The sequence below is a fragment of the Mustela putorius genome, unplaced genomic scaffold (genome assembly GCF_011764305.1).
Source record: "Mustela putorius furo isolate JIRA1106 unplaced genomic scaffold, ASM1176430v1.1 tig00000813_pilon_pilon_pilon, whole genome shotgun sequence".
NCBI lineage: Eukaryota > Metazoa > Chordata > Mammalia > Carnivora > Mustelidae > Mustela > Mustela putorius.
The window spans coordinates 3,259,352-3,330,894 of NW_025421485.1; the positions used below are offsets into that span (position 1 = coordinate 3,259,352).

The 71,543-nt window shown below is 47.4% G+C and overlaps 1 protein-coding gene across 2 annotated transcripts; it reads right to left on the reverse strand.

Annotated features, from left to right (window-relative positions):
- Positions 1-24,495: 24,495 nt before the first annotated feature.
- On the reverse strand, positions 24,496-50,152 carry TRIB2 (tribbles pseudokinase 2). 2 transcript variants are annotated; one of them, XM_013052932.2, is made up of 3 exons: positions 50,061-50,152; positions 43,423-43,715; positions 24,496-27,032 (listed from the first exon to the last, which is right to left on the reverse strand). In XM_013052932.2, exons 2-3 carry the CDS (start codon positions 43,575-43,577, stop codon positions 26,564-26,566), a joined length of 624 nt encoding a protein of 207 aa, XP_012908386.1. In that variant the 5' UTR covers positions 43,578-43,715; positions 50,061-50,152; the 3' UTR covers positions 24,496-26,563. The 2 variants fall into 2 exon arrangements, with proteins under 2 accessions (XP_012908386.1, XP_004745873.1); XM_004745816.3 differs by having other exon boundaries at positions 48,471-50,150.
- Positions 50,153-71,543: the final 21,391 nt, after the last annotated feature.

Consider the following 71,543-nt stretch of genomic DNA (forward strand, 5'->3'; position numbering starts at 1 on the left):
GCCTTGGGTTCAGGTCACGATCGGGATCCTGGGATGGATCCCTGGGACAGGCTCCTACTCCCTCTGTCCCTCCGCCCTGCTAGCATTCTCTCTCTCTCTTTCTCTCTCAAATAAATAAATAAATAAATAAATGAAAAATCCTTTTTTAAAAATCCTGAAATAATATGATCTACTTTGTAGGATGATGTGATTATTCAAAGGTCACTCTGCAAGATGGCTGCAGAGGTAACATGAGAATTCTGCTCTCCTCATCCCTGGTCTGTTGTGTAGTGTGTGTGTTTGTGTGTGTGTGTGTGTGTGCACGTGCACATCAGTGTGTGTCGTATGACATCACCTTCAAAAGATTCCCCTGTACTGAACAAGAGTGTCCCACAATAGCATCAAACTTGAGGCATGTGTCCTCTCAATCTTGATTCCTGCCCGCATACCTGAAGCAAGTCAAGATGAAATTTCTTATCACTAAGAACTCTTCTAATTCTCAAGACTATGACCAGATGGTACGAACAGCTGAATCTCCTTAGAAAAATCGGTAAGAAAAGGCAGGAAATAGACGAATACAAAAATAATTTTCAAACTTTCAGAAGAGGAAAAAAAAAAAAACTGCACAGAAGAGAGTAAAAGCTATGCCTTAAGAAAACAAGTTATCGGAGCCAAGTTGATAGGGAAGAGCGCTCCGAGGGGGCTGTGAGGACAATGCCCGCGGTGCCCCAGTGAGGGACGAGCAGAACCTCCGGAGATGGGAAGGCAGGAGCTGGCAGGACAGCTCAGGTCACCAGAGAGTCATAGAACATGCGTGCTATCCGGTTACCTTCAGCCTCTCCGCAAAGGAATGAACATCAGCCCATCCCTGCGGTTACTAACTATTGCTCCTTCCTCTCGGATATATTTGCCACATAACATCTTTTCCTTTGGAAGGAAATGATTGCTTTCTAGCGGTGCAGATGCTTTGGTGCCCCTAATTGAATGGAAATAGGAAGAAAGAAATGGAATGCAACAGAAATGGGAGCAGGTGCTTAAAGGGCTTGAGAAGAGACCTTGGCCGAGCACCTGCCGAATGCTGGGAAATGCTCAGATGTGGTAGAGGACAGCGGAAAGGCGAGGGAGAGGCACCTCAGTAGAGCACCCTGGCTCACCCTGGAGGAGCGGAGACTCCACGGAAAGCAGCCAGCTCCAAGGGGGCACCCTTTGTTGAAAATTATTGAGTCCTTAGAGAAATCTGAGAGATACAGGGGAGCACAGGAAGAAGCCACCCGTGCTCCCCCAGCACCCTAGTGGTCCCATGTCCTTCAAGAGTCACCCCCATTGTGCAGGGGGGAAGACCCAGGCTCTAAAAGGAGAAGGGCCTCACTCAGGATGGAGGCACGAGGTAGGACCTAGGACGCCAAGGCTCTGAATCCATTTCCTTCAGAAGAGGCTGATTACATGCTTTTCTCAATATGGATAAAGATGATTCTGAGGGCACTCTGTGCAGGCACGGGGATAACTCTCTCCGAATTGCTTGGCTTCGTCTCTGGCTTCTGACAGCCATGGGAAGTCTGGGCCTCGACGGCCTGCTTCCTAGCACCTTCCTGCCCCCCTGTCTCCCCCTTGGCCTACAAGTTCCAAGGCACACCCCAGCCCTCTCTGGGCGGGGTCTGCGAGGTCAGCGCGCCACCAGCCAAGCCCTGTTCTCCAGCAGCCGATTCCTCCGGGCGCGGCACTGGCGAGGGAACAAGTGCTAATTATTCCACTTCCAGCCTCCTTCAGCAACAGCAGCGACTGTGTGCTGAACACCAGCCAGGGCAGCCGGCTCCGCTCCTCGGGTACACAAGTTCTTGCTCAGAGGAAGTCGTGGCGGGGCAGATGCCCCTGCGTGGGGGGCGCGGGACTGCAGCCTCGTCTCCGCGTCGCCTGCTCTCTCTCCTCTTCTGCCTCCTCTTCCCCTCTCTCCTCTTCCCATCGAGGAGGCCAGCCTCCCCCTGTCTCTCTAACAAGCCATTGGTCTTCCCACTGCCTTTCATTCCTTTCCTTTCCTGCTCCTTCTCTCCCACCCCCGGCCCTTCCATTTTCCCTTCTTTTCACCTTTTCTTCCTGCTTGCTTTCTTGCTTTCTGAGGGCCCACCCCTAGGGTGTTCAGCATAACCCATGACCTAATTTTACCAAAAAAAAAAAAAAAAAAAAAATTAAAAGAAAAGAGGTCTGACCGTGTATATATGTTTAATATCGTGGAGATCTTGGTTTCCTAGGAGCCAAGTGCTGCTCTCTCTTCCGATGGTGGAGAAGCCTTAGGCCTCTGGGTCTCCAACCTTGGGGGTATCTCAGAGAACACCTCGTTCGTTCCCCAGTGGAGGCTGGAATCGCCTCGGCAACACACCCCGCAGGTATTCCCCAGGGAGCTGTGGAGAGGGCCCAGATGTGGTAGAGGAGAGCGGCAGAAAGGTGAGGGAGAGGCACCTCAGTGGAACACCCGGCGCCCCCCGGAGGAGCCGAGACTCCACGGAAAGCAGCCAGCTCCAAGGGGGCGCCCTTTGTTGAAAACCATGGAGTCCTTGGAGGAATCTGAGAGATAAGACATGCATCATGGCAAAGTGAGCTGAGCACACGAAGTGGACCTGGCTGTTCTGCGGGGTTCCATGGTAATGGAGCAAGACATTACGGTGGAAGACTCTCATGGAAAAGGCCCTTGCCCATCCCCGATGTTACAGAGGAAGAGAAGAAGGGAAAGGTGCATGTCAGTTACTCGCAGAGCGGGCACTAGAGCACGAGTCCCGTGCTGGTAATTACTATGACAGCCCACTGCACACAGTCATCTCCCTCAATAGAGCGGCCGGCGTTGCTGAAAGACTTGGCTTCCGAAGATCTACCGTTCAGGCGCACGTGCCAACTACCCTCCTCCACCGAACCCTCCTGCACATCCTGGCTCCTGCTGCCTCCTCCCCTCGCCTTCTGCCTGACCTCCCCTTCGTTCCTTTTACCCTTGTTGCTCAGGTCTACTCATGACATGTGGTGGCCTTCCCAGACGAGGGCCAGACTTCTGTCCTGAACAAGGAAGAATGCCATGGTAACATGAAAAGGCAGGAGGCTTTCCCCGGTCACCACCTGCACGGAGTTCCAGAGCAAGCCTGCATTCCGGGGCTCCAGCTGCCCCTGCCTATGAAACAGTGAGGTGCCAGATTCTGCTTTGGTTCACTCACTGTGGTCGCAGTGGCAAACGCTGGTCTCTAAGACCCTACGTGTCTAGATGCATTGGCCTGGAAGACCCTTAAGAGATCATCTTCGCCCACCTGGAAAGACAAAGACCCAGGAGGGAAATGACTTGCCCAAAGTCACACATCGCTGAATGAGGAATCTGTGCTAAAAGCAGTCGGTCTCGCTCCCCGGTCGGAGCACCCACCACTGCGCAAGACACAGCAGGAGGCAGCAAATGCTGGTTTTATTTGTTTACTCCTTCAGCCCGCCCTCCTCCCCTTCCTTCTCATTAAATTAAAGTAATTTATAAGGACTTTGTGCTTTGTTTTCCTGTTTTTTTTTTTCCAAATTTGGTTAGATTTATAGATCTATAATTGTGTCTTTTCATTCATGTCTGTCAATGCTCTCAAAGGCGTTCTGAGATCCTTCTGGTCCTTCCCATTCTAGACAGATTGGGGGACGCACCTGAATGAATGACTTCCACCTTCTTCTTCAGACTCTGACTGGGCTCACACAGGACTCCCTGCAGGATGAAAGGAGCCTCAGGCAGCCAGATGCCCTCCCCGTCAGGCTGCAGACCCGCAAGCTGTGGGCGTGGCCCAGGTCCCTGCTCTTGAGGACCCGCAGGGCAGGCGGGGAATGAGCCGAGGACGTTGGAGGTGGCGGATTAGGAGTTTCCCATTCTCTTTCGGGCTGTGTCAGTATGAAATGTGCAGTTGGGTTGGCCAAAGACAAAAGTGGAATATTTGCCTACAAATTCCAGAAGATTGAAGCCATAAAAAAAATAAATTAATTAAAAAAAAATCTCAGTGCTGGGCCAATGACAACAACAATCTTCTTGTCACCCTCCCCGAGGTGACTATCAGGGTTCCTTTCCCTCTGGGGGCCGTGGGGACAGGAAGGCGTAGGGTGTGAAACGTAGAGTGGCCGGGCTTTAAGGTCACATAGACCCTGATTCCAACCCACTCTGTCACCCACAGGCTGAGGGACCCCAGCACAGGCAGTCAGGGGACAAGAGTGCCCCAGGTCCACCACTCACAATTATGTGACCTTGGGGAGGTGATTTAACCTTGGCAAATCTCCATTTCCTCACATACATAATGAGGATGATGACACCTACTTAGCAGAATTGTTATAAAAATTAGAAGTGGTTAACAGAGTACAGAATAATTGTCGCGGTCCTGATTATTATGATGATCATTATAGAGGAGAGAGGGAGGGGCCCTTTGAAATCATCCTCCATTGAAGTGGGATTGTTCTGGACAGGACCCTGGCAGGCAGTTCAGCTGTGGCAGAGCGAGCCTTGGGCTTCAGCAGAAGAACTTGCTGTATTGGAGCTGTGTGTCTGGAGGGAAGCACCCAGAATGCTCACCAGATGGGTGTTGTATAAATAGCATCTTTGCCACGCTGTGGTCGCCGCCCAAATTTCCTTACCAAGAAGTAGGTTGTGTCTGCCCTTCTCACTGCCTCAGGCTCTCCCCCTTGGCTGCATGGCCCCCGGCTCGCCCTCGGACTTGTCCCCACTCCAGGGACTCTCCGAGCCGCGCGTAGCTCCCCGCGGCTGCCTCCTCCGCCACCTCTTCCATCAAGAGAGCAGCACCCGGGATCCGGCATCAACCACAGCCCCATCCAAGTTAACAGGCGCGTCTCCATCTGGCCCCGAGTCTTCTGTCTGGGACGCGGCCACCCACACCATTCTCCTCCGATCCGCCAGCCGGGCGTGTGATGAGTCAGCTCAGCCGGCGCTGCAGGACCCGTTCTCCTCTCCTCCAAGGCCGGCAGGCCTGTCTGATGAGTGAGCAGGAAGCGTGGGCTGCTCGGCGCGCCCGTCTCTGAATCTCGGAGAGCCCACTCACATCCCCGGGTTGGGGAAACGTCTCTCCTGTCATCATTTGTAGCCTTGTTAGCTTCACGTTATCTTCGCGAGATGAAGCCCAGGGAGGCCGAGAGAGGGACCCAGGCCGTGTGGCTTCTGTTTCTGGTTTTGTGGCTACTAACTGCATGACCTTGAATGTTCATTTATACCCCTCTGAGACTCAGTTTCCTCATCTGTGCAATGGCAATCGCACTATCTGCCTCTCTTTGGGAGGGCGTTGTTGCAGACTCCGAAGACATGACCGTGCGAAAGACCAATGTCGACTGCAAAACGCCATTGTTTAGTTGTCATAAATTCACTACCCCTCAGTGAAAAGATGGTGTTTTTTTTTTTTTTTAATCCCCAAACTGTCCCTGCAGGTGGCTGTCAGCTAGAGGCAGGGCTTGTGACCCCGGCTTGGGAGGTTGGAAGGAGAGAGAGGCTGAAGGTCTTTGAGCAAGCGGGGAACACATTCCAGATTTCTGCAGTTCCCTATAAAGAACCTTCCTTTCCTGCTTTTTCCGCTCCCCACTCTCCTAGCATCCCTCTTGGAGGAGACCCCGAGAGTCCGCTGCGCACGCTGCCTGACGGTGATGTGAGATCTCCCAGGAGCCGAGCAAGGAAAAGGGGACAGGGCCACAAAGCGACACTGAAATATGGTGGGTGTGGCATGACAGAGTGTCAGAGAAGTGAAGGGGCCAGCCTCGTGGGGGCAGTTTCTGGAAGCTTTGTGAGAGAGATCACATCACCTCTGTGTTACAGAGGAGGAGAAACACAGACGCAGGAAGTTGGAGGACTTGCTTCAGGTCGTAAATCAGTACGTGGCGAAGCCTGGAGTCAGCCCAGTTGGGTCTGGTTGCAAAGATGGTTCTCTTTCCAGTACCATCGTTTTGAACAACTTTGGGAGCAAAGGGAAGAAGTATGATGCTATTAAAAAAGAAAAAAAAAATAAGCTTTTTCCTGTATCAAGATTCTTGGATTAAGGAAGTAAAACCCTCTTCATGCCTTCTTATTCACTAGCAAAGGCCTTTTATTCTGGGACATCCGTCCTGGTGTAACATTTACTGTGTTCCACTGAGATCCAGGGGTTACGGAGATGGCTCTCCTGAAACTCACCTCTCCTCCTCCCTGCCTTTCCCATTCACGGAGGTGCTGTAGGCTCTGAAGGACAGTACCTACGGGTCACCGGGCGGACTCTTGAGTCCCACGGAAGCTCTGTTACCTGCATCCCCCCTAACTTAACCCTCCACAACTTTCTCCCAAGTTCACCCAACCAAACTTGATCTGTTTTTATTTCCTGAGGTGCCAGTAGCAGGTTCAAGGAGTTAAAAGAAAGTAGCCCTTGGAGTCACAAGATCTGGCCTCAGCTCCCAACTCTGCATGAATACCCGTCTGTCAACTTGAGAAAAATTCCTGGGGTCTCTGAGCCTGTGTCTCTTTGTTTATAAAATAAGAACATAAACATTGACCCATAGGCTTGATGGGAAGCTTAAGTGATGTTCTTTATTACCGAGAGCCTGGGAAAGTGTAACATCTCCGATGGTAATCAACATAGAGGGAAATCCATGGAGAGGCTTCTGATCTGGAATCAGTTCTTTTTCTTTCTCTCTTCCTTTCCACTCCTCCAGGTTTACTGAGATACAATTCACATATAACATTATGCGAGTTAAAGATGTATACCTAATGATTTGTGCATATATATTGCAAAATGGTCCACAATAAGGTTAACACCTCCATTGCTCATGTAGTTACCATTTTTGTGTGTGATGAGTACTTTAAAGCTCTACTCTCCTAGCAAATTTCAAGTATATGATACAGTTTTGTTAACTATAGTCACGATGCTGTAGTTAGATACGTACAACCTTCCAGTTATAAGCTCTTTTTCTTTAAAGATAGGACCGTGCTGAATGCCTTCAATTCTATCTCTTTTGAAATGATCATCTTTCCGGGAGATGCCTCTTGCCCCTTAAGCTCTGAACACATAAATCCATCCAATCTCCAACAACTTGCCTGCTTCCAATCAATGCATAACTTTCTCTTCCTCCTCCGTCTCCTCTCCGCCTCCTTCTCCAACTTTCCCTCCACCTCTTTCGCTTCCTCCTCCTTTTTCTTGCAAAATGCATCTCTCTTTTCTAACGAAGAGTCCCTCCCGATATTAGCTGGTTGGAGCCCAAGAACACAGCATTTGGAATGAGGTTCCGTGACTACATGCTAGGGCATTTGGGCCCAGGATCAAGAGTGATCGTCTCCAGCACAGTCCAGACTGTTGACTGGAGTTCCAAGGGGAAGTCGTGGTAGCAGCGCTGTCTGAGTCATTGAACCTTTGGGCCAGGACCTGAGCAAGCAGCCTGCATCTTTCTTCTCAGGAATGCTCTCTGGCTGGCGGTGCCAGGCACGGGATGACTTTAGGGAGGGAGGCTTTGTCTCTCACTTCTCCGAATCTTCCTTGCATCTGTATGACCTAGCAGCTAGCTGTAGGTTTTTCTGTGTCGTTCCCCTGGAAGGTTTAGCCAAAAGGGATAAGTCACCCCTTGTAGATTCTTCAGTCTTTAAGTGCTAAGCTTACCTCGAAACTGAGGCAAGGGGGAGCACACATCTCTACCCTCCTTCGAGGAGCCTGATAACTGGCATAGTTCACCGAGCCCTTCTTAGCTCCATTGTGTGTCTGTGGGAGAAAGCCTGTAAGATTCCCTTTCAACACAGTAGCAGGAGGTCAGGAAGACAAGTTTAATTGCAGTGTCTGCCACCTTAGGCTAGAGACCAGACTTCCCTGAGCCTATTTTCTCAGCTGTAGAAAATACATAATAATGTTGCATTTCATTGAATCCAAGCTGCCATTATTTTATGCACTTCTAAGAAAGAGGAAAAAAAAAAAAACTGCTGCCAATTATACCGATACATATTGACAATGAAATACATCCTGAAATCAGAGATGTTGGAGTGTTAAAAAGGGGGGGTGGGGGGGAAAGCGTGCTAGAACAAATTAAATGTGGCACCTATCTCAGAGGGGGTCCTATGAAGATTAATTAAGATCATGCATCTGAAAGTGTTTTGAAAACTGTCAAGTATGGTAGATAAGCCACTATCTGTAATAGAGATACCACATTGCCGTAGAAAAGCGTGGGTTTTGAGATCGGCCAGCCTGGGTTCACACTCCAGCTGTGTGATCTTGGACAGTGTCTCTCCCCCGGTGGGTCTCAGTGTTCTGCTCTGTAGAGGAGTTGTGATTCCTGCTCTGCTCCTGTCACATGTGTGTGATCACAAGGATAGGCAGGACACACATTTCCTAAAAATTTATTATCTGAAATTCATATTTAACTGAGGATCCCATGTTTGTATTTCTAAATCTGATAGCCCTGTGTTAACCACAGGGATTAAAAAAATGTAAGGTATCTGGCCACTCTGGGTCAAAGGATTGACACTTGAGTTCAAAGGGCAGAATTAAAGGTGAATTGATGATAATCTGAGTCTAAGAATTCTTTTTTTTTTTTTTTTAAAGAATATTTATTTATTTATTCATGAGAGAGAGAGGGGGGTGGGGAGGAGCCTGATGCAGGGTTTGATGCCAGGACCCTGGAATCATGACCTGAGAAGAAGGCAACCACTTAACTGACTGAGCCACCTGGGTGCCTCCTAGCCTAATAATTCTTATAAGATCCCTGGGCAGGGCCAGAGAAGGGGTGAGGGGGCTATTCTGACAGTGTGAAGGGGGGGGATCCTGCGAGACAAGGAGGTGGGTAGACACCATCTCTGAAGCCTGAATGCTTGGGTGGCAGAATTTAGGCAGTGCTCTGCTGGTGTCTTAGGAAAAGCCAGGAGCAACAGACTCCAAACAAATGTCTTTAAAAAAAAAAAGAGGAGGAAGACGATGACTAAGTGAGTACTAGCTTCAGAAGGAGAACTCAAGAATTGCATTAAGAACATGTTCCAATGTTTTTCAATAAATGAAGGAAAAGCTGTAAATTATTCATTTGTTATTTTTGTAAGATTTTCAAATCTCTGATTTTTTTTTTTTCTTATTTCATCTCCAGTTTTTGTATCCGCCAAAATGTTTCTCCTCCTCCCTGGTAAGTAACTTCTTTTTTGCAGACGAGGTCTCAAACCACACCAAAACTGCAGATGTAAAGCTCATTTCTCCCTTTTGGGTCCCACTGGACAGAATCCAAGGTTGGCTGTGGGCTTAATACTACTACCTTGTTCTGAGGAGAAGACAGAGTGTGTGTGGCGCTGGGTTTGTTTTGACTCTAGGAGTTGCTAAATTCGGGTCTTTGATATTTGACCATGTTGCCGAGTTATTGAAATAGACTTGGATTTCAGTCAATAAGAAATGAATGGCATTTGTATTTTCTCAGAACACACCCATACCTGTGAATTAGGTAACCTGGGGTCACAGTTCCTGGCTTACCAGTGGGGAGACTAAGTCCCAGGGCCATAAAGTGCTAGCCCACGCTCCCGCAGTGAATTGGCAAGAGCTGGATGCCAGCCCTGGGTCTCCTCCTTCCCCACTAGCTGTCTTGGCACTTCGGTTAAAACCATCTGGGTCTCATTGCCTCATCGAGGAAACAGGATGAGTACTGCTGATGTGCAGGGTTATTTGTGCAGATCCTGTGAGATAGTAGGTATGGGAGGGTACAATAAACTGTAAAATGGCATATTAATATCAGCAATTCTTCCATACATAGTTTATGGGCAGAACTGGGAGAAGAATCTCAATATTTTTAGATGAAGCCTTTATTCCTTATTTTCAACATATACACACCCTCGTGTAGGTAGAAGAACTATCTTTCCAAGATTATGACTTGTTCCTGCGTTGAGATGTCTATCCCTTTCTTTGGAGTCAGGGAAAGCTAACCATAACATTCAGATGCCCACATGCAAGGTAGGGGTGGGAGGAGACAAACCCTTTGAATGACTGACAGATTCAAGTGCATAACACAAGGAGAAGCTCCAGAGAAAAAAAGGTCTTTCGGGGCACTTTGAATCTTAAATTCTATTTGCATATTGAGGGGGAAGACTGTTCATAAAGAGTAAACTATTAAGAGCAATGGACATTCAACGTCTTTTTCAGCACAATGTAAGTTTTGTTAAGAAATCAGAAAAAAAAAACAATAATATGTTGGAAATATGAAAGCTGACTGCCAATGAGCAAGACCAACTTCCAAAAACTACATGTGGAAAGCAATATTTTCACTTAACCAAACAGGCATCATTTTTCTAGAATTCATATTATTAAAAATATGATCTAGATATGGACATTTAAAGCCAGAAGAAATCTATTAATTATATAAACCAAGACTTGCATTTTCCAGATTTTGAAAACAAAGTCTAAATAGAAAGAGATTTCGACAGTCCCTCATAGCAAATGAGAAGAGTCAGAAAGAGTCTACGTTGCTTGGCTCTCAGGAGCATTATTTTTTAAGTGCACCAAGCCCTTTTTCCCTCTAAGTGGAATTCATGTGCATTCTCCTACCTGGAAAATAGAAACGTTGCTTCTTCTTTGTAGTCCTTGTCCAAGGAATGACAATGCAGCAGTAATGCACCAGCATTATACTGTGGGTATCAAAATTATCTGAAGGTGACTCCTGTGTAGTGACTTTCTCAATGTCAACTCGTTTACAATGAGTTCTCATGGTCCCCGTATTCTTACTGAGACAGAAGGAAAACAGTTCTGTCTGAGGAGAGCATGGTTGGGGCTGGGACTTCCTGTGGCTCAGAAACTTCTAGAGTGATCAGCTGACCCTCAGCATTGTTACCTTCTTCAACACTGTCCAGCTCTCAGTAGCATGGTGTTCTCATTTGAATCATGTTTTTATTTTTTTAAAGATTTATTTATTTATTTTAGAGAGAGTGTGCCCATGTGAATGGGGAGAGGGGAGGAAGGAAAGAGGGAGAATCTCCGTGGGGCTCGATCCCATGATCCATGAGATCATGACCTGAGCCAAAACCAAGAGTCAGAGGCTTAACTGACTGAGCCACCCAGCACCACCAAAGCACATCTTTAAAAGATTCTGGCTCTGTTTCCTTTTTGCAAAGGTTGGATAAAGAACCTTCCAGAACCTTGTAGAGATTGGCTAGAAAGATTATCTGCCGGTAAAACAAACACACATACACAAATTACACAAATTCCTCATAGACAAAAGTGTCTGGAACAAACTAAAGTCAGATCTCAGGGGGAGAAAAAAAGTTTGTTATACCTTGGCAGCTAGATTCTGACATCAGTAAATGAAAAGCACGCACCCTATCTTTTCCTTCTACTTTTTTATCTCCTTCTTCTTTTTCTTTTTCTCCTCTTCCTTCTCCTCCTTTTTCTTCTCCTTTTTCTCTTCCTCCTTTTTCTTCTCCACTCCTTCCCTCCCCCTTCTCCTTTTCCTTCCTTGTTCTCTTCCCCTCCTCCCCGCTCCTACCATCTCCTCTGCCTACCTCCTCCTCCTCCCCCACCTTCTCCTCCTCCTATGTCCTCCTCCCAATAATTCCTCTTCCTCCTACCTCCTCCTTCTTCTTTCCTTCTTCTTCTCCTCCTCCTCCTCCTCCTTCTTCTTCATCCCCCTGGAATTCTAGAAACTTACAGAAGAGATTGTATTCTCAGTTTTTATGTCTTCTTCCAGCTACATCATCTAGGAAGAGTGCAATGTTCAGTCCGTTTTTGCCTTTTACCTTGAAATCAAGGATTTGTGTTCTAGCTTTGCTATGCTTTAGTTTGAGCTGCATGGAAGCATCTTTGAAGTGAGTCAATATTAGTAAAAATGGGTGATAGGTTACAAAGAATACTATATCAATTAGAAAGAATTAAGTAATATAATAGACTGTGATACCTTAGCTTTGGTCTTCCTACCTTCTTTTTTTTTTTTTTTTTAATAAAACTATTCTCCCATTTTTGTTGAATGCTGGTGAGACTGTCCATAATGGTGCCTCGTCCCCTCCACTGGGGTTGGCACCTGAACAATTGTTGGCTTCTAAGAGTGTCCCTCTGCCCTTGGCTTCACTGATTCATTCAGAGATAATCAAGTAGAACAAATAATACTCTTCCCTAGGATGACTAAATGCATATAGGGAGAGAAGATATGTCTTTCTTCTGGAAAGTATAAATCTAGGGCTGTCAATAGTCATATCATCACTATTGGAGGCCAGTTAGGACTAATGAAGCTGATAGGAGATAAGCAGAGTGGAGAAACGAAGAGGGAAAAGAAGAGAGAGCAAATCTGGATGTTCTTGTTTATGTTCTCAGACCTAGACTTATTTGAGGCCAAACTGAAGGGAAAAGTCCTATCAGTTTGAGCTCATTGACCTGCCTAAACTTAAAGCTTGATGCATCCAAAGATTTTCAATAAAGTTTACTGTTTCTGTTATCAAAATAATTTGAGTAGGTTTTTTGCACTTATGGATGAAAATGTTCTGAATAATAGAGGCAGTCTGGATTGACTTAGTAGATTAATCAAAGGAATCTTGTCTTCAAGTGAAATTTTACATGAAGTCCCAGTATCAAAAGACACAAAATGGCACTTCTAAAGGTGACATGGTGATGAGTGGAGGGAGCGATGCGGAGCCCAGCTTGATTTCCTCTGCATCCTCATAGTAGACCTTGAAACATTTTTGTGGGACCCAATTGCTTCAAGCAACCAGGTTTAAAACCATGTATGTGGTGTCAACTCTAGAGCTCACTAGATTATAAACTTAGAGAGGACAGTGACCATATCTGTCTTATTCTCTCCCATACCCCAGTGTCTAGCTCTGTGGCTGGGGAGTAAATGCACAAGTAAACTGATGTAGAATGAATGATAGAGTTACATCCTGTTTTTGTCTCCTTCACTAAGTATCATATTTCCCTTCTTATCTTCCATCACTGCTGAGAGGTCTAGCAGGAACATGATGTGTATAGTATCTAGCATGATTCCTTTCCACCTAGACTCTCCTAGGAACTCTGTAGATGTCTGTTGCATTTAGTAGATTACACATGAGTTGGTGTGATCTAATGCAACTTCCTCTCTTCTTTGGGCCTCCATTTCCCCATCAGTAAAATGAGGGAGCTGGGTTAGATGAGCCCTGAGATTCCTTCCAAATCTACCACTCCATGGCTTAGTATAGAGCAGGATATTGATGACTCACTTAGCAGGATAAACAAGTTCTCCTAATGTGCAGTCTGCTAAAGTAATGAGCAATGAGTGGAACTCTTTCTAAACAGAAAAAATTTTCACACCAGACAGAGTCCAAAACCTCTGAGGGTTAAATGAGGGGAACTATAATACTAAGCAGATGAATTCTCTAAAATAACATTGCAACACCTCCTGGCATTCCTATCCTTGTTTCCATAGGATCTCTCCTGAGTGACTGAACTACTATGCATGGGGACACCTGAGGTCACCTCCAGCCCTGGCCCTGGTCCTGGCCCCACTCAGCCCAGACCACTTTGCATATTGGGCACACGGAACATCCAGAGACTTCCTAGGGAAACCATGGATTCATCTACTGCCAACTGGTAGTCATGCTTCCTTTTTCTTTCCTCTTAGCGTGTGTTTGGTTCCAAAGATTGCGAGGGTTCATAAGAAGCAAATTAAGATAGAAAGACTGAAATTGGATACCTAAAAACCACAGGATACCATTTTCGAATCTCTTGCATGAGTTATCCCAATATCACAATAGACAAATGAGGTAAGTAATATCATCCCCAAATTACAGAGGAAGGAACTGAAAAACAGAGAAGTAACTTAGACAATATTCTGCTTCAAAGAGATAGAGCCAAAATTCAGACCAATTGTACCTTACTCCCCTCTTTTGCTTTCAACTCCATTATGTCTATAGGCCTGGGAAGCTCTGTTTTCTTTTAATAAATGCGAGAAAGTAAGTTCTTTGAAAAACAGGAAGAATCTATTTCTTCCAACTGCTACGATACAGGCAATATAACCTGAGTCTTGGTGAAAGAAGATCAGGTGTTGAACTTGGGACCCAGAAGATAAAACGGCCCAAGAGGATGAGATTCTCATTGAGCAATGCTACCTGAGTTGACGGTGTAGGACGGAATTCGTTCTAAATGTTCCTGCTTGATTTTGCCCAATCTGGGCTATCCTCCACAACGTTCTACAACAAGAGTATCCCGAAACTAGAGGGTGAGGTCCAGCTCTCAGCAAACCCAGTATCAAGAGTTACATAATCCCTTCTGGCAGAAATTTTAATCCTAGGAAATCAATAAAGGCTCAAATTTAAAGGCATCTTTCCAGAATGTCTTTCCAGATGACCTCAGTCCCATGGAACTGCCTCTCTTCATTAAGGTTTTACATTCTCTGGCAGGTTGTGCCACCTGTGTCAGTGTCGAGCACACATTTGTTGGAACTTTTAAGGGACTGTGAAATCTGATCAGAAAAAATTTGTGTCTATGCCTGGGACAAAACTGATCCTGAAAACATTGCTTATCGTATTACTATATGCTCTTTCTAACACCTGAGGGGGAAAAATTGTCAGGAAAAGTGTGTTTTCATGATTAATTCTTGAATTTTATTTACTCGGACACAGCAGATTTCAAACTAATTGTTTCAGCTTTGGGCAGTCATAGTCACCTAAGGAGGGGCTTTCTGATAGTTCTGCCTAAAAATACTTATCTACCTTCTTGGTTCACATATTGTTACTTATCCTTCAGGACTTGGTCTGGCCATATTTTTTTCAGTGAGTCTTGCTTTACCTCCCCTTAGGCTATATCAAGAGGCCCTTTAATGCCTCCAGCTTACCCGTATTCTAGTAATTCTCAAGGAACATTGTGATTGTTTCTTGTCAGCTGCCCCATCATACTCTGAGTTCCTTCTATGCAGGAATGATGTAGCCTTCATGTCTACATATCCTGAACAATGTATGATGCAGAAGAAGTCACTGGGGATATTTGCAGATTTAATGTCTGACTCAATAAATACACAAAGGAAGGAAGGGAGGGAGGAATGAAGGAAATGAAGAGAGTGGGAGGTCAGAATTAAATTTATGTTCAATCCTAAAAATGATTACCCTAGAGCTTTCAGCTACTTACTTTTTCTTCCTCTATCCTTTTTTTTTTTTTTTTTAGCCATGATGGCCATGTTTTATTTCTGAGGTTGAATAAGTACCCAGATCCCCATTATAAAAATTCTGCACATTCTTCAAAATCTGAAAGATTTCATAACATGTTTTTAAGACCTCTCCCCCAACATGTACACACTCTCCAAAAACAGATACAGCAGTAACTCTAGTATCTTCCTCTATCCTTTTATTCTATGGTTTCTATTCTTAAAGTTGTATAAAAATACTTTATTAAGAAAGAGTAGAGGGGCACCTGAGTGGCTCAGTCAGCGGAGGATCCGACTCTTGATTTTGACTCAGGTCGTGATCTCAGGGTCCTCAGATCAAACTCCGCGATGGGCTCTGAACCTAGTGCAGAGCCTGCTTGAGATTCTTTCTCTCTCCCTCTTCCTCTTTTCCTGCATGCTCTATCTTAAAAAAAAAAAAAAAAAAAAAAAAAAGAGTAGAGTGATACAAGTAAATTTATAAATATGCATAAAATCTCTGTGGAGTCACTTAGCTATAATAATACCAATACAATTGACAATTCTGCTAACCCCAGGACTCACCATAGCCCAGAATCACAGAGATGTGAACTGTCGGGACATTGGTGTCCTGATAGGTAAATGGACGATAGGAAAACTGAATCAATAAACTTTATGGATCAAAACTACAAAACTGTAGCTTGCATCAAAGAGGCAACTGCAGTTTTTAAGCCCTTCTCCCTGCTTCCAACCTGGTGGGGTGCGGGAGACGGGGAATTAATGCCTTGAGATAGTCTACAACTAAGCAGTTCAAACTAAGAAGGGAGGCAAGTGCACTTAGCAGTCGGGCCTTCCTCTTGGCCTTGGGGTTTGCAGTCCGCACCCCTACCCCATCCTTTCCAGGCTAACTCCATTCACAGAGTGTTTTAGAAATCAGCAAAATAGTTGTCAATACTCCAGTTTTATAAATCACACTTGGGCCTGGGGAGTCTAAGTGATTCAGCCAAATTCACACATTAAAAGAGTCTCGGCACTGGAATTTGAGCCATGACTTTCTCATCACTCATTCATTATACTGCCTCTCAACTGCCAAGGGCCCCTGAAATTTCTGTGGGACTCCATGATACGGGTTATTGAGTCCAGGGTTCTGCTCTTGTGATTGGATGGTTTAAGACTTACAGAGACATTTCCCACAGGGGAAGGTCAAAATGCCATTTGAGGAGGATGATACATGTGTGGCTTAAAAAAAGCTTGTTTAATAACATAGCAAACTTATATTTAGAGAGATATGCATTCTAGAAATATATTAGTCTCATGAAGTTGAACAAAAGTGTCCTTGTTAAAATATAGTTAACAAAAATCTCATCATGAAAATAGCTGAAAATAAACTCGTAGGGAAAATACCAGAAAATCCAGCTTGATGGATGGGGAGCAAAGATTGCCAATATTTAACCGAACGAATACTGTCCTTCAAGAAGTCTGTCTAGCAGGAATGGCCTTCTATTTATACCACACTGAGCATCCCCAGGCCACTACCCTAAGTATCTATCTCAATAGATTTCGAACTGGCACTGAGGAACATTGTAAAAATAATTTAAAAGAGTCTTAGTCACGTTGAGATTACTTCAAAATTACTCTCCAGAATAACATCCCTGGCACAAAGGTCTCCAGCTGCTTCGGCTTTGTGAAGATCCAAGTCTGTTAAACCCCGTATTTGTTCTCTCCATGAATATTGGTTGATGGCCACTTACCAGATCCTGTGAAAGTTCAAGGATATAACGTGATGCCTGCTTAAGATGCCCATAATGTCTAGATGTCAGTCCCTTAAATGGTATGAAGAATTCAAACGTTCAATGAGATCGTGGCTGCACTGCAGTATTTTCAACTGTGTACAGCATCCCAGCTGCCAGCTGGACTCAACGTGGTAAAAACTACAAACTTCCTATGTCATAAAGAGAATTGTTAGTCATCTTTAGAAAAGATACTTTCTTCTACCCACCAGTTGTTCCTTGGTATCCTCCCTCTAACTGCCCTCCCCACAACTGCCTTTCCTCCCTACCTGGGCATTATCATCTCAGCTGTGAGATTCCTATCAGGTTCCTGTGCTCTGAATAACTGTGTTCAATGTATTTCTCTGCCTTGACCCTGAGAATTTCTCTGATCTATCTTCAATCATCCAACACTCATTGGATGGGTATTGACCGTGCTAAGACCTCTATGGACCACTGGAGGTAGAGAGAGTTCAGCCAAATCCTGCCCTCCAGGAGACCACAGTCCAGAGGTAGAACAGAGCTCTTAGGCAGGTGACAGCTCAAGAGCAGTTTCCTGGAAAAGGTGACTGCAGATCCCTGTCTTGAAGGTTGATGTGAGAACAGCTTTCCTTCACTGAATGAAGTACCCTCAACCAATCAAGGAGGGGGCCAAACTAGATGATTCTTAGGTTTCTTTGCCATCCAAGTAGGAAGTATTTAAGGATAATTATTGTACAGGATAAGACATATGGAAGATTTCATATACACGTTCATTTTTATCACAAATAAAACCTTATATTTTAAAATTCCTTTTCATGCCCTAAGTGTGGTTCGGTTAGATGCTCATTCTACTAGAAGTCAAAATACCTGGCCACCAACCCTGGTATGGTGTCTTCCTGGGAAAGGAAGCTGTTAATCAGTGTCGGGAGCTGGTTTCACAGGACAAATCCCTTCGTTTCCTACTCCAGTTTCCAGGGCCTTGTGGGAATAGCAGTGTTGGCAGCAGAAAGTGTTGATGAGCAGTACTCACTTGGGGGAGGGGGGGTGTCTTCCTCTGAAACCTCCTCCAAGGCTCCTCACCAAGAAGTCCACTCAGACCCCCTTTCAAGATTCCTCTGGGCCCCAAGCCTCCACCACCACAGCCAGGGGGAGGAGGGAGGATCTGGAGCTTCAACTTCCTGCCAGGCCCTGGAGATGTCACTTCCTTCCCAGAAGAAGAAAAGCTGACCCAAGGATGTGACCCATTGTTTCTCCTTGCTATGGGCTGGGTGGCTCCAGGGAGGATGTGTACTTCCCTTTGAAGTTGGAATTTATTACTTTTTAATGAGGAACAATCAGAGGACTGGGAATCCATAGGATTTTAAACCTGGGTCTCTCCAACAAGCTCATAAGCTCCTTGCAGTAAAAGCCATGCCCCATGCCAATCTCCCAGAAGGGGCATATTTAATTGAGAAGCCAAATCTTCAGAGTGGAATTTATATTTTCCTAAGAGCTATCCACTTGATCTACCCCACAAATGGTGTGAAAAGAGGTGGGGGAACCCAGGAAGGCTCGCACTCAGATCCCCCTTCAGGGAAGGATTCCTTGGGTGAGACTGGTGGGCAGCCTGCAGCTTTTAACAATCCCAGGTCCTTCTCAGGGTGGCCCAACGGAGGACTAAGCAAGATGGCGGTATAACAGTAATGATCACTGTGGGTGGGCTGTCCAAACCTGAATTTCCCAGATTCCTTCCACAGGAATTTCACCTTGGAGATGTCCTACATGTGTGATTCTGACTTAGCTTTTTCTTCGAGCAGCCCCAAATGGCATGGTGGTACCAGAATTAGCAGGACCCAGAAAGCATGTGTTAGGATGGGATTTGAAGACTGGCTCACTCAACACCCAGCGGCATGAGGGACTCCATACCAGTGGTGCGTGGGACGCAGATGGGTTCTACTACAAAGTGGTGCTCAACTACTAAAACTTTCATGAGTGGTAACTCTCAAAGAATGTGTGGTGAAGAAGCATGCCCTGGCCAGAGAGCTGATTCGGGCATTTAGAGAATGGGGGTGAACAGTGCACAGGGGAGTGAGATTGCACAACAGTGGGGAGGATAGTGACAAATCCTGGGCAGTTAACAACTGGAAACAGTGTGAAAACCAGAGAAGCCTTTCAGAAGTTTGTATCTGGGTTAGTGAGAGCACACGAAATACTGAAATTTAGACTCAGGATTTAATACTTAGTAGAGACCTTCGAGACAATTTAATGTGTACCTAAGGAGGTCCATTGTATCAAAGTCAAAGCCCTGGCTGGGAAAATCTGGGTCACTGAACATCTTAGTGGGTTTAGTGGGTTCCTCCAATGATTTTGGCTCCTCAGAATCCTGATGTCTCACAGTGGCCCTGTGAAGAAGTGGCCTTCTTTTTCCATTAGGAAGTAGCCCTCCTCCTGTGTGGGGAGAGACATCAAGGCTACAAGGCATCCTTCAAACTCTCTTCTTTTGGAATTACCAAGCCAATAAATTATGTGTAGCAACTGCTTCAACCGGCTAAAAATATGTACCATCATTATCTTCTAGACATTTCAAGGACCTTTGGTCATATAGTAAGATTGACAAAGATAGCCAGAACTCAAAGTGTCATCATGGCTCCGGATGGTACCTAATAAGGGAAGACCGGGACTATACTCCAAATGTATTATGGAGCTGGTGGGTATTTATGGTCCCAGAGTTTAATGATTCTTGATCAAGGGGACTAGAACATAAAACTAGATAAAGGAGAGTCTATTAACTTCGGGATATGCTTCTTGGGTATAAGGTTTACTACCTCCAAGAGGCAGAATAGTGACCCACCCCTGACAATGTCCCAGTCCTAATCTCTGAAACCTCTCAATATGTCAGTTTACTTGCATTTGGGTTGCAGAAGGAATTAATGCTTAAGTAGGGAGGTCCTTAAAAGAAAAAAGGGTCAGAGGAGGAGACATGATCATGAAAGCAGAGTCAGAGAAATAGTGTGTTGCTGGAGGAGGACAGGAGCTCCAAGCTGAGAAAGGTGGGTGGCCTCTGAAAACTGAAAAATGCAAGAATGGATTCTCCCCCCAGAGCCTACAAAAAGAAGGCAGCCTTGCTGATGCCTTAATTTTGAGTGTTTACAAGGAGTGAGTCCTATTTGTTTAATGAACCTATAGAACTCTATAACGTAAAGGGGCACGGGTTTGCTTTCTTGGAAGAGCACTTGACTCTTGATCTTGGGATCACATGTCCGAGCTCCATGTTGGGTGCAGAGATTACTAAAATAATAAATGAACCTTAAAAAAATAGCATAATAGATTTGTATTATTTTAGGCCACTGAGTTCATGACACATCCCAGCAAGGGTCGTGCAGATGATACCAACATGCTATTAGGGTGAGTGTTCCTAGAACCCTGGAAAAAGCAAAAGCCAACATCAAGTCGAGCTAAGATGCCCAAATTACTAAGGCAAACAGTACAGAAAGGGATTGAAGCAGCAGGGAGGAGAACATGCTGGAACAGGTGTTATGCGAGGCCAGGAGATCCACCAGAAGACTTTGTTTCATGGTAGTTATAAATTAAAAAAAAAAAAAACAGTTTGTGCTGGCATGGAAGGGACAATAATATATATTCACCAGTTTGCCCAGAGCTATGTTAATGCTACTGCTTTGTTTCACAGCATTGTCTGAGTGCTGGGCCATCGGGAAACCTGTAGAGCATCACCTTCAGCCCTCCCATGGATAAGATTCTGCAGTCAGGAAGGAAGAGCAAGGGCTGGCTAGCCTTCATAAGATGCCTGTAATTAAAGGATGGGAGATGAACCTTCTGAAGATTCAAGAGCCTGCCCCTTCATCAGTTTTTAAAAATCTGATGGTCCAGGACACCTTCTTCAAAGTGAACTATATATGGCTCGTTCTTTCATTGGCTACTTAGAAGAAAGTACAATGTCTCCTAGGCCTCCAGGTAGAGGTAAGGTGTTGAGAACTCACCATGGTTAATGGAAGAAGGGTTGGAAGATTCTTGCAAGTATGTTCTGGGCTCAGGATTTGTGAGGTTAAGGTCAGAAACAATAGAGCTGGGGAGGCTCAGCCTGGTGGTCCAAGCTCCTTTCTTTGGGGGGTCCTCCCTGAATCACTACCTATTCCACAGCCTCTGCGGTAGTCTCAGAGCCTGGGCTCATAGACCAGGAGCTCAGAGGGTGTTGGAGGAGTAGTCTCACTGGTGTAGGAGCTGCACCATGGGAAGGGGAGCCTGGGGCCGTGCCCCACGGATACTTCTTCACTTCATGGAGTCCTGTTGGCCCCCACCTTGCATCTGATTTAGAGTTTTAATTTTAGTACCTTAACGAGGTAACATGTTTCAAGGCTATCTGTCCTTGTAAAAGCACGTGTGGACCACTTTACAGTTTACATAGCATGCACACTAACAAAAAACCAGTTACCCTCACAATAACACTTCTTCCCATTTCACACACGAAGCCGCTGGGACTCCGCCATGGAAGCGACATGCCAAACACTGTGCAGGAAACAGGCATGCGGACTGAGACCATCTCTCCAAACCACGCTGTCTTTTCATTAAACCTACATGTCCCTGCTTTAAAAGCTTCAACAGTCTGGATGAAGAGAAGTTTCACTTCAGGGAAGGAAGGAAACTCAGGTGTGCAAAAGCTGCTGTCCAAATCCCGCTGAATTGTGAATCAGTTCAGGGAAATGCAAAACCTTCATTTAGTCTCACTATGATACCCTCAGCTTGTCTCCAGTCCCACGCCTCTGGGAGTTGCAGGAAACATTCTCCGCAGGATCTGGGAATGGGGGAGGGCCAGTCTCAACTTTCCCAGTTTTAGAATTTAGGTATCTGTGCTGAGATGCATCAGCATTTCCTTCTGGCAGCGTGGAATGGCTTTACAGACTGTAAAACCAGGGTTCAAACACAGGATTCAGCATTAAGTACCTGGATAGCATCCTTCAATTACTTTACTCTCCTGGAGGCTCACTACTCACTTATAAAACTTGCCTCCTACATTGAAAGGCTTATGCATGGATTAAATAGGAAATGCTGATTCCTATTTCCTTCTTCCCTTCATTTTTTTCTGGCCAGGTCTTTGTTCCAAAGTTTGGTTTCCTGCAGTGCCAACATATAGAGAGAGACTCAGTAAGCAGAGAAATTACACAGACGTGGTGGGGGTCACCTTTGGGCTCAGCAAGGAACTCCATCTCCAAAACTGAGCTGCCTGACTCTTGTATGTACTTGTGACACTGGGCACTTCTCTGACTTGTATAAATGGGGACACCTAAAAGGCAGAGATGACGAGTGAGAACACTTTGGGTTTAGACAATTGATATAGTGGTGTATAATAATAGTTATGGGAGATTGTCATCTGATACCCATTAAAGACCTAAAGATGGGTCACTGAGCTAGTCACTGAAGAGAACCGACAGAGTTAAGGACAAGGGCCACTGTGGAAAGGACCTAAGGTCACAGTGAGAGAAGCCAGGTGAATAACAAACCCACTGACGCTCATTTAAGGCCACCCACCTATAAAGTCCTTGCACACCTTGGTCCTCCAGTTTGAAGTCCATTACCTACTTTCTGAATGATTCTAGCGATGCCTTTGATTTCTCTGGATGTTGGATGCTTTATCAAGTTCGTTTGTTATCCCTTCAACGATAGTGGGACTGCTTCAGTAGTTTTCAAACCTATCTTGCAGCAGAAACTTTAACATCTTGCCTGAAAGTGTACATCAGAACTACACTCGGAAGTGCAACTGCTTTCACTGTAGCATGGGGAGAGTCTCAGTGGGTCTCTGTCACCTCTTCTTGAAGGCCTTGATAAAGGCTGATAACTCTCAATTCCAGTAGCACTCCCCAGTCAAAAGAACAGCACACCATCATGCCCTTGGCTGATCAGAGTAACAGTCTCTATTCCGGCCAATCACAAGACACTCTCTTGTCATACCCTAAGTTGGTTTCATCTTCACAATACCCTGGGTTCTTACAAAAGTGAAGTGATTTTCCCAATCACAGCTAATAAGAGGGTAAAGCTTCAGAGCCCTGGCCTACGACTTCTCCAATTCCTGCCCTCACTACCGGTGGTCCAGGCCCCTTGCCCTGCCCCAGATCCAGATTATGTAGCAAGGGGGTGAAGTACCAATGCCCAAACGAATTAAAGAAATAAAAGATTTCTGTTGGCAAAGCCTTGAGACATGAAGGGGGAGGGAGCGTCCTGATTCTGGGTTCCCACCAAGGTGGAACCTCAGTACAGAAAGGCCAGAAGTGTGTGTGCCAATGCCCCCCGCCTCCAGTCCCCACACATGCAAAGGGTTGACAGAATGCAATTCAACCAGGCGTCCATTGGGCAACAGGCCCATTTCTGCTTAATCACAGGCAGTGAAAGAGCAAAGAAATTGGATCAGACTATCTGTGCCCTAGCAAAAGCCACCAGTGGGCTTCAATACTCACAAAGGCTGTTTTCTAATGATGTGCTGCTTAGAAACCTGGGGTTGGGAGGAAATTTAGCAGCATAGTGTCCCCACACAAATTATACCCCAATTCACAGTTGTTTACTGAACACCTCCCATGGGCCAGGCACTGGGTCAGGTGTGGGCTGAGGACAGACAAGGAAGTGACACGGCAGGGTAACAAACATTTTGTGAGTTTAGAAGATAGAGCCAACTGCCTGGGAAGCCTCTGCGTTAGCCATGTCCTTTCAGATTCCACAAACCCCAGTCTTTGCAAGGACTTCGATGAGATCTATCCACAGCTTGGCACCAGTGATGCTCACTTGGGCGTGTCTCCAGAAAGTTCTCAAGGCATAGCTCCCCCTGCGTTTGCTACTGTTGTTTGTCATCCATCATTACCCAAAGCCACCACTTCCTGGACTCTTGATTCCACGGTCACCCCTTGCAGGACACCTGCCGGCACACGTACACTTAGGGGCTTCCGTGGATGTGTTGACCCACCACTCCATTCTGGCCACCGTCTTTGTCTGCTTTCTTGTCTGTTCCCCATCCTGCACTGAAGGGACGGGGGAGGCACATGTTAGACGTTCCAGGATGGAACTGACCCTCTGGAGTGTAGTTATTTCTAATAAATGAGGTGCAAGAGAGAGATGGGATTGCCCATGGAGCCCACGTGTCTGACAATCTGTGCATCTGACCAGGGGAAGGGCTGTTCAGTAGGGATTAGTTTCTGGGAGTTCAGTGGTCTCCTCCTTGGAGGTTTCCAATGGGGTCTGCAGCAGATGCTGCTTTTCCTAAGGAATCGTGTAGAAGCCTGGGTGGTGATTTGAGTCCAGGAGAGCCTGACTACTCCAGCACTCCTAGCATACTTGCCCTGGAAGCCTCTGGGCTCTAACATCATAGAAAACATAACGAGCTTCAGGATCGATCGCACCGTGGCCCATGCCTACCCGATCGCTTACAGGTGGTTTAACCTGTAAAGGTGCAAGTGATGCACCTTTCTGGGCTTGCTTCCTTATCTGTGATAAGAACATAATTCACATCTCCCCAGGCAGTAGTGACGGTTAATTCAGTGAGAGATTACCTCTAAATTGGCCAGCATATGTCCGCACATGACGGAAATTGGCTTTGGCTTTGTATTAACAGTCACTGATAACACGTCACTGGTATTACGCTGAACCAGTGGGCCGCCGGGAGGACAGAGGTGTTCCTGGCTGGTGTGCGGTGGCCACAACAAATCCCACATGGCAGAGACTCAGCATTTGCAGGACCTCAGCATTTTAGTTAAATACGCACAATTTTATTGATTGAAGAGATTAGGACAAAAACATTAAACCAAATACAGGACAATGCACCAGAGGCCATAGATTCCCACCATGCACGTCACCAACCTTTCCTCCTACGGGGTACTGAAAAAAATAGGGGGCGGGGAAGAAAAACGGGTCCTTCTTGACACAGCACCATCTTTAGAATGTAAAAAAACAAAACAAAACAAAACAAAAAACAAACAAGAAAACCCCCAAACCAAAAAAAACCCTCTCCTTTCTATCTCCCATTATCAAAACAGAATCAAGGGCAAATCCATGGCCGCCTTGTCTCCTGACTATGAACGGTGAAGCCACCCTCCTGGGAACACGAAGGCCGGGCTCCTGTTGAACAGGCATAAAGCATCCAAGGTTTGCACACACATGCCACGTACTATAATGAAGCACAGATTCAAGTAACATTTACACACTAGAGTCCACGTGTTACCTACCCAAAAACAGGACCATTTCACAAAACGTATACAGGCAGTAAAATCCAAACAAGTGAGGTACTGGAAACACAAATATTTATGCCAAAAGAGTTCTGTATCATACAGCAAATAGAAAAGCCGTAATAAAAAAACGTTTGCCACTCGAAATCAAATAAAGCTATCTAGAAAAGCCAAACAAAAGGTTACTTCAGGGACAGAAATACTCAAACAAGAAAAAATATATAGATGTTACTCACTACAGCATGTAACATGTCATCCCAAGTCAACCCGTAATTGAAAAACTGGCTTAATACATCACAATGTGACATTTTCCTTAATAAATAGAAGGATTCTTGAAAATACAAAGGTGCGTATTGGGATAGAGAGCTGTTTTTATTTATATCATCCTAGCTTCCAGCTGATTTTTCTCCCCGCTTGTCTCTACCGAGGGTTTCTGTCCAAACCAGAGGGCCTGCCAAGCGAAAAGGATCATTCTTCCTAAAGAAAAGGAAATAGCTGCCCTGTATTTCATACATGTGGGACAACCTGCTTGGTTTCACTCGTTTCCAATAAAACAAAGAGACAAAAGGTGTAGCTGAGACCAGAGTGGCCTATAAGCTTCAGACTCCAAGCATCTCCCGTGATCGCGCCCCGTTTGTCCCCATCCCGGCAGAGAGGACCCCCTATGAGGCAGCCTTCATCGTTCAAAGGAAAAAAAAAAAAAAGAAAAAAAAAAAAAACTCAGGAGTTTATTTCTCCTTTCCTTTCCCTTCCTTTTCTTTCTTTAGACTATGAAAGCAGTTAATGCATCTAGAAGTTTGACTTCTAACAGCTTCCTGCCACGAACCCATGGACACAGAACAGAAGAGCTTGTTAAAGAACAGACTTTTTTTTTTTTTCCCCCTTCAGGGAGCAAAGCATCAACATGTCATTTCCTGACCAGGATATTAAATAGTTTATTTAGAAGAAATGAGTTAAAAGAGCAATTAAGAGATTAAGAGACACAAACTGGATTTCTATTTTCTTTTAGGTTAGCACCCAGGTTTCTGGTCAGTCTGTGTGCACCGAATTTTGTTGTTGTTGCTGTTTAATGAACCGCATTGATTATCAGATAGGTGGTTGTCTTGTTTAAAAAAAAAAAAAAGAAAAGAAAAGAAAACGAAAAAGAAAAGAAAAGAAAAGAAATCCTTGGCCCATTGTACCTTCCCTGAATCGTGACAGGAAGTTAAAAGCTAACAGTGCGATGCCAAGATGTGTGTTTGAGGCAGAGAGTTTTGATTCTGTTGGGATCTGCAACTATTTTGGAACAAATGAAAAGTGGGGTAGGCAGAAGCAGCCCAACGGACCGGGGGTTCTCCAGGGGGGCTACATCAGGGAAGAGAAGCTCCGGGGCACCCGCCCCGCGGACCCGACCCCAGACCCCCACCCCGCGTCTCTCGCGCCCATGCTCCATGTTCAGTCAGCTCCTTGAAGGTTCTCCTTCTGTGAATCAAGAAACTTGAGTGTCAGTGTCTTTCTTGCCACCAAGCCAGGCGATCCGTGTCCCCTGGAAGGACTCTCCGCGGCCCTCTCTCGTTCCTGGTACCTGCTAAGTCTCTGTGGGGCACGAGCTCAGTTAAAGAAAGGGTCCAAGTTCTCTTCCATGTTGACATCCGGCACCAGCTGATCTGACCCTTCCTTAGCACCATATCCTGAATTTGAGACGCTAAAATCTGTAGAAAACCAAGGATGGTCCAGAATTTCCTGCGAGGTCAGCCGCTCTGAGGGCTCCCGCCGCAGGATGCTTCGTATGAGGCACTTGGCCTTGGGCGACAGAGTCTCTGGAATGTTGAACTGGCCACGTCGGATCTTGCTGAAGAGGGAACTGGGCTCAATGTCATGGAAAGGGTACCGCCCTACCAACATGGTGTAGAGCATCACGCCCAGGCTCCACACGTCGGCTGCTTTGCCCGAGTAGCTGCCACTGGTGTTCAAGATCTCTGGGCTCACGTAAGCCGGGCAGCCGTGCTTGTCGGAGAGGGAGTCGTCATCTCCCCGCAGAATGTAGGCATCTTCCAGGCTTTCCAGCTTGACCCGAGTCCTGCAAGAGAGAGAGAAAGGGTGAGCTCCCATGGGCACACCGAGGCACGTGAATCCCATCACCGTATCTTAGCTCCCGCTTTAATATCTCCAAGACCATGCATTCATTCATTCAACCAGTCAAACATGACTTAGTGAGCGTCAGACTGTGTCAGACACAGTTCCGGGATGGGGGGATCCAGGAGCGAATAGGACTGACAGGGAATTGGCATGAAGCTTAAGGTCTACTGTGTGAACCCACACTTCTAGCGAGTACACAGACCATAAAAGACATGATTGTCTCCCCATCTCAGTGATGAGGGAACGGGAGATTTATACTATTCTCAGACACATCTAGGTCGTTGGGGATCCCCAGGATTTTACTCAGATCCAACCAACTAGGAAGCTCCCAGGAGCTCTATCGACAACTTCTGGATGATATGATGTAACAGTCTGAAAGGACCTTTGATCCAATGGCGTCTTGGCTTTATAACAGTCCTTTTGTGAGACGCGGAAGATTTGATGATTCCATTTTACAGATAGGAACATTAAGGTTCATGGAGTTTGAGTAACTTGTCCAAAAGCCTTTTAGCTGAGAGAAGACTTGGTCCCGCACCTTCCTTAGTCAACCTTGCCCACTACCAAGCCGCCTTACTTTAGGACACAGACCGAGCTGGGCAATGTTTGAGCAGGCAGGCATTACCATGAGCCCTGCCAAGGCTGACATCTTCATAGCAAGCCCAACTTCTTTCCAAGATTTGCTGTTGAACTTGCCTCCCGTCTGGCCTACCACACTCCCAGGGGCTGGTCCTTGACCTGATGCTTACCTGAGTGAGTTACCTGTATCCTCTACCTGTGCCAACATGTACATCTATGTGCGTGGGTCCATCTTCCCCTTGCCATTTAAGCACGGCTGAGCTGGCTGACAGGTTCTAGGACTCTCCCGGCTGCACTCATGAACAGAGGTGGAGAAACTCCACATTGAACTCTGAGTCCCTGGGGCCCAGTACTACTTTTTTATACAGCAGAGCCTTATATGACCACTGGGCATAAAATAAGTGCTCGGTAAATATTTTCACAAGTAAGTTAAATTTTTAAAATTAACTATAACAACATGCAGTGAACAAAGCTGAAGACCAAGACATGAAGCGACTCTCTCAAGACTGGCAGCTGTCCCCTACCTAGCAACAGAAGCTCCTAGACCAGCATCCCTCCTTGGTTCAGGGCTTCTGAAGAATCCTATTCCCCCATTCTGCCATTCCTTGAGGGGAAACCTAGGTATTGTGACTTTCCAGGGCTTAAAATGGAAATCCTCTTCCATTCTCCTGCCAGAACCCTCCACAACAGAGCTCTTGTGTTCAACCCCGCAGAGTCAGCCCCATTCCTTCCCATGACGAAGACTTGCCACGAAGGTGACACGGGCCAGGGAGGAGGGGCTGGGGTGAGGGTTCAGGGCCTACAAGGTCACAATCATCCACACCGGTGGGTTCCTTCATCTCAAAAGTGCACATCACGGTTTCTACCCTGTTGTCCTGAGGGGTGACGAGGCTCAAATGAGCAGAGAACAGGAAAATGCTTAGAGAAAAGACATCGGGGCTTTTGCCTAAATCAGAGCTTGTGACTCAAGTCGGTAAGCTGCTTCCCTCCTCCTCCCTGGGTCTACGGGTCTTAGCCTTTCAGAGCGATCCCCTACTCAGGGAGCCATAGAAGGAAGGTGAGGTTCAAGTTAATCAGTTAGCTCTCTTATAGCAAAGAAGCGGACGAAATCCCGAGATTCTGAGATCTCCTTTTTGAACTGCAGAAGTTTCAAAGGCCAAGGCGTGACTGCTTCCCTATACTCATTTCTTCAGTGAGCAATAACATGGTGGTGTCCTCTGGAAACGGTGTTGGGCTGGGAGCTCGGAGAGCGGACTCCAGGCCAGACGACATCTCTCATCTGCCGTGTGGCTGTGGGGAGGTCACTCAACCTCTGTGTTTCTCCAACTTAAAGAGGAGCATTGGACAAGGCAGTCTTCTTTGTAATCATTATTATTATGGTTCAATGTACATGAAATTTATCATTTTAACCATTTTGAACTGTACGGTTCAGTAGCAGTAAGTACACTCCCACTGGCGGGCATGAATCTGGACAAGCCGGTGTGAAAGTCTCTGCCAGTTTTACCATTCTGGGTGTCTGTAATACAGAGCGACACGTCTTCTTTACTTGCTCTCCCCATACCCTGCTGTAACCTGTAGCACACACGTTCTTCTCCTCCCCCTTCGGCTAACGATCTACAGACGCGGGAAGGGTCTAGAAGAGCTCATCTGGAACTGGGCTGATGGAAGGCAAAGCCCATTCTTCCTGTTGCTCTTTCTAATCGAAGGAGGCAGGTGAGGTGGACCCACACCAGCTTCCCTAGATGTTCCAAGATCGGAGGTGAGTCAGGGAAACCCAAGGGGGCAGAGGAGAGGGGGCGCACACCACGGGGCCAAGCAGGTTCCTTCAACAGCTTCCTTCATCAGACCCTCCCCGGCAGCAGCCCCCAACCCAGAGCTCAGGAGCTGGCCAGACTCCTGGCCTCCAAGGTCACTGTCGTGGCAGCAGGATAGCTACGGGAATCACGATAGCTGTGGCAACGGTCATCAGCTGTGGGACAAGGGGCAGTCGGGTGGAAGGAGCACTAGACGTGGAATCAGGTTTGGGGCGGGGTTCCTCTGCGGCAGCCCTCCGGTTTGCACGTGGGGCTGACGTCTTCTCCAAGGCTGCGCGGAGAGCCTCGGGCCCCCTGACTGCGCCTGCCACCCCGCCTGCTCCAGCTCCAGCCCCGCCCCTGCTCCTCCAACACACCGAGCACCCACCACCCTGCCCGGGGCCGCTGTGCACATTCTCTCCCAGCCTCTGCCTGCAATGTTCTTCCCTCGGATACTTGGCCGGCTCATCCCGCTCACTTCTTTCCGGTCTCTGCTCAAAGGAGCTTGTCTAGAGAGCCCTTGCCTGACCATCCTCTAGAGAGAAGCACCCCGCCCCCGGCCTCTCCTGCCCCTCACGGCCACCCGGAGTACTGTGCATTCCTATTTGTACGGTCACGCATTTATACTCTGTGTTACTCCCGTGGGCACTGCAGGGTCCTCGCCTCAGTCCCACATCCAGGAGCTCAGGGGCAGGTGGCTGAGGTCACTCTGTATGCAAAGAACGTCACCGGTGTTGACGGCTGTTTCTCCTGCACCGAGACGAGTAGGGGCCACCAAGCCGACACTCAGGGACTGAAGGGGCATCCACACCACCAAGCCCTGGGAGCTCCAGTGTGCCCATCTTTGAGGGAACGACAACCCTGCTCTGCGCCCCTAGCCAGGATTAAGTGGATGTCAGGGGAAGTATCCACGGGGAACAGGCTTTGTAAATTCTAGTACCTCAGTCCCTGGCGGGGGTGAGGGCAGGCGCGGATGTGCCTCCGGAGACCTGAGCGGCTACTAGCTTAGCCCTTGCCGGGGACAGACGTCAGCCCTCAAGCTCTTTATGCTGCACCACATCTGAAGCCCTTTTCCATTCTTACCTCCTTCCAGGCCACAACCCGAGACGCTCAGTCTCACCTTCCCTCTCTAACCCAACCAACCTCCCTTCGCCCGGGGGCACAGACCCTAACTCCAGCCTGACCCCCTTCTGGAATCCTTCTCCAGTTCAGAGAAAAGGGCCTTCAGAAATGGCCAAAGGTTTGATCTTGTCCATTAATGCCCTGCCCAGCATTCACCTCTCTCCTCCCCACTATCAAGGACTCAGGGGCTGTGCAAATGCCCAGTGGACCCAACAGGCCAGGGGAAAGCGCCGCGCACATGCTGTGGACATTCGGCTGCCCCAGAGCCGCCCCACCTGCCACATCAGGCTCCTCCCTCCCGAAGCCAGGGTCTAGATGGCCCGAGTCTGGATCTGCTCGTTATGTTCAGCTCCGTGAGAGCGGTGCCCGAGCGGTCCCATATACACTAGGGCAGCTCGGTCTTCAAGTCAGAGACCCGAGTTCCAATACCGGCTCTGAAAACTACTAAGTACCAAATAGCAAACACCATCTATGTACCTAGATAGGTGCTACGTATCTTCAGATATTTCCTCTTTAAAGATGATAAATCAATGTTCAAGGCAGGAATTATTATCCCTTTATGTGGACATGGAGCTTGATGCTGGGAGAGGGTGCGTAAGCCCGTATGAATAGCGAGGCCCCTCAGGGGCTGAGGGCTCACCCCTCCCTGGGGCTCCGAGCAGCCCGCCCGCAGGCCTGGCCCTTCCACTGCAGCAGCGAGTGCAGGAAACCACAGCCGGGATGTCCCCGTCGGTGAGGCCGCCTCAGAGTGGGGAGCACATGTGCGCCCGGGGTCAGGGAGAGCCAGTGCGCGGGGCAGGAGCCTGCTCCTCCCAGGGAGAAGCCCAGACATCCCAGGCAGGCGCGGTGAAAAGAAAAAGAGAAGCCTCAAGAAAGACGGGGAGGAAGTGCATACTTCTGCCCCTGCCTCCTCCGCAGAACTCCCGGAACTTGTTTACATCACTCCTAGCCAAGGGTCAAGGCAAGTGGTCTGGATTGCGTCTTTAGACAAGGACCTTCCGGGGCGCACGCATGTCAGGAACCTGAGGCCGTGCTCCAGTCCCCGCGCCAGTCCCCACGGACTTGCTGGACCATGGCAGGGACTCTCAGAAGGCCTCTGGGGTTTGGTTGCCCCCTTTCGGGAGCAGGTTGCCTCTGTCTGTGCTGGGGCGGGGGGCATGTCTAGCAGAGCACCTGCTCCTGTCAGCATGGGACAGACAATATGAATGAACAGTCTTTCAGCTTCCGCTGTCCCCTGAACAGCCTGAGGATTATGCATTCCCAGGCAAAGGAACTGATTTTCCTAACAATCCATAAGAGCTGGGTGGTCCTATAATCATAGGCACCGGGGATAAGGACATGACAAGTAACACCGAGCTTCTTGGGTTTTCGCGAGGACTGAAACAACGGAACAAGGAAAGCCTGATCTCTACCAGGCTGCCGAGCGTAGGAAATCTGCAAAAATCTGGTGGCAAGTCTAACGGATCTTATTAGTAAGATAACCCCCGTCAAGCCTAGAGCCTAGAGAAGACAGAGGAACAAGACTCAGGCAGATCCAAGTGGACATGAATTCTGTGCCTGTGGTTTCTTCTTGGGCTCTGTGCACTTGCTTCCCACCCCGTCCCCCAGAATGTTCTTCCCACTCTCCCCCAAGGTGCTCAGCTCATTCTGCTCACTTTATTCACGACGAAAGCCATCACAATGGGCCTCGTGAAGGTCATGGGAGTAAAGATGGTACATGAACAGCAGAAATTTCTGAAAAGGACAAGGGAAGGTTGGCAGAGAATTTTTGCGACCAAAACGCTATGAATGGTCGTGGAGATCTCCTGTGACTTCTTGGAGGAAAGAGCCATTAGCCCGGGGCAGGACTGACTTGGCCAAGAAGCTGTACCCTGCGTGCAACTTGCAATGTATCCCTGGCAAAGGCAGGAACAGCCTGCTTTGCATTAACTTCTGAATGAAAAAGGCTTACACAGGGGCAGCCTGTGGACTTGGCACCAGGCCTGGTGTCTTCGGATCCCCAGCCAGGTGAGGCAGCCAGGACCAGCAGGATGTGCTTCTAGTCCCTGCCTCGATAGAGCAGCACGCAGCACAGGCCTTCAGGGTCCCAATGCCCCACCCCTTCCCAGCAGAGGCCAGTGAGCCTCCCTCGGGGCCCTTCTATCCAAGAGCAGTGGGACCATGGGCCCGTCTGGCCTCAGTTTCCCTTCTGTAAAATGAGAACACGGCTGCGTGGCCTGAAAAGGGCTCTCCTAGCTTCCAAACTCCTGAGTTTAAGTTTCCTTTCTTCTGAAACTAGGAACCGCAAGACTTCCTCTTGGACACGGTGGTCCTAACAATAATGATCACAGTAGCAACACCAGCGGCCGTGAACTCAACACCTAATGCCACTGCGACTGGCTCAGTGGACAGGGCTACTTCTCAGTACGGAACAGAACGGCAGGTGTTACGGTACGGGAAAACTTCTTACACGATAAGGAAACTGAGGCACAGAGAACTGAAGGTCTCAGGCCACATACGGTTACCTGAAAAAACCCGGGATTGTCCTCCTGGGTCTCTCTCCGTCATACCTCCTGACACCAGCACCACAGACTTGCTTAGTGTCAAAGACACAATCTCTGGAAGGAAGATTCTGTGTTTGTGCAACCAACATGGCCCCGGGTTTATTCTACAAAGACAAAGCCTTCGCATCCGTGACCCCTCTGCTGGAACTCATGAACTGGAGAGGTGGCCGGACCTGCTCATTGAGGAGAAGAAGAAACGGAGGTACAGAAAGCAGAGGGGACTTGCCCGAGGCCACCCTGCAAATGAGTGACAGAGCTGGGATTCAAAAGCAGGTGTTCAATGTGCAGAGTCGTGCCCCATCCAAAACGTCAAAAACGGCCCTCCCCCAGCAAATCACGCTCTGTTTTGAAATCTTTAAACGCTGTCCTGGGCTCTCGCAGCAGGAAGGGATAGGGACAGGGTGGGCCAGGGTGGGGCAGGGCTGGGAGTTCAGCCAGACCCAGTGGGCCTGGCCTGGCCGGGAAGTCCAGTGGCCTGAGGTCAGTGGAATTCGAAAAGTCGCTGAAGGCCATTCCGCAGGGTGGATCCAAGCAGGCGAAGGGTCAGCGGAGAGAGGTCGGCCTCCACCAGGTCTGGCCTCACTCTGCCCCTGACTGCAAAGCTACCCTCCGCTGTCAGTTCGGTTATACGAGCAAGGGTGCCCCAGGGGGCTGCCATGGGGGGAACAGGACTGTCCCAGCCCCCCAGGCCACGTTCAGCTGATCCGACAGCCACCACTGGGACTTGACAAATAAGCGAAGCTAAATCCTGCCAAATAAACTGTCACCATAATTCTGTTTCCTGTGTGCGTAGGTTTTTTTCCAGCAGTTGCCTCTGAGAACCCCTGATGGGCCAGGTCCCGCAGACGCCGTGAACAGACCCGACGCCCAGGTCAAGCTGCTTCTGCAGCAGCAGGAAAGCAGCAGGTGACCCACAAGGAAACCCTTCACCTCAGGGTGAAGGAAATCTCCAGAGAGGGGTCTGGCTGGTGGTCCTAGGGATTGTGTCCCCCTTACTACTGGGAGCTACTGTAGTCAGGGAGGGGGTGGGAGGTGGGGGTCCTGCGCTAGTTTGATCTACCGGAAAATCGCAGTTATTAGCAAGATGAAGCGACTAGTTCGGGGACAGCGCTGTGGGGACAAGAAGCCCGATCCAACTCAAGCACCCAGGTGTTTCCACAGCACCAGGGTCCTGTTGTCTGTGCCCTGACTTATCATGGCCCTGGGGCGGGGAAGGGGCAGTGGGGGGAGCCACCCCACCTCCCAACTCCAAGGCCTTCCCACCGCAAGGAGGCAGCTCTGGAGCGCAGCCGGGATCTCCACAGGAACAGACAGGGAAGGAAGGCAGTGCAGCTTCACACCCCTCATTGGGACTCTGTTTGCCTCTTGCCCTCTGCATGAAGATCCTAGTCTCAGAGGATCCCCTGACCTCGAGTCAGTCGATTGAGCTTCTCAGAGAAGCTTTTGCAGGCACCCCAGCGCTCGGTGCAGGCCGGGGCTGCGCCAAGGGCCCCACGCAGCCTGGATTGTTCCAGGAAGCCAGAGCCAGGCACACCTCGAGGTGCTGCTCTGCCCTTGCTGCTTAGGCTGATTCAGAGTCCGGAACATTCCTATCATGCACCATTGGCAGGGCGGGAGCGGGCTCAGGCCAGTCCTTCTGACCCTACCAACCCAGGAACACTCTGGGCAGCCCAGCCCTGGGCCAGACAGGGATTTCCACTTGGCAGAGTCCTGAACTGGGGCTCACCCAGATGGCCCAGGCACATACTACACACGTTCCGGGAGCCAGAAAATCTGGGCTGCGCTCTGGGTCACGCCACTAACATGTTCTAGAACTTTGGAGAAAGACGTTTCCTCCCCATTTCTTCATTTGTCAAGATCAAAGCATGGGTTTAACCCGGCCTCTTACCCACCCCTCCTTGGTACCACCTCTTGGGTCCTGGTTCAGCCTCAGCATCTGGAAGTACCTACCCACCCCCAGGCCACCCTGCGTGGACACTTCCAGAATCACAACTAGACCCCAACCCATCCTGTCTAGGAAAAACAACAACAACAACAACAACAACAAACACAAAAAACAAAACAAAACAAAAACAACCCTTCAATGTCTCCTCCTGGATTTCAAGTCAAGGTCAAGGTCATGGGCAAGCCTCCAGGTCCTAAATCTTGGCTTCCCTCTTCAGTCTCATCTCTGACCCCCCACAGTGTTCTCCACCAGCATGCCCCTCCCTGCCCAGGGTTCCTTCGTGTCTCTTGGCCTTTATTCATACTTTCTGGACACCGTTCTTCTTCACTCAGAACAACCCGAGAAGGAGCCCGTCTCCCCCGGACCCCCTGACACGCCCATTATCTACACTCCATTCTGCCATTAGGACATTTTCTTCTTGCCCCCAGCGAGCTAACACACACCCATCCTCTGTAACACGGTATGAAGAATAACTTGTTACATGATGGCTTCTGTTAGACAAGGATTCTCCAGAGGTGATTTTCATACCCTTAAACCCTTGTGCCAAAAGTACACATAATAGATGCTTACTTAACATTTGCAACAGGTGTGGCTCCCATATCGAAGACGCCCTGGCTGCAACGTGCTGCCTAGAGTCCAGCGTATCTGGTTGTGATTCTGCTTAAGAATTGCCCACTCTCTTAAGTCCAGAGAAATTTCAAACAGGCTTGACTCTATTTCATGCTTTAGAGAAACTCCCAAGAATCCTGGATGACGAGCATCTAAAATGGGTTTCCATCCACTGCCTCCTGCCATCAGTATATCCAGGGGATTTTTCTCATAATATTTATGCCTCCAGGGCCTAAGGGGCAATTCACACACCCATGTAGTCAATGGCCAGACATTCGCAAAGTGTTTACAAGGCTGGTCCTGTGCTAGGAAGGGGAGACAGAAAGATCATTGGACGCTACTTCACAGTTCCATGGAGAAAGCAAAACCCACTCCATAAACTGGAAACGCATAAATAGGACTGCCTGTGGGCTTGGTGAACCGGTGGCCTCTCGACCCCTCAGAGAAAGGTAAAGTACTGAGTGTTAGTACTCAGTGCTGGTCAGGTCCTTCTGGTGTTCACTTCTTACCCAACCGCATGAGAAAGTCCCTCCTCTAGTGGCACACAAAGGGTGGTATTCTACCTGGTGTCTCTTTCCTAGAGTCAGGGTGGTATTTGAGGGCCTGCACATGGGACTCTGGCGTCCTGGGTGCACAGCCTGAGGTCTGCCTCTGATTAGCTGTGGGACCCTGAGCTTCAATTTCGTCATCCATAACACGGTGATAACAGCACTAGTTTACTCGCTGGTTTTAAACTGGTTCATGTAAATTAATTACAATAAAATACAGAATTGAATCAGTTCTTTTAAGTGTTGTAGTTAGAACAGGGCCTGGAGGCCAGATAATGTTTCCTTGAAATGCAAGTCCCACAAGGGAAGGGTTCCGGCTCATGGGGCACTGAGTATCTGTGGCACCTAGAATAGTGCCTGGCTCATGACAGATGCTCAGTGCTGTCTGTTGAATAAGTAAATCTCCAGGTTGTTGGGTGGCAAGGCCCAAAGCCATTGGCTGGTGACCAGGAGCAGTCAGGACAGGTGCCTTTTGAAGGCTCTGCAGTCTGCTAGGCACCATGCTGGATACTCCAAGTTCATGATCTCCGACCCACGCCAGAGAAGGTAGGCCAAGGTGTAATGGCTCAGTGAAAGAGTAAGAAATCCGACAGCTGTGCCCTTGGCTCTGGTTGGTCAGTGTAGCCACTCACCTGATTTACTAAGCACAAGCAGTGAACTGCTCAGCCAGAAGCTCCCAGGCCACCAGATGAGGCATAAGGACAGTGGAGGGATGCACACGGGCAATTCGAGTAGAGGGAGAACTATGAGGGCGCTGTGGGAGGGGGATCACTTACCCACTCAGGGAGAAGTGGAGGAGTGAGCCTCCCCCAAGGGCTGGCAGCGCCTGAAGCACACAGAAGTGGTCAGCGTGAAGAAGGGACTTCCAGGAGCTCTGTCTCCCTCATGGCAAAAGGTCAGGTCTTTTGCTAAAATACAATGAGCCTACGAACTACGTGTAACTGGCTACTGATGAGAGAAGGCAGGGTCGGGTCTCCAGTCTGGTCTCCCTGTTTTGTTAGATATGAAAGCCTCAATGGAGGCTGAAGATCCACAAGAAAACCAGTACAGAAAGTACTGAGCGGGGGGGGGGGGGGTGCACACAGACCTCAGCTGGTGGGGGTGGCATAAGGCCTCCCTCACCCCGGAGACACAGGTCCTTTGCCTGGGCCGATGGCGGCAGGGGACACTGAGAGCCCCAGGGCTGCTGGGTTCCTACAGAGGGTCCAGCCTCCCTCCTGCAGAAGCAGGTGCTGACCAGCTTCCAGAAAGCAGAGGAAATGCAACCCGTGACGTCAAGAGATAACAATCTTCTCCCCAAAGAAGAACACGGACAGAGGCATGTTTCTCTATTCACAGGGGTGATTTCTGTGCAGGGAAATGTCAACACTGAATGGAGATGGGGGGGGGCAGGGAGCGTGGGGTGGAGAGTGACAAGGAGCCTGGTCCTAAGGGAGAAGAGAAAGCCAGCGGGCAGAACAGGGGCTGCTGCAGGAACACTGGCTCGCTCCCGGGGCAGCTCGAGTTTGCATCGACATCCTCGGCTCTTCTCGTCCTGACTCAGCAAGCCGCCCTTCGTCACTGGTCGGGAGGCAGGGGGGTGCGGGGTGGGGGGGCGCGGCAGCAGGCTCTACACGCAAGGGAGGTGGAGACGGTGGGCGCTACGGCTTGTCCGTGGCCAGGCGTTTTTGATATGTTCATGCGCCAAGCCCTGGGCTCACCTGCATTCATTCATGGTTATTTCCACGCTGCGGATGAGGCGATCTGGACAAAAGAGGTTATGTAACTTGTCAAGATTGAGTCTGCTGATAAGCGCAGGAGCAGGGACTAGAATCCAGTGACTCGTCCTCCACACAGGAATAACCCGGTCTTCTCCTGAAGCTCAGGCCTTCCCTTGGAGGCTCTAAGTGAAACTGGGGGCCTCCTGGAAGAGGCCACCCAGGCAGATCAGCCTATTACCAGGACAGGGAGGGGGAGAAGCTGGGGAAGCTGGGCACTGCCCTCCAGCAGATCCAGGGTCCCCTCCCACACACGCCCCTCCCACTCTACAGGGCATGTCTGATCTGACCACGGAAACCATGGATGCAAAGGGTGTGTCCACACTGAGTACAATCTGGGGAGGGGTTTAACTTCCTCAAAAAGAAAACAAAACAACCTTAGTTTGGCCCTGCAGAAACATCCCAGGGATGGAGGAGAAGCAGCAGCACAAGCCTGGGAACGCTGTGGCCAGTCCAGGCCTGGGGAGTGGGGTCTTTCACTCTCTGCACGCACCTGGTATCCGCCTTCCCCTGTGTGCATCTGGTCGACCTTCTGGCCTTTCTGAGACGCAGGTTCCCCCATTCCTTGCCCGGTCTATCACCCTCCCCAGCACCGATCTACTATTGCAATTAAACCAGAAAGGAGGAACCCTCACATCACAAGAGGTCCACTCCTCGTGAATGGCTGCCTGGGAGGCGGAGCTCATTCTCCATGAGCCTCAAGCGCCCTGCGAAGGGCTTGCCCACAATGGCACCGCTTTATGAATGACTTTAGGACCGGCTGGCTACCGCGAGCGCCTCCCCCGACCCCGTACACGTCTGGATCATTTCACAGCCGCCTGCAGAGAGGCAGTCTTCATTTCTGCTGGAGGAATGTGCAGCTCAGAGGCATGAAAGGACTCATCCAAGACCAGGTAGCTAATGAGGGGTAGAGAAAGAATCCGAATCTAGAACCCAGGTCGAAATAAAATGGAAGCAAAGGAATCGGCGGTGCTGCTAATTCAACAAAAGTTAGCAACAGAAGGCACGTTGACAGCAGGCCCTCAGGTAACATGGGTGTCATGTGTGTATCATGTCTTCACAGGTGCTTGGGGGGAACTGGACTGATGGCCCTGACCGTTCTACCGAGAACATGTTCATGGGTGGTCATGGGTTCAGTTACACATGGTCATTGGAAATCCACACGTAAGGAGTCAGCACACAGGCCGGCCTCGTTCTGAACCCAGTGGGGCTTAGCCAACTTCACTCTGTAAAGCTTTCCGCTTTAGTCTCTTGCAAGAGCATCGGACAGTAAGAGGCACATCCTTGAGAGAGAGAAGACCATGCGCAAAAGAGGGGGTCTGCTGATTTGAAGCTTAATAAAGTGGTACTTCCAAAAGCCTCATCTGTCTTTTTCCCCCCAAAGGACCAATGCATAAAGGACCAGAAAACAGGCAGTCTCCATCCTTCAATGTTTCAAAAGCCTTTCAATTTAATCCCTTTGTTTTGTTGTCAGGAGAGGCAGAGACTCTAGTCCTATGGAAACACCTACTGCTGAGGTCGTGTTGCTTAGGATGGATAGTGAGGGCTGCCAGCAGCACTGGCCCTGTGAGGTCCCAGGCTGCTGTCCCCTCTCAAAACACAGGCAGCATGCTTCACACAGGCCACTGTGCAGACCGAGAAAGAGAAACTGTGCCACAAAACTCTACAGCTGCAGGGACACACGGAGGGAGAAATTCGCTGAGTGACAAAATCAGTCTCCTACTCTGAAATTGAGACATTCGAAAGCAAAACAATGAGGAAGGCTACAAGGCATTATTCCTCTTCCACAAAAAGTTGACAGCTGGCTGGAGAAAAAGTTCTTATCAGCTACTGATGAGAACATTTGGAATGTCCTTGAACATGAGAGTGACCTTCTCAGAGCTGCCCAGACAGAGACACTTGTCATGCCAGGAACGGCCAGGTCCTCCAGGACTTCAGCGCAGTGGGGGCAGGGAAAGGGCTCTGGAGTGAAATGAAAGGATTTCCAGGCCTGCTCCAGCAGCATGCTGGCTGTATGACCTTGAGCAAGGTCACTTAACTCCTGTGCATCCCAGTCACCTTGCCCAGCTACCATAGCCTGGTCTTTGATAGTGCATGGTTTGCATCCTTACTAATAAAAGGAGAAGAGGGAGCTATTCTAAGATCTCAAGTGTGGGGTGACACCTTTTCTCTTCTTTGGCCCAGAAGGAGAATGGTAGCTCCCTGCTGCAGGGCTGCATGGGCTCAGATCCTGTCAGACAGGTTGGGGACAGGTGATGAGCAGTTTCCTCCCTGTCACTACTGCTTCCCTTTTCCGAAGATAATGCTCTCTCGAGTTAAAAAGGATTCGCTTTGACATGCTTACTCCAGTGAGGTGTTCTGGTTTCACATCCACATGGGGTACTTCTTTCTAGAAAGGATCATGCTCTTTTACAAAAGTCAAACTCAGCTCCAAACTCAATGTCCTTGTATTGGAAGCTTCCAACGTCTTGGGATTTCTTCCTTAGGCCCTGGGACATCAAGGATTTCAGCTTTGTCACCACACACTCCTGGGCACTCTTCACTTCCCCTGAAAGACAAGCCAGGCCTGAAGGAAAAGGCCTTCAACAGCAAATGTGAGGTATGTCTCAGTTCCACTTGCTTCCAGCCAGCTGTGGTCACTGAGGCCAGCATTCTCACCTTGGGGCTCTGATTCCAGGCAGCAACAGGAGAGGACTAAAACACGGCCCCTCGGGAGACCCTCGAGTCCACATGTGCTCCCATGTCCTGTGACTTAGAGATGTCTACCCTTCTATGACTCACTTCATAAACACATAGTGACCATGCGCGTGCGCTCACTGGACACGCCCCCCTGTATCTGTGTTGGTGCCTGAAATTCCTCTCGAAAGAGCACAATCAAAGGGGACATTTAAAAACTTGGATCCCTGCCAGAGAGGACATTCATTGCCCTTACTCCCTGTGGCAGGCAAATGAATTTCTTGAGAGCAGATTTAATAGAGAATATGTCCTCACTTCTGCTCTTTCTAGTCTATAACTTTGAGACTTCACACAAGGTTTTGAAGTTCTCCTCCATCAAATGAAATGATGGTACCCACCGTACCCCCATTCACAGAGAGAATTATAAGTTAGGTCAACAATAACCTCATACTAGGTCTCTAAAGTGGTTCCAAATAACCACCTCATATTTTTGTAGTTACAGTGATTACATTTCCAAGAAAGGTGGAATGCAGGACAAAGAAACCATCTTTGGCAGTATTCCGCTGGGGGTCAAGGAGCTATTTAACTTCCAATGAGAATTTTCAAAGAAGCAGACACCTGATGTTATAACTGAGAAGACCCCAGAACCAATAAAACAAAGCCAGGACAATACAGGGATAAGAAACTTGAGGCCAGGAGGAAGGAATCAAACTAAAAGTTCGTAGAAAAGGGTGCCTGGGTGGCTCAGTGGGTTAAAGCCTCTGCTTTCGGCTCGGGTCATGATCCCAGGCTCCTGGGATGGAGCCCCACATCGGGCTCTCTGCTCAGCAGGGAGCCTGCTTCCCCCTCTCCCTCTGCCTGCCTCTCTGCCTACTTGTAATCTCTCTCTGTCAAATAAATAAATAAAATCTTTAAAATAAAATAAAATAAAAGGTCATAGAAAGCATTAAAGGTGAAACCAGAATAATAACCAGAGTCTGCAGGCTCCAAGGGCAGGTCCTTCTGGGCCAAAGAAGAGAAAAGGTGTCACCCCACACTCGAGATCTTAGAATAGCTCCCTCTTCTCCATTTATTAGTAAGGATGCAAACCATGCACTATCAAAGACCAGGCTATTAGCTGTCACAATGCCGAAGATACTTGTTTGAGAAAAAATATGGAACATAACCAGTCTCCGCAGCCAGCAGCTCTCTGCACTTTCTATACTCAGTTGCATTATAAACCGTCATCAAATTATTTCATTTGGGTTAAGTAACCACAGATCCTTTACCTTTGCTAATCCCCAAATGCTTCCCAGATATTTGCTTCCCAATTAGCTCTAACCATAAAATGAAAAAAACAAAAACAAAAACAAAAAACAAACAAACAAACAAAAAGCAAAAAACAAAGCAGACACCACGAGATGTCATTATATGTCTATTCTATAGGATATCATTCTACAGGACAATAATCGATAGCCTAAAATATCCCAGGCCATTGGGATACATGGCACAGTAACTGGCAGGCAGAAAGGGCTAATAGATCTGCACCAAACACATAAAAGAAACTCCAGGTTTAAAAAAAAAAAAAAAGTACTCCAGATATATTTGTTGAGTGAATGAATGAATGACGTGCATGGCTTTGTACTCAGATGGTCCTTAATAGCTTCGTGACCACGGATCTCCACTTCATGAACCACTTTCCCAGGAGGAGCCGAGGATACCCAAGGTCATCATGGTAATTCCACGACCCACGTGGGTAGAAACTCTAGAACAATTTCTGGAACAGTCAGCAGTGAATGTAAATCACTTGCCTCCACGCCTCTAAAAAAGCAGATGCTTCAGAAGAAAAGGAGGGGCTCGGCAGAGTTTTACAATCAAAGTCAGCTGGAAGAGAAAGCAGGCCCCGTGGGTTTGCTCAACAGAATGTCGTGAGTGAGTGGAAGAACCAGAATGGAACCCAGATGCCCAGCGTCCTGCCCCGCTGTCTCCCGCAGTAACACAGACCCTCACATCATGAGTACGCGCCTTGGCAGCTCCCTTACCTGCAACACCGGTCCTTCCTACATCGTCAGTAACAAACTCACCTTTCTAGGGAAGCCCAAAACACCTCTTCTATAAATACTTTCTTGACTTCCAAGTCCTACTTAGAGTGGACATCCCAGCCCCCAGGTCCCATCTGACCCCCTACATAATCTCCATTCAGGGCGTGGAACGTTCCTTTGTAGGTGAGTTGACTTGCTAATGCACCCTGATATTCACAGGACTGAGAATTGTGAGGAAAACACGCGCAGTTCATCCGTGCATACACACGCGCTTGGGGAACATCCACTGAGTGAAGGAATGCACGAATGAATTAGAAAGGACTGATGCCAGGCACGGAGCGTTCTGAAGGTAGGATTATTTCCAAAGCAAAATTGGTGCCTTTACTCATATTAAAAATGTCACACCGGCTTGCAGCCACCTTTAGAATTCACGACACCAAAAAAAAAAAAAAAAAAAAAGCAAACGAACAAACAAACAAAACCCAGAAAGAAACAAAACAAAACCTTAATCAGGCTACCCTGGCACCGGAGCTCTGACATTCACTAACACCCTGGAGGAGCCGCAACGTGGTTTCCCGGGGCACTTAAAACATCACAATAACCCATTCACCTCCCTCTGTCCTCCCCGCCTCCCTTGGAGGGCAGGCAGCAAAAAAAAAAAAAAATGTCCATTCGAACCTCTCAAGCAAGCCGCTCCTGAGCAGCCCGTCAGAGCACCAGCTCTGGACGAGTGACACTCACCTTTCTTCGTCCTTAAAGATGAATTTCCGCAGCTTCAGATCCCGCAGCACCAGCCCCCCATCGTGGCAGTGGGCCACGGCCGAGGCGATCTGGTAGAACAGTCTGGCCGCCTCCTCTTCCCTCAGTTTCTTGCAGGTGCGGACAAACGAATGCATGTCCCCATAGCTTCGCTCAAAGAACACATAGGCTTTGGTCTCTCCCAGGATGATTTCGGTGATTTGGTTGATGTTGCTGTGGGCAGACAGGCAAAAGCACGGGGCCAGGGATTCCTGGTAGCAGCTTATATCGAACACCTAGGACAGGATTCACAACAAGACCAAGAGTCAGGGGCGCCTCGTAAACCACCGAATCACAGAATGGCACGGGCTTTTGAGGAGACAGAAGGCAGAGGGAACTTGGGACACAGACCACACTGGCCCTGCCTGTTCCCAGCTGTGTAATGTTGGATAAGCTGCTTGACCTCTCTGAGCTTCCAAGTCTTCATGTGTAAAATGGGCAAATGACACTTGACTTACACCGTTGGGAGGATTATAGGACAACATGGGGGCAAAAGCACTTTGCAAGATGTAACACGGGACACAAATGGTTAAGTCTTATTACTTTTTTTCTCTCTATCCCCATCCCCTGTTTATAAAAAACACTAAGGAAAAATCTAAGTGACCTACCCCAAGCTACACAGACAAAGCCTTGTTTTCCTTCCAAAAACCAAAACAGAACAGAGACGGACATCACTATACAACTGTAGCAATTGTGTACAACCTATTCTATGGTATGCAAGTGTGTCGTATAGCACTCCACAACATATTAGCAATTCACAGAGTAAATACGTAGGCTTTGCCTTAAGGTCCTCTAATTCAATACCCTCATTTCACAGATGTGGATATCGAAGCTCAGAGAACAAGTCGAATCGAGCCCCAGCGGCAGAGCTAGGAATAGGGCACACGGTCCGTAATAGGGAAGCAGACACGTTTCTCGATTCCCTCCACAGCTATCTAGCTCAATGAATCAGTTATGCAATGATTTTCTATGAATCAAAATTAGCCTGTGAAATGCCACCTCATTGTGGGGTTATTTAAAGAGAAAATCCATCCTCAATACCTTTTTGAAACCAACCTAAGAGGAATTAACACTGCAGAGAATCTTTGAGGTTATAAGAAAAAAGGCTTTCATTCATTTCAAGACCTCCACTAAATCGGAAATACAAATCCCTGGGTTTGGAATGTGGTTTCACTCTCTGCCTGGGAATGGAGGCACATGACTCTCTTCTGTGCCTGCGTGAGTGAGGGGCAGGCACGAGGTGCTTTGCTGGAAAGCCCTGCAGGCCAAGAAGGCTCCAGCAACGAACACTTAAAACGGTCCCCGTGCACCATCATTCAGCTTCTTAAATCTTCGTCATTAGTTGGAACATCCTCTCCCTCATCCTTAGTTTGCAGCCTGGCCTAGAAATCGCCCAACAGAGACTCTAATCCTGGTGTGGCCACCAATAATCTGGATAAGATGGATAAAGCACTCAGGGACCCCGGGCCTCCCTCCTCTTCCTAATTGGAGATGTGATTTAGAACCCGGTTGACCTTTTTGGGTCCGGATCCCACGTGGGAACCTGAGAAAAGCTCTGTCCCCTCTCCCAGGACAATGCCCGTTCTCTAAGGAATGCACAATACTGGATTCATTTTCGAGGGATTCACAGGCCTTCGGAAACCCGTCCAGGGACGCAGGCTGCCATCTGAGAGCCAGGATTGAAGAGAAGTCGCCCTCAGGTTCAAAAGCCTGAAGATATCTGTGAGTCAAAGGAGGACAGTAAGAGCCTCAGGAGGGCTGGTGCTAACCCAGGGCGAGGAAGCAAAGTAACGTTGTGAATGAACCATAATGAGGCATCTCAGGAAGGCGGCACAGCTGCTGCCACTATAACCTAGAATTTAAGAATGAATACTTCAACGTCTCCGGAGACCACAAATCACACCGTGATACTGTCAAATGATGACCTACGAGCCGTGACCTCAGAGGTCCGTTCAATTAGGAATCTGAAATGCCTGAGTCAACTCTAACACCCAGACTGCGGGCAGCAGAAATCTAGGAAAGCCTCAAAAATTTCACAGAGAGTAATAAACGTTTTGCAGTGGCTAATGTCAACACGCTGTGTTATATAACAGGGGAGGAGGGTGATGTGTTCTGAAGCACCAGGCTGCAGACTCTCTCTCCAGTGCTCCTGGAGTTACCATGCCTTATCATATACTTCCTCCTTCAAGTTGCGTTTAAAAAAAAAAAAAAGGTGGTTTTTACTCAGCACCTTCAGTCTGCTATTCTGTCCCACTGATGAAAAACTGAATGGACATAAAAATTAAAAAAAAAAAAAAATGCACGGCAGCTTCAAGAAATAGCCAGCACCCTCTGTAGGAGATCAAATTCCAAGATGGTGGACAGAGTATGAAAAATAAAACAAATACTTCTGTTCTCCCTAATGGGTAGGTACCAAACTTTCAGTAGCAGCTGTAACAGGCATTTATGGGGTTGGACTGATATTTAAACCATCATCTTCAAATGCAAAATCAAGCCATAAGCCTGGTTGCCAGCTTCTTTTAAATGTTTAATTTGGAGCCTTAGTAATATAATCTGGCAGTTGAGATAAGGCAGTAAGATTAGGCCATGATTAGTAGCATTTGCAAAAACAAAAAAATAAACAAAAAAACAAAAAGCAAAACCATGTGCCCATTATGCCAAGATAGTAATTATGTCCATGGGCACAGTAGCTCCCAGCATTTCATGATAAGTATAAGGTAAAGACCCCCTAAAGCTGCCTTCCTTCATTTGCCTAGCTTACAGTGGGCTCGGGGAGACAATGAACAGGCTTGATTGTCTTGGTTAAATGACCCCAAATAGTGTCCTGTAGAATTCCCTTCTATAGTCCTCTACAGGAATGGCATCTTTTCATTTGGTCTGTTTTTGCAAAGACTTTTTCCTTGGGTCAACACAGAGCTAGGAGACAGGAGCTCTGTATTCTGAGACAGCAAAAGGAACTTGATTCAACGTGTAGATTTCACAGTGCCTTGCAGTAAGCGGAGTTCACGCTGTGTATCTGAGGGAAGCTGCTGGAAGCAGCCTTATAAAAACCCCTTGGAGCTTCCTAGGATATACACAGCTATGCCTGCATACAAAGTCACCCACCCACATCACCCCTGGTAAAAAGGCAGGAAAACAGGCCGCCGTGTCTTAAAGGGATGACCTCTGCCAAGCAGAACAATGATACTGCACTTAAACCCACTGGCAGCCCCACAGTAATTGGTGAGGGGCTGATTCAATCTTTGCAAGAACTAAACCGGCAGATTAAGTACAGTTTCAGGCCAAAGAGCACGTCTACAAATGACACGGTGAGGTCAGCCCCAAGTGAAATATGTCTTGAAGAATCTGGAGGGAGAAAGAAAGAGCCAGGGCAGGTCGCCCTGCCTTTAAACAACAACAACAAAAAATACCAGTAAGATGCTCCTGCAGAATGTGAAGGCAGAGTCCCTCTACTTAAAAGCGTCTCCAGCTCTGGAGAAATACTAAAATGCTATACCCAAGTTAAGCAAAAGGAGGGAACACACTCACTGCTGGGGGACTGTGTGTATATCATAGGAGAGTAGCAGCTCTGTGGAATTCATTCATTTCAAAGGATGACTCCCCTATTGTGCAACCTTCTAGGTCTTCGGAGAATTCAATCCAGCTCGGAATAGCCTGCTGAATTTTGGTTAACAGGGCACAGTCACTTGCTCAGGATCTCAGTAACTTAGGAGAAGATGCAAAATACCAAATCCTCCGGAGAAGTGGAGGGCTGTATTTAAAGAGCCTCTGATTTCCCCCTGAGATCTGAACTGAGGAATTGCGAAACTGACTGAAGACCTCCACAAAACGCATTATTTACAATGCAAGACTCCAGCCCCCTACAAAATAAAGCAATCTGTGGTTAATGGTAAAAGTGCAATGTATTATCTGTAGCATAGCTGTGCAGGGCTCCTCACTCCTCACTACCCCCTGAAACCCCCCTCCCCCAAGAAAAACCAAGAGTGACCAAATGTAAAATTAAGTGATAATGAATTCTTGATCTGTGCCCAATGTCTGGGGAGCTGTATGCCTTACTCTATCCTTTTTTTTTTTCCCCCACTGTTCCCCTTCTCATTCCCTCATCTGGAGTGCGCACACAAAGACACACAGACACACCAGTCCCTGTTGGGGGTCAAAGACAAAAAGGAAACTGAAGTGCCCATCTCTGTATTAGCACTGCTAATCCCTGCAGCTCCAAACGCTGGCCTATAAACCATCCTGGCAAAGGTGTGTGCTGGGGGTGGGGGGCGCGAGGGGGGTGTTCAGGCACGGAAGTCTGGAGATGAGAAGAAACGAGACAGGAGAGGAAGACCCAGAGGACTCACTCTTTCCTACACCCAAAGGTGCGCCTGTGGCTTTGCTTTCCACCCCCCAAACCTCCTTCCAAGGCTGCAGGCAGCAGAGAGCTCTTTGTAAACTCCTTCCCCGCGCTGGGCCCCTGGCTCAGCCAGAGGGGACACCTTTGTGTGTCTCTTTTAAAGGGCACCTTCCGAACAAAGGTTTAACACCTGCACGCTTCTAAGAACAATGGCTGCGAAAGGAACCCAGTCATCAGTGCCTTCAAATTAGCGGGGGATTCCCTACTCCACGGTGGAAGGGGAGGGGGCTGGCTAGACCCAGGGAGAACCCCCTCGGGCAGCGGCACCCGGCCCTGCGCCGAGGCGCTCCACGAGCCTTCGGGAGAACGCGTGTGCGTGGCCCCCGCGCAGTCCCGCCGCCCTTCCGAGCCCCGGGCTCTCCCCGAAACGCCCCCGCCGCAGCCCGCCCCATTGTCTGCAACGCACTAAAAACTTCGCAACTAGTCGAACGTGAACAAATAAATAAACCCATTTAACGAGGCCACAGATCATTATCCCGCGAGCCTCCCTCCTCCGGGCTCCGGAGCTTGGCGACCTCCCGCCCCCTCCAAACGGCCGGCCGGGGAACCTTTTTAAAAGACAAAAAGCGAAAACAAGCCCCGGGCTTTTTACCTTGCACACCAGCTCCTCCCCACTGTGCAGATGCACGGCACGAAAAACGTGGTCTCCCTCCAGAGGTTCCAACAATAAGTATTTCCCGATGCAAGAAACGCAATGCGACAAGTTCGGAGTCTCGGGCGGGCTCGGGGAGCCGAGGTTCGGGCTGAAACTCTGGCTGGGTTCGGCGGACCTTATAGACGACAACTCTTCGAAATCCTGGGTTTTGTTCCGCGATCTCCCATATCTTGCTATTGTGATGGGGGTAGACCTGTGTATGTTCATGAGTGTGGGGATCGCACTCGGCAAACAAAAAACCCGCTGGAGAGATGAGTCGCCGGCGAGCGCGGCTGCAGGCGCCTCCGTGCCACGGATTTTAAAACGGAACGAGAGGGGAGGGGACGGGAAGGGGGCTACGTGGAGAAGAGAGTTGGAAGCCCCCAGATGGGCGCCGCCAGGCACCTTGTCGGCTCCGAGCCCGGCTCCCGGGGGTGCTCAGTCGGCAGGAATTCGGGTCCTTTTGTTACCCCAAAGCAGCCGGCGATTTGCAGAATCTCCGCACTTTTAGTTTCTCTCTCTTTCTTTCTCTCTTTCCAGCGCGGATCTAGACGAGCGACCAGATTGCTAAGGTGGGGAGCTGCAGCGCCAGGTCTCCCGAAGCGATCCCCACGCAGGCTTCCGAATCCCAGACGGGGCGGGGGAGCCCTGCTGTAGTTTACGCGACCCTCGCGCGGCGCGCGGCCGCAGCTCGGTCCCCACGCGTTAGAAACCAAACAAAAAGAAAAAGGAAATAAGCACGGGGCTACCGGCTCGCGCCGCACGGCACACAGAATCCGCGCTGCACCCCCTTTTTTGGTGGAAAGGGTGGGGGGCGTGGAAGGGGGGGGACGCCGGAGAGGGTAGTTACCTACGTTTTAACTGTAGATGGCGTCTGAGACTTTTCCAAGGATCGCAAGAGCTCTCCAAAATTTAAACAAACAGACAAAAAAAAAAAAAAAAAAAGGAAAAAAAAGAAAAAAGAATAGCAAGGGAGCATTTAACTTAGAGCGGTCAGCGCTGCCAACAAAAGATTGCAAAAGCTGGGCACAGAGTTGCGGCGCGGGCCGGGCGCAGGTACCGCGACAAAGCCCAGGTTGGCCCGCCGGGCGGAGGTCAGCACAGGCTCATGCTGCCGCTGCTCGCTCGTGCTCCAGATCGTCCTCCGAATAAAGCGAGAACTGCGGCCAGGGACGAGGGTAGATCCGTGGTCTCCGATGCCCCCGGCACGAGCTTCCGGGGGGGGTGGGGGTTCCTCCGGGCGCTGGAAGGGGATGAGCCCCCAGCCAACCTGCGGCGTTCCTTTCCCGCTCGATAACTGGATCTTGCCTTGGAATAATTTACAACCACTCCGTCTCCCCCGACCCTAAACCTAAATTGCCCGGTGGGGTTTGTTTTGGAGAAAATTGATGGCTTTTCTTCTTCGTCTTTTTTTTTTTTTCCTTTCTTCCCCAGAGGTAAGAAGAATGTGTATTTAAAATTGAAGGGGATGGCCGACGGTGCCCGAGGCCAATCCCCGAGCTCAGCACGCCCGCAACTCCCGGCGAGGCGGTATTAATAGTTACTTACGTGGCCGGGGATCTCGGAGCGAGCGGGGCCCTGTGTGCGCGTGTGTGCGCGCGCGCGCCTCGCTCGCGCTCCGTCTCCCCATTCAATGTCACCGACACATTTCCACGGAGCCTCCGCCCCCCCCCCCACCCGCAGCACCCGCGACTGGCTCAGCCCAGGGCCGGCCCCGCCCCACCCCCGCGCGGGCCCCCCTCATTGAGCCGGGCGCCCATCAATCAGCCCCGCCGCTGCCAGTCCTCGGGCGGCTCCCCCGCGCCCGCCGGCCGCTGCCACTGCCTTTGCAGCTCCCGGCCCCGGCGCGGGCGCGGGCGCGGGCGCCGGCCTCACGGCTCCCTGGCTCGGCAGCCGCGCAATATCCTTCCGCGGCCCGGGGCTGGGAGAGAGCGCACCCGCGACCGGGAGCGAGGGTCGCGGCACCTCCGCCAGCCTCGGACTGCGCGCCCGGCCGCAGCGGCTGAGCGGGAGTGGCGGGGCCGCAGCTGCCCGCGCGTCTCCCCGGAGCGGCTCCATCGGCGCTCGGGGTGCTTCTGGGTACCTAGTTCCTCTTCCTGGCGCGCTTCCCCGGAAAGCCGGGCATCCTGAGAGCACCGGGCCGCTGCGCTTCTGATGCTGCTCAGAGCCAGGAGCCCTTCCCTGCTGGTGATCCCTTGCATCAGCGGTGCTGCCTGTAGTTTCACAAAGTAGTTTCATTATCTCTCCCCAACACTCAAGTCCCCATTTAAAAAGAAAACAGTGGCTTGCTTTGGGTTGATACCGCCCTCCTGTTACCACCTCCCTAGCCCTCACTCTCCACCATCGGGGGCTTTGAGTGTTTTCAGCATGAAGACACCTTTTTAACTCAGACCGAATTTAATCACTAATTCTCCTGTCAGGGCAGTGCCCAGAGGACCTTGGTATCCATTGAAACAGACCCCCTCATGCACGCTTTCACGTGCGCTTGGCTCCCACCAAGCGCGGGCGGGGCTGTGCAAGATCTCGTCCGTTATCCACCCCCGTGCCGTTCCCCCACCCCGGTGCACACAGTACAACAAATGCTTTCAACGTGGAGAATCAGGTGCAGTTTCACAGGTCGCCCCTCCTGGTCAGTTACTCTCAACTTTCTGGGGAGGCTCCAGTCCTCTGGTTTGGACAGAAGCACCCCAGGCCAAGATCTTGAACTCCTCCAGAGGCTTGGGTCTCAAGGCCTGAAACTGGTATATCTTGGGAAACCAAAAGCAATATGGTTGTGGATGAACATCTTACAAAAAAAAGAAAAAAAAAAAGAGGAAAGAAAGAAAAAAGCAAGGGACTGGGAAAAGTGATTTAAAAGATTCTTGGAGTCCTCTGAGCTTCTATATGGACGTATGCATATTTTCTAACACAGGAGGGACAGGGGACCATACAATTTATTGTCCACAGTAGGACTGTTTTGAGTAGAAAGGGGACCTATTTATAATTATGTGCAGCTGAGTTACTCTAGAGATAAGAAGTTCCTGGAAGCTGGCCAGAGAGGCCATGGAGGAGTAGACAGAAGGCCACCACAGGGCCAGAGTTTGAAAAGAAGGTCAGGAAATGGCTTTGTGGGTCCTGGCACTTCTCACCATCGTAGTGCTCTCGCAAACCTACCTAGGACTCTGTCCCTGGCCCCATGGGAGTTCATGAGTTCTCGCAGACTATCACCATGACTGCCAAGCAAAGTCCTTTAATCCAGTTCTGTCGCCTGAAGACACTGGAGTGTTTGTGTCCGTCTCAGGAGCAGACCTGAAGCAGCCTCTGCAGATGGGTCAGAAAGGCACTGGCCTCCTCCGTTACAGTGGCCACCAAGACTGCTTTATTATAACGAGGGGCTGGAAGCATTGTCCCAGTCCCATCTGGGCCTCTGATTTCAAATGAAAATTGAGTCAAGACTTTTTTCCTCCCTGGGTCCCTGTTTCTTCAACTGTAAAATGAGAAGCGTAACACCCGCCCTGCTCAGCTCACGTGATTGCTTTAGAATTATATTTTCAATTCCAGGAAATCTATGCAGGCTTCCTATAAGCCAGGCCCTGTGCTGGTTGTTAAGGACCCACATATGAGTAAGATTTGGTCTCTGCCACCCAGGAGCTCAGAGTCTAGCCCCAGAGAAGGCATGGAAATACATCATTTCATTGCATAACAATGTGGCAATTAGAATATCAAGGGAGCATACAGGAAGAAACAACTTTTCCTGGACTTCAGGGAGTTTTCCCAGAAAATGTAATTCCTTTTTTTTTTTTTTTACCTTGAACTAATCCAGAGCAAATGTTTACTGAAGCCTACTATGTGCCAGACACTGGCTATGAAGATACAATGATATAGAAATATATATGTGCTGTCTTGGTGGGCCTTGGAAAAATTCTATGAGCCATAAGATAATATGAATAAGAGATCCTCGTGGACATTTCAGGCAGAAAGAAAAATGTTCAGAAGCAAAGGAGTGGGGGAGTGGGATCCTCTGAAATCTCTAGTTGACTCACCACGCTTCAGTATTGGCAGTTTGGGAGCAGGGGCCAGGCCTGCAGCTGGCCAGATGGGTTGAAATTAGAATGCCAAGGGACCGGAAGGCCATCTAGAGACAATGCTCTTCTTGGTAGCGGGGATATACAGCGTCAAATCTGGCGATAAACTGAGAAGTGGCAGGGTCTGATTGGGGTTTTAGAAAAATCAGGCTGCAGATCATGTGCATGCTTTCCAGAACATTCCAGCGAGCTTCCCAGGAAAGAGAGAGCTCTGTAGCTAGAGAGATCAAGAAAATTATATACTGATAGTGGTGTGGAACTGATGCTTACATGACTGATAGTGTATTTATTACTTCTGATATGAAGTATGCAGTGACTACTTCCTCCTCATTTTCCAAGGCCAGGTTCATGTCCTTTGGAAGTTACTGCCATACACGGTAAATTAGATAATTATACCAAGTGTTTTCAACATTCTTATGCTTATTAACAGTCCTCCTGGTCAGATGGGGGCGGGGGGGAAGCAAGTAGTGAGAAGATCTAGGTGGGACTTCTCATTCACGCACTATTTAGCCAGATGGCCTTGGATGAATTTAGAATATCTTAACTATACAGTAAAATTATTATCTAACACATGAAAATTCTGGAAGATGTGTATAAGGCAACAAGTATAATGTCTTGCAGGTAGTGGAGTTATTATTATTATTTCTATTCCTACTTTTATTATGATTAGAATATACATCTGCAGAGCAATCCAGCATGCAATGATTAATAATAGTAATAATAGATACGGGCGCCTGCATGGCTCCATCAGTTAAACATCTGCCGTCAGCTCAGGTCGTGATCTCAGAGTCCTGGGATCCAACCCCTGATTGGGCTCCCTGCTCAGGGAGGGTCTGCTTCTCCCTCTCCCTGGGCCCCTGCCAGCTGCTCATGCTCTCTCTCTCAAATAAATAAATAAAATTGTCTTAAAAATGGGAATAATTGATAAAATAGATAAAATGCCTAGAGTATCAGAAAGATGTGTGGGAGCTGTTAAACATACAGTGGTAGGAATGGCTACATACCATATGTAGCTATGATTAAAAAAAAAAAAACCGGTAATTTAGAGAAGGGAGGCCCTTGTTAACCCATCTACTTTAATCCAGACTGGATCAAATCCAGTCGTCTTAGTTTATTAGCCTGCTGTGCATGCTTTCCAGAATATTCTCCATTTTGCAATGAATTTAACTGCCCACTCCTTTATGTCAAGGCTCATTAGTTCATCCATTTAGTAAGCATGTAGTAGTAAATACCTGAGAGGTGTGAATTCTTAAGCTAAGGGCTGTGTTTATTAACTCGATCAATGGTTTTTGAAAACAATTCCTAAGATGACTGTATCACTTCAAGTCTACCAAAGGTGATGACCTTCAGCTTTCTTAAGCAGCTCATACAGCAAAACCTAGCTAGGCTCAAAAATTTGTGACCAACTTCCAGGACAAATTGTAGAGAATGCACCTTATGCCGATGTTCAGACTGTGGACCCCATGACTTCAGAACAGTCTGTTTCCATTGAGGTCTCTGTGAATGACAGCCCTGGAGGCGTTCAGAGCAGTTTTCCCAGCTGGATGTGGACTGTGGAGTGTGGAGTTTAGACTCATGGGGCTGGAATTCAAGAAGTAGACCACTCGAACTCCTACTCTCATCTGTTCTTTGTGTAAGGAGGAAGGGGAATATCCAGGGAAGAAGGTGCACTTGTCCACTGCTGTACCCACTGGAGAAGCATTTCGCCAGGTTTCCAGTGACCCTAGGGTTTAAGTGCAGTCGGGGCTGGGAGATACATTTTCAGTGGCAATGCGGCCTGTGGTTTGCTTCTAGGTTCTATGCCATAAATTGCCCCATTACTTTGGAATCTTCTCAATTACTAACTTTAATGTTAGTTATATTTAATTATGCCTTTTGAGTATGACTTTCTTTCTCTCTGGTTCTTACACAATGCTTCAAAATGAGTATCATTATCCTCGCTTTACAGATGAAGGAACCAGGACCCAGATAGATCAATTAATTTTTTTCCATGGTGACCGTGCAGGGGTGTGTGTGTGTGTGTGTGTGTGTGTGCATGTGTGTGTGTTGGGGAGGAAGAGGAGCAGGGCGATGAGTTCCTTCTGAAACTCTGATGTTTTACTACATCATGTTGCCTGTCATCAGGCATTCTAGAGAGTTCTAAACCTTTGGGTTGAATGGCCAACTCAAAACCTTCCCATAATGTGACTTCTTTTCTCAATTTTTTTTAAGCCACTCATGCCCAGAAAGCGGTTGTTTATTTACAAGATGATTCCTAGGAGTGCCTGTTAAAAGGTGACTTCTTGGGGCACCCAGGCAACTCAGTGATTTAAGTGTCCATCTCAATCTCAGCTCAGGTCTTGATCTCAGGGTCATGAGTTTTTTTAAAAAAATACATACAAATAAATTAATAAAAAGTGACTTCTTGTTCATTTTATCACGGCAAGGTAAGGGATGTGTTTTTCTTTTTGGATAAATGGTCCAATGTATAAACACTAAAGAAATTGCCATGTAGGAAACATTTTCCTCCCAAGCCGTGGTTTTGTAAGCTCTTCTTCTCACACAGGAAAATAGCTCTGAGTCCTCAACAGTGAAATGAGCAGAAGAGAAGTGTTACTGATATTCACATTAAGAGGAGGGTAGGAACTCCAGCTTCTGTGAATTTTCTGGGTCTTGCCGATGGTCTACGATCCTATTACCCATTGTTGAGCAGCAAACAGAAAAGTGAAAGCAGGTAAAATAAACCGACCCCTCCAGGAGGTGGTCTCCATTTACAAGTCATTAGAGTGCTAGGTTTCTGTCCAGAGGAACTCAGCCTGAAGCTGTTACGGTAAATCCTGGGTGTGTTTCCATACAGGATAGGAGGAGGCCCCACAGGCTGGAGGGCTCTGAAGGGAACTTAACTTTCCTTCCCTTCTCGGCGTAAAGGTAATAATACTTTGCTGAGAGAGGGAAGAGGAGAAATAAGATGATTGCCTCAGTCCCCCTCCAGCTTTTAAGATCCAAATTTCAGTGGCGGGGGCGGGGGGGGGGAGGCGGGGCGGGGAGGGGGACACAGGCTGGTCACCAGGAGACCAATGTCCGAACAATGGTGCATTGAGTTTTCTTCCCATTTGGGCTCCAATTCAGCCAATTAACAACATGGCCTTGGATGGCCCTGATTGCTCAGATTCAGGTTCCTAAGAATTAACATGTGCAACAGGCTTGCCCACTTAGAGACCAGCTTACAGATTTGTCCCCTTCAATCCTCACAGCGCCTCCATAAGGAGATTTTATTATCAGCTCTGGAAGAAGAAAGTAAGTCTCAAGGAACAGAAATTGCCGGGGACTAAGCCCCAAACCAGTCCTTCTGATGGCACAGCCTGCGTGTGCTCTGTGATGCAGCTCTGCTTCCCACCGCGGCTCCTTCCTTTTGTCCCTTTTCCTCCTCTGTGCGCCTCCTCTCTCTTCTTCCGACTTTGTGCACGTATTATCTTAAATTTAAAGCCCTTTTTGGATCCTATGGTGTGGGTCCTTGCATGGGATTTCATGTGATGAAAACCAGAAAGTTGCAGCCGAGGAAAGTATGTCTGAACAGAATAGCGATAGAAGAGCAGTTTGCACCTTGCGAGCCCTGGATTGTTGCCAGGTGAGTTTGGAGCAGAGCACGCCGGGCGCTGGGGACTGAGCCCCACGTGGGGAAGTCCACTCAGCAGACTCCGGGGTGCGGGGTGGGAACATGATATATCTCATGCTTGTCCATGGGTTTCGCTTTCAAATATGCATGAATGCTTTGGTGGTTAATAAAATATAAAATGTAAACAAATCACCGACTTCATAATACATTTTTTCTAGGTAGGCAATTAAAAATTATCTCAGCGTCCTTGCTATCTCTGGAGAAAACATGAAATTTTATCTCCTTCGCCGTGGGTCCCGGAACTTGAAGGCTGAGGCTTGCTCGACCCTGGATGGTTGGTTCCTGACAATTCACCCGACATTGAGAAAATGATGGCGCAGGGTCCTGAGCCTGTACATTGGAGGAAAGGTTGCTGAAATAAAGTCCCTTATAAATGTGAGTGGTGCCCCAGGACCTAGGGGTCATTCTGTTCATTTGCATGATAAAAGATCCTGCTAATAAATATGACTTTTAGGGGGTTTTGCCACAGGGAAGTAAGCCACTTTCTCTGTGGGCCCCAGGGTTGCTCAATGACCACAAGGCTTGATCCCTGACAGACTTGAGGAAACAGCCTCTGGGAAAGAGCTCAGTGCAAAAGTCAAACGACTGTCCCTCAGCAGGCAGGTCCAGAAGACATTGAGTGAGCCCTTATTTAGAGCTTCAGGAGCTCTGTGGCCTTCGGTCAGTTCCAGGACATCCCTAACCCTTAGTTTTTTGCTTCTTTAAAATGGCCGCCATCATGAGGGTTCAGTGATGTGGATGACGTGCTCAGGTTGGCCCTTACTTACCACAAAGCTACCACCACCGTCACTACTCAGTCCTGCCAGGCCCCCTTCCCCTCCCCCTTCACTTGCTCCCCTGCTTCTCTCCTGCCTCCTCCGCTTGCTTGCCCTTACTGACCCTGCCCTGGGCAATACCCTTGAAGGTAAACTAAGGCCCCCCGCCTCCCCTTGAGCTGCTGTCAGCCTGGTGAGGAGAGACAGCACATCAGGGACTGGTGTAAAGACCAAAGGCACCGCTGGGAATCCCAGTCCAAAGTTCAATTTGGTTTCCATTGGCTGGGCCCATTCCTTTTCTTAACGTTCACTAAAATTCCTCAGGTAAAAGTGACAAAGGATCACATTTTGAAAATCCTTTACGTAGCTCATCATCTTCTGTCCTTGCAGGGCCCCTTCCTCTGTCCTCTCAGAGGAAAAAAAAAAAAAAAAAGGCCCTGACATATGTCAGGAGGCCTTATCTCCAGATGACAAGAAAGAGTCAGACCCTGGTGTCATTCATGCAGCCTGCTGGACTCAGGAATGGGGCTATTTCAAAGGTAGGGACAATCCCAGAAGGATGTGAATCAACTTTCAGGCTAGAGGAGGCTTCCTTTGTGATTTATGTAACCAGGGTCCCAACTAAGAAAGAAGGGTAAAGATCTTGTCTCAGGTACAAAACGGAAAGGAACACCAAAAACCTCAGTAATCAAGAGAAATAGTACTTTAAAGCAATATTTAAAAAAAAAATAAATAAAAATCAAGGGAAAAAAATCCACAATGAAAAATACGTCCAGATTTTAAAGAAAGAATAAATCAGAGTCTGTGATGTTTCCTTTTGCCTCAGGCTCCAAAAAGGCTTCTCTGGCCCTCTTACTGATCTGGGCTTTCCCGAGGGGAGGGAAGAAAAGGTAGAAGGAAATGAGTAGCTTTTTCTGTGTTTAGTTTATAACCAGCTCTTTGCAAACACTATCTCCTATTTTCCTCAAGAGCCCAGTGTAAAATAGGCATGATTAATCACATTTCAAAGAAAGGAAAGGGAAGAGGTGTTCTTGTTGGCTAGTACAGGGTAGAGAGAGAATTCAAATTCAGACGAGGCCGAGCCCACGGCTTCTGACTTTTCCACACCACTGTGGACCCACTCAGCCTGCTGAAGCCCTTGATTGTGCTCTTGTCAAAAGACAGTGTATTCGTCTGCTCCGGCAACCATAACCAAATTGCACTGACTAGGTGGCTTCGGCGACAGAATTTCGTTTTCTCGCAGTTGTAGAGACTGGAAGTCTAAGATCAAGGTGTTGGCTAAGTTGGTTTCTCCTGAGACCTCCTCCTGACAGGGTCACTTTCCCCCTATGTCTCCTTGTGGCCTTTTTCTCAGTGTATGTGCGTTCCTGGTGCCTCTCTCTCTTTTTCTCCTCCTCCCCCTGCTCCCCCTCCTCCCCCTCCTCTTCCTCCCCCTCCCCCTCCCCCTTCTTCTTCTTCTTCTTCTTCTTCTTTTCTTTTTATTATGTTAGTCACCACACAGTACACTATTAGTTTTTGATGTAGCATTTCATGATTCATTGTTTGTGTATAACACCCGTGCTCCATGCAATACGTGCCCTCCTTAATACCCACCACCATACTCACCCTGCCCCTTCCCCCACCCCTCTGAAACCCTTAGTCTGTTTCCCAGAGTCCACAGTCTCTCATGGTACGTCTCCCCTTCTGACTCCCCGCCCTTCATTTTCCCCTTCCTTCTCCTAATGTCCGCCATGCTACTCCTTATGACCCAATTTTGCATCCACATGGACAGAATTGGAGGAGTTTATGCTGAGTGAAATAAGTTAAGCCAAGAAAGTGAATTTTCTTCTTCTTCTTTTATACATTTGTATTATCTATCCCTGCATTACAACAGCTCCTCAAAGCTTCTGTTTCCAAGGTCACTATGGTGTTACTGGCAGGATTCAGGCCCTTATATGTTGGCCTGAAGGTCTTATTTCTTCAGTTGATGTTGACTGGAAACCATTCTCAGTTCTTGGCCACTGGCCTCTCCGTAGAGTAGTTCATAGTATGGCAGCTTGCTTCATTAGAGCAAGTATTTGAGAAGGGCTAGACAGAGGAGACAAGCCTGACGGAAGCTACAACCTTTTTTAGTCTAATCTTGGAAGTGGCATCCCATATCACTTGGCCATATTCTACTCATTAGAAGCAAACTGCCAGGGCCACCCCAAAAAGATAGAAGAGGGTTACACAAGAATGTGAATACCAGGGGGCAGGGATGATTGGGAGCCATTTTATTTATTTTATTTATTTTTTAAAAGATTTTATTTATTCACTTGAGATAGAGAAAGAGAAAGAGAGAGAAGAGAGAGAATGCACAAACGGGGTAAGAGGCAGAGGGAGAAGCAGGCTCCCTGCTGAGCAATGAGCCTGACAAGGGGCTTCATCCCGGGAACCTGAGATCATGACCTGAGCTGAAGCAGATGCTTAACCAACTGAGCCACCCAGGCACCCCATGGAAGTGGTCTGCCTTGGTGTTCTCTGGGGTGATATATCAGAATCTTGGGATAGAGATTATTATGTTTAACTGGAAGGGGTAAAAGCTAAAAGGTGTTGACCCACACTGGTAGAACGGATATCCTTCTAATATCCAAGGATTTCTCCCTCTGACACGATGACTCCGTGGCTAGGTAATGAGACATCTCAGCTTCTCCGTCCCCTACTAACTTGATCTACCTGGAGACACATGAACATTTCTCTGGATTCTAAGAATGGGCAGACAATGCCCCAATCTGGAGACATGGAGGTCCTTGAGACTTAGGGGCATATTTTATATCCCTCTATACTCATAGTGCTAGAACAGCGATGGACACATGTTGGCTATTATCATTGTGTTCTGGGTAAGTCAATCTACGAGTGATGTTCTCTTAGAAATCTAGTGTTATGAAAAGAGCCTGGGCCTCGAAGTGGGGCAGAGGGACCTGGGATTGACCCAAATCAGTCTGTGCCTCTATACATCTGTCCCCATCCAGGACGTGCTGTTTGTGCTTGAGCGAAAGGGGCTGCACGGTGTCACCCAGTCTTCAACTACTTTATGGATGTTTCTAAATGATTGCTTTTTAAGTCCACATTTCACAACTAAAATGATTCCATTGTGTTCTGAAAATCTCCTTAATTGAATGTTCTCTTTGTCAACCCAATAAACTGCCAGTTTTGCAATAAGATTCCCCTGGCACCTTTCCTGGGAGGTTTAGTGTGAGAAATTCACTCACATAACAAGAAATATAGTAACAAATGTCTGTCCATTAGCTCAGTTCTGTTGATGGATAACTTTCTATGTGTCAAGCATCGTGCTAGCTGCTGGGTTGAGCACAGTGGATCATATAGGAACTCTCAGTTTAATGGCAGAAGCTTCTCATACACTGTCCTGTTTTCCCATCTGAGATTTTTCATTTTTTTCTATCACACTTTTACTTGGTCCATAAATCACCAAGATTTTCTTGCACACATGAAGTAACACAGTAGGAAGATAAATGTGCCAGCTAAAGATGGCCACACATTTTTGACACTCCCCTTGCTGAGAGGCAAAGTTCATTCCCCTCCCCTTGAATGTGGACTGGTCAGACTCCATAGATCAATACAGAATGGTGGATATTATGTGTGACCTGACCCAGGGCTTACCTTTGAAAAGACTGGAGGCTTCCTCCTTGGGCTCTTGGAGCCCTGAGCTACCATGCATTAAGTCCCATTGACTATTCTGCTGAAGAAACCACACAGAAAGGCCCTACAGACTACTTGTAGAGGAAAGGACCCCAGTGGAACCAAGCCTTCCAACAAACCTTGAAGAATCTCCAGACACAAGAATGAAACTGACTTGACTCTTCCACACCAGAGCAGTACCCAAGAGAGTACCACAGAGATGCCCCAGTTACGCCATCTTTCCAAATCCCTGACCCACAAAAACGTGGTCTAATAAAATTGTGGTGGTTTTATAGCGTTAAGTATCAGTTTAGTTTTTTTACTCAGTAATAGAAAACCAGAACAATGTAGTATAGTCATCTTATGCAGCCGGCTAAAGCAATTTCCCGGACGACTTATCCATAGGAGTAAAAAAAACAGAAAACAAACAAACAAACCAAAACCAAAAACAAACAAACAAACAAAAAATTCCCACAAAACAAAATTAAAAAATGATAATGAGAGAATATTTGCTAAATAGGCTGAATGAATCTTAGGCTCCCCTTCTGACAGATCTGCTAAGGAAATATCTTCTTTCCTGATGTGCACAACATCAATTAACAATGATTTTATAATGAATTCTGATTAATCTGTCATGTTTGTAGGAAGTGAACATGACTTTCTCAGGGGATCAGGAACTCTCTGAGGGCAAGGACCAGTCTTCCTCTCTTTCTTCCTCCTTGTCGCAGTGTTGGGTACATCTGCAAGTCAAGAGAGTGAAACTCCATCAAGACAACCATGATTGCTTTGGTCTAGAGGCTTTAGAATTCATCCAGCCCTTAGAAGAGCCTTGACACCATTCAGGGAACCTCGCATCTGCTCTTGCTCTGCCCCTAATTTATCAGGGGTCTGTGATCCAGACGGTTTTTCTCCCTAAAGCTTTGTTGCCTCATCTGTAACATAGGACATGAAATTAAATGATACTCAAGTCCCTTCTTTGTCTAACAGTCTGTATTCCAACCAGGAGTTTTTAATCATTCATTTTTCAAACCTTGGTAACCTAGCTGCCACAGAAAACGTCCCTAGGTCATGGAAAGCAGCACATGTTTCTTGGAGAATGAAGAGAACCTGTTCCTTTCTTTAGGGATTTGCATACTCAGGAGAATATAGATAAAGTAGGATGATTCCTTTCTCCTAATTCGAGTAAGTTCAGCATTTTACAGCAAAAGTTTCGCATGGAGATGGGCACAGTAGTTGCCATGGGGGTCGGGGCAGAGAAGCCGCAACTGCCGTAGCATGAAGACTCTCCCCGAAATCCCCTTCTCGATGTTCAGAAATTACCAATATTTGTAGTACTAACTAATATTTTCTAATAGTGATAAATACGACTTATTTTTAAGTCATTCTGTGCAATGCAATAATTTTCCAGTAAACCGATGCTCCTAGTCTTGACTTTGTGGAATGCCCTCTCATCTTCGTAAATCTTGCTAGGATGCATCTTGAGTGCCATATCTTTCAGGAGTTCTCAGGTAGAATTAAGAGTCTCTACACTGTGCACAGCTCTATCTTAGCCAAGCCGTATTTCATCGAGATGACCTCTGCATCTATTCCTATTTTTGACTCGTCAGTTCCTTGAAAGCATGGATTACATCTTACTCATGGTTGCGTCTATAAGGTTTACTCAGTGCCTGCGCGTTATAACTGATGGACCCAGCGCTTGCCCACTGTCACAGTTTATAAAGGGTGTTCTTTATGCTCCCCATTAAACAACTGAAAGTGACTTTCTTAAGATCACCTAGCCACACACAGAGGGGGCCCCACACAGAGGCTTGCTAATATTCTTCCCCACATCCTGAGAATTTGGGACTTCTCCCTGGTGGAAGGGAGACAGCTCGAGCCCTGTCCTCCCCATGGATACGTAGCCTTTGTTTTCAGTGTCTGGGAAATGCCCCAGGATTCCCTGCTGCGTTACCCCGGGAGACTGTTGCTCAATCCCAGCAGCTGTTCTGGAGGAAAAGAAAAAGCAGACATTCTGAATGTATCATACATACAATGCAATATTGAATTGAAGATCGCTAATGAGCGAGAACTCTTTTATTGTGCAGTCTACTTCCAGTGAGGTCTAGCTCTTAATTTTCAGTGGGCGTAGCAGGAAGTGCTAGTATGTAAAAAAAATAAATAAATAAAATATATATATTACTAATACTGTTGCCATATAAAACAATATTTGGCCAAGATGGTTAAGATATGATTCAGTCCTTGTTCATCAAGTTGCTAAATATTATCCAGTGAGTGGAGTCAACCATATGGCATAACTGAGTTTCCTCGGGAGGCTGGGTAAAATATTGTGTTGGATATAGAATTTGGACTTGGGCAGGTCTCCGGTGGATCGAGCCTGGATCAAGCTGCAGACTGCTAATTCCATGAAGATGAGAGACTAAAGACATGCAGAGACTAAAATGCACATGCAAATGGAAAAAGCACAGCCCGGCATGGATCGCTCTATGAGGCCGTTGCTCTCAGACGCTGATGAGGAGTGGGCAGAGCCACACATCTAGACACAGATGCAATCTTGAAAGAAAAATGTGTGTGGGCAAGCACAGTACCAGCTGGGAAAGTCTAAATGACTGAAACCTATGACTCAGAAATCTTAAATTGCCTTAAAATTAATGAAGCTCTGCGGGGAGGACTCAGTTCATTCATGCCCTTAGCTTGCAAGCTTAAAAGCTTGCAGAAGGGGCCATTGTCCGAAGTCTGGAAGGTCAGACCCCAAGGAGAAAACCAGCCTTCCACGGAGAGGTGGTCTGGGATCCAGGTCCGGAAACGCTGGCTGCAGGGGCAGCTGAGCTGGGGCTCATTCTTCCCACAGGCTGAGGGACCTTGGGCAAGTGATACTCTCTCAGGGGACCTGAGAGATTTTTGCACCTGTAAAATGAAAAGGAGAGATCAGAAGATTTCTAAATGTTCATCAGCTTTGATACTCTGATTAGCCAGGGTCCCAGTAAGGAATAGAATTTGATCCAGATGGTTCACAGGAAGGGAATTTTTAGGACAGGGACCCCTTATAGATGTGTGTGCCAGGCGAACAAAGAAGGCAGAGTGAGTTAGGTGCCCCGAGACTAGGGAAGGACCACTAGAGAGTAAGCAGGAGGCAGTCCCTCCCACGGCCAAAGGACGAAAGGAAAACAGGGTTCCTGGAGCCAGATGAAACTGGAACTCTGGAGGACACCCACCAGGAACTTGGGAGGGGGTGACCAGGTGGGAGCTCCAGTCCAGAGGGTCACACAGCCCCTCCCAGACACACAATACTGACTCCAGGAGGGAGCAGAGAAGAAATTACCAGAATTGTGTCTTATCCTCTTCCTGGTCCAGTTTGCCACCAGTGCCTCTCGTGTCTCAGACCCGATGATACCAGGCAACGGAGCTCATGTTAAACAGGCCACAGGATCTGGCCTCCTGTGGCACAGAGAACTGAAAAGAAGGGTGGAGAATACATCCGGACAGGGTGAAAACAAAAATACCAGCACCTATTTTCTGACTTTACGCGTGTCATTCTGCTTCTACCGGAGGCAAAAAAGGCAGAACACATTTCTTCTTCCTGGAGCTACTGAAGGACAATTCTCAAGTGACAGAGTTCTGGAGGGCGGGGACCAGGTTTGGCTTCCTTTCTTCACCCAAGGGGAATCTATCACATTGTTTGGCACATGGCGGACAATCAGGAAATATGTGTTGAATCAAAGGCAGATCAGCAGTTCGCATTTATCAACAGCTACGAGTGCACAGAGCACGATGCCGGTGGGTGCTCTGTTAATATCTGTTGAATGAATAATGAATGTGTAGGTTCAAAACAAATTACGTAATCTTTCGGATGAAAGGTTCTGCAAACCTCAGGCAAACCCCTGGTATTTTTGTTCTCAGAGTTGTTTCGACAATGATTTATGGTTGTCATTGCACAATCCGTGTAAATTTCCTGGACTGTGAAAATGGGCGCCACAGCGTGAGGCTCAGTGATGTCATCAATTAATAAGCAAGAGTGGGCTTAAAGGAGACATGTCCTGCCTACTGTCAGGGCTGAGCTTTTTGAGCAGGAGTGCTTATAAGAGAGGGATGCCCGGTGCATTCAAACCCATATGACATCCCCTCCAGATATGTAGATGTTCTAACGGAGGGATGGTCTTCAGAGTCGGACAAGCCGAAGACGGACACCGGGCTATGCCATCTCTCGGCTTTCTGACTTGAGACGAGTAGTTGACCCAGTGAGCCACAGTGTACATCAAATTTCTGTCGAATGAGGTGCGTTTACCCACGCAGGGACATGATGTGTGACAGGCACCTAGGAAGGAACCCGCAGAAAATAGATGTTCACCCTCTCTCAGTTCCAGTTTTCTAGCATCAGCAATTTCCTTGGAGTCGATGTGAGGTACCGACCAAGAAAGAGAAAATGTGTTTTCTGCATCGCTATGAATAAGATCTTTATTTATTTTTCTTTTAAAGATTTTATTTATTTATTTGACACAGAGAGAGATCACGAGTAGGCAGAGAGGCAGGTAGAGAGAGAGAGAAAGGGGAAAGCAGGCTCCCCGCTGAGCAGAGAGCCCGATGCGGGGCTCCATCCCAGGACCCTGCGATCATGACCTGAGCTGAAGGCAGAGGCTTAACCCTCTGAGCCACCCAGGTGCCTCCTGAATATGATATTTAAAAGAGAAAGGAAGAAGCATGAAGAGATAGTAAAAGTTACAGACTTATTATTACTTCTTCGTGTTTAGGGACTGATGTTCACATGCATCCCTTAGCATATAGAACATCAACAGAGCTATGGGCAATTCTCGTTAGTGTTTGTTTAACTCATGCGCAGACACAATTGTCTGCAGAGCCCACAACCTTTCCCGGACCCGTCCTCTATCGTTCTCCCGCTGGTGGTTGACACTCCAGATGCCTTTTCCCCCAGCCTTCCTTGCGACGGAGCCAGGCCATACGGTATATTCTTGACCAGTGGAACTGAGGAAAGCATTCTTGAGAAAACTTCCCGAAAGATTTTCCTCCCACTCTGGTAAAAAGAGTGCTTCACTTGTGAAGTGCTTCACAAGCCCTTCTCTTGTCTTGAAATTAATGTGTAAGGATGTGATGCTTGAGGCTTTACCAGCATCTCCTGACCACAAAAAGAAAGCCAAGACCGGACCGTGGGGCTTAGAATAAAAAATGGACTTTGGGTCTTCCTCCGCAGTTCCTGGCACACAGCTCCTAAAACCCTTGTAACTTCCTATACAAGAGCCAAAGGGGCACCTCTGTTAGAATATTTTGTTTTGTCATCCCGTTCCTGAAATAGCTACCACAGCAATAAAGGTGAAATGGGTGACTTTGGTTGTTTGTAACAAGCCCCTTTCAATTACAGCTGAGTTTATGTTGATGAGGTGATTTTTGGAAACTCCCCAGGATATGTGGGGAGGGAGGCAGTTGCCAGGGAAACCGGCCAGGATTAGAGGGTTTCAGCTCCACCCCCAACCTCCGGGGAGGGGAGAGGGGCTGGAGACTGAGTTCACCTCTAATAGCCATGTTTTAATCACTTATACCTATGTGATCATAAAGACCCAGGTGGATGCAGAGAATTCCAGGTTGGGGAACCATCTGTGGACTGGAGCAGGGTGTACCCCAGACTCCATCAGGACAGAAACTCCTGTGCTCAGGACCCTTGTAGACCTTACCCTATGTTTCTTTTCATCTGGCTAGTCAGTGATATCCTTTAATACACTTTGTAATAAATGGGTAATCTAGTTACTAAACTGGTTTCCTGAGTTCTGTGAGTCACTCCAGCAAATTAAATTGAACCCTGGGAGGGGGTTGTAAGAACCTCTGATTTATAGCCTAATCTGTCAGAAGCACAGGTGACTACCAGCTTTGGGGTTGGGGTGTGTGTGTTGGGCAATCTTGGGGGACAGAGCCTTGAACCCGTGGAATCCAACGACACCATCTCCGGGTCAGAATTGAGTTCAGTGGTAGGGACATTCAGTTAGCGTCACAGTATTGCCTGATGCATGGAAAATCTACATTTCTAGTGTCACAATGGAGTTGGGCTGGGGTAGAGTCCTGGGAGCAAAGGAAACATACCCCAGGGGTGTTGTTTTTTCCTCTGCAGAAGAACCAGAGAGAAGCTGGTCTACGCCTTGCTTCATTCCTGCGTTCTGTTCCGAGCTGCCTAAAGCACTCTGACAGAGAAGTTCTCTTTTCAGATCTGTTTTGGAGGAATAATTGAGTTCCTGTGCTTCTGCTTCCCTTCTCCAGTGGCGAATTAAAAGCCTAAAGGTTAGACATCACACGTTAGGTGTTTTTGATCCTTCTATCCACTTACTACTGATCCATTCAAAGAACCAATCATTGTTTGTTCAACCAACTCGGTATGTATTCAAGACATACCGACTTCAATCTGGGGGTTGACTTCTGCGGGTCTTCTCTCTGCTCTAGCGTTACCACTCAGAGGAAGTCTTCCTGAGATGCCCATACCCCCCAAAGGCCCTTCCTTGGTGCATCGTTAGCAGTCAGCCATGACACCCTTTTTGGCATTTGTCGTATTATAGTGACATGATTTGTTTGTACATCTTTCAGACTGGAATATACTTCTCCTAAATGTAGCAACAACCCTGGCCCACTCCCTCCCTTTCTTCTTTCCTTCCTTCTTGGTTCCTTTCCTTTTCTCCTCCTCCTCTGTTTCTTCTACTCTGTGCTCAGAGTATTGCAAAGTTCTTGGCCATCAATGAGTATTTTGTTCAAAACTCTTTGTAGACCAGAATTGAACTGGATACCATGAGAAACACAGAAGAATAACACAGTTGGTAATTAAGGGCAGAGACGGTGCTTTTTAACTTTGTAATCCTATCGCATGACCCAGAAAAAGTGCTTAGCACATGTTTGCTGAATAAAAAAATTGGACTCAAGGAGAACTGACGTGACAAAACTGATATAAGAACTATTTTGGATATGAGTTAATGTTACCTCATGTAGCATTAGGTAATAGTGATGTTTCATAAATATGCATTAAATAGATAATGTATGCCTTTAATGCATCCAGAATTTAAAATTAAAAATTTCATGTGTTGTGAATTATCACTCTAACCTGATAGGTCATATTTTTGCCTCATTTTGTGCACAGTTTATTCTTTCTCTGATGATTTAAATTATTGGCTTCATTCATATGTTAAGTACACATAGGTAAAATGGATCAGTTTCTGGAATCCTTATTTTTTTAGCTTGCACCTTACAACAATGCCACACTGTTTCCATCTGGATGCATCTGTGAATGCGTGTATCGCACATTTGTCTTCCTTTAATTTCCAGAATTTTTCAGTAATTCCTAGAAACTTCAGGATCCAGATAAACTTTGGGCTTTGATTAAGCTCCGTTAACATCTCAGAATGACTTCCTAAAGTTGAGATAGTACTAAATTTAGAGATTATGAAGTGAAATATAGCACAGTGAATAAAAGCACAGCTTTAGATTTAAATGCCCAGAATGAGAAAACTGGCTCTACAACTTTCTAACCTGTAGTATTGGACAAGTCAGTGAATCTGTTTCTTCATCTGTGAAATAAAAGTAATACTACTACCTACACATACAGTGGTTAACCAGATAGAATAAGAAAATGCATATAAAATATTTACCCCAGGGTCTAGCATATAGAGAGTATTAACAGATACTAATTAGATACTTAATTTTCCAGCATTTTCCAGAAAATTCCCACACCCCCACGCATGGCTGATTTGGTGAGGGTGACACTCAAACCCAAGGGAGCCAGGTCACAGGAGGGGCTGAGTCATTCAGATTTTCTATGTTTTGAGGAGACTCAAACACTTCCAAAATCTAATTAAAGAAAGGGAGCAAACACCATGGACATATATAAACTGATTTTTTAAAAAAATATTCAACATTAGCTCTGTACATACCATGTGTATGCATTTATTTTTACATTTTGACAATACAGCTTTTATTTTGATTGGTAGATCCCTACAGTTTATCTGAAAGGCTTTTTTTTTTTTTTCCTGAGGCACAATTGACATAAAACATCGTATTAGTTTCCAATGTCTATGAATAGTATTGTTAATTCTGTTTGCCTTACAGCCAACTCCAAGCCAGGTTCTGTCATGCAAATTTCTTAATCTTATATTTACATTACCTTGTAAAGACAAATAATCTGATCTTTAATGATGAACATTTAAACTGAATTTGCAGTAACATTTAAGTAGCTTTACCTTGATTTTATGAATTTTAAAAAGATTAATTATTGAAATAATATAACTTTCCATTTGAAGTATTTTTTTTAATATAATAAAACTAGAATCATTGAACACTCTGCGAACTTCTGCTCATAGAGACAACACATGAACCATCATAGTTTCACATTCGGTATGTGCACAGAGAAACGCAGAACAAAACAAGAGCCGGTTTAATTTGAATGGTGACTTGATCTAAATTCAAAGTCATGCTTCATACAGTGATCACAAACACACCTTCTGCCGCTTTGTGTGTTAAATCATGGTGGTCGGGCACTGCCTCCTTAATTAGTGTTGAAATGGATACTGATGTTTTTTCAGTGCAGTTGGTCTTTTCGTTTCCCTGCGGTCAGTGATACCACAGCAGCTCTCCAGGGTGGAAAGTCAATGTTTGCAAGCATTATGTGACATAGCATAACTAACTTTCTTGAAAACAGAAATTTATATGGTATATTGCATTAATTATGCAATTTGGGGGTTCTTTGTGCCAACATAATTAATAGTGAAAGAAAAAAAAACCATGTCACATAAAACCATTAGAAATAGTTAACATTCTTCTTCTCCTTAAACATTCTAAAGCAGGCTTCTCAAACTATTTCCTGCACATTCCTCATCTCTATCTAGCCTGTATTTTGCCAGTTTTTACACTCCCCTCCAACTGGTGACTTAGGAGCTCTGGGAAGCCTGCCAGCTTCCTTGAGGTCCTGCCACAACTGGATGGTATACCAGCTGACCGGTAACAGCAGCACCAGCTTCTCTCCCAGGGACACTCAGAGATGGAAAGAGTTAGCTATCCTTAGCTGCTAGGAACCAAGCACATTTTGCTTTATTTGCAAGTCACTTGCACGTTGTCAAGTGTTAGTTACATTCTGCCTGGGAAGGTCGGTAAAAGAAAGATGTGTTGTTTTGGCCACCTCTCAGATTTAATCATATGTTAACATGGGTCTCTGTTGAGTGCCCTCATTTCAACTCCAGGAGATCGATCATGCAGAAGTAGATAGAGCATGCAGAAGTTCTAAGTCAAGGTCTACCAAACCCATCTGAGCTTAGTTCAGTGCAACAAATAGCAATGATTTGTTTAAAAGAAGGAAGAAAAGAAAAAAGACTAGGAAAATGTAAACTAGGTGAGACATGAAGACAGACATAAACCAAGGCTGTTCTGTATAAATGGAGATACATGGTCATCCTATGTAGAGAGGGGGAAAGTTAGCTACTGCCACAAAATTACTGCAAACAAACCACTTTCGAACTCAGTGGCCTCAAATAACAATCACTTATTCTCATGGCTCTGTGGGTCAGCTGAGGGTCTTACTTCTAATGAGCTTGCACATGCTTCTACAGTCAACGGAGATCCACTCACTGTGACTGGGCTCTGATTCATGCTTCTTTCCCCCACCCTCCCTGCCAGGCAGCTCCGCCTGCACAGAGTTTTGCTCAGGGCAATAACAGAGCCAGAGGAAGACAAGAACAACCCCGCAGCTCTTCTTCAAGCTTAAGTCACACCAGTTAACATCTCATAACCCAAAGCAAGTCGCGTGGCCAATTCCAGAGTCAAGGACTGAAGAGGAAGTTTGCTCTTGGAACTAAAGAGAAAATCTTAATATTTGTGGATAGTAACCCAGTCTCCCACCCACGGAATCCCAGGGAGCCCCAGTTAAGAGTTTTCATCTTTCATTTTGTGACTTTTCTCCTAAGCCATCTTCCCTGATATAATTTGCAATATATGTAACAATGCATCCCTCGTTTAATCATCACAATTACATATGCTAGTGTAGCATTATTTCTAATTTGCAAAGAAAAGAACTAAGGCTTCAGAGACCTAAGTCTGGCCTGTTGGATGACAGAGGCACAATTCCTCCAGTCTGAGTGAGCTCACACACAGCCTTTCCTCTTAATTTTTTTGCTAAAATGCTCTACTTAATTATTTGGCACAAAGAAATTGCTTTCCTGATGGTTGCTAGAGGTCCTGCTAGCAGTTTGGAACACACTTATTCTCATCTGAGCAGAATATAATTATTGATATAATTCTGAGCTGCTGTAATTTCATTCCACTAAAAAATCACAGCGTGAATCTGAAATATCAGGAAGACTTTGGGGCTAAAGGAAACAAAGTGCCTGGAAAAAGGCTGCCATATGTACAGGATTCAAGCGGCATCTGTGTGTGTTCATTAGAGCCCACCACTCTGTATCTGTTCAATTTGTTCACCAGGTAACTCCAACAACTCATGGGGTTGATGGTAGGATGTGCCCAAGGCCCTCTGCCTCTGGCTAATGCCTAATAAGGCGGTTTGTTATTTTATTTTGTATCCTACAAAGGAGACAGTATTTCTTCTCTCAAACCTATGGGTAAATACCTTCCCAGTATTTTTCTTCCTATTGAGAGCGGCATGTTTATTATAATACATGTCATGTCTTTCCACTCCAGGGCTCTGCCATCAATGGTGTTCACTTAGAAGTGGGCTTCAGGAGTGAGTGGGCTCGAGGACGGAAATTCGGGCAGGACTGATAACGACACAGACTGGGGATGGCCAGAGGGGTTTCTGAAGGAAAAGCAGTAAATGAGGAGTCTCCCGAATCTACAGCCTCTTACTGGGTTACAGCACGGGAAGCCAGGAGCAGAGACTGGCAGGTCTGCCCTTGCGTGTGCTGGAGGCACAGGT

Coding starts and splice junctions, on each gene's coding strand:
- TRIB2 (XM_004745816.3), bottom strand. CDS start 48,740: ATGAACATACACAGGTCTACCCCCATCACAATAGCAAGATATGGGAGA. Junction 43,716..48,470: donor GGGAGGAGCTGGTGTGCAAG/GTAAAAAGCCCG, acceptor ATCCTGTCCTAG/GTGTTCGATATAAGCTGCTA. Junction 27,033..43,422: donor ATCTTTAAGGACGAAGAAAG/GTGAGTGTCACT, acceptor TCTCTCTTGCAG/GACTCGGGTCAAGCTGGAAA.